Consider the following 59,229-nt stretch of genomic DNA (forward strand, 5'->3'; position numbering starts at 1 on the left):
CTAAATGTTTGTGCTCAATGTGTTCATTACTAGAGGTGGGTAGTCAAAATATTTACTCAAGTAAATTTAATGTTACTAGTTTTACTCAAGAAAAAGTAAAAAGTAGTGGCTCATATGTTTTAAAAAGTTCTTGGAGAAAGTTTTACTTGAGTACTGTGAGTACTAAGTAACTGATTGAGCATAAAAGTTTGATTCATGATTCAGTAGTGACATAAATGATGAGATGCAAAACATGAAATCTTAAAGAAAATCCCATAAAAATATGTATTAATATAAAGATATCCCTATGCATAATTATAAAATACATATTTTACATGTCAAAATGAAGAGTTGTCAACATGCCTCTGTGAGATTTACTCAGAGGCACAAATATATTTTTTGTATGTACTTGAGTAAATGTAACAGAGTACTACCCACCTCTAAACTAAATCATTTGGTGCAGAAAGAGAAATTTTAACTAAACTAAAAATAATATTGAAGCCTAGGCGTTAATTCAACCTGGTAGACTAATTTTCAGCATCACCTATACCTCCAGCCAATGATCACTTCCGAGAGGGCCACACCTCCACCTCAGCCATCAGCGTAAGAGCCGCACCACCGTAGCAGCCAATCATCGCCTCGGTCCCGCTTCTAAGCCTCCAGCAATGATGGTTCATTCGCTTCCCAGCTGCGCTGCGACCCACCTCCGCCCCCTCTCCACCTCTTCCGTCCACGGCTTCTACCTGCTGCATCTTCACGGGTCTTCTATACCACCACCAGTGTTCAGGCTCTGGGGGAGGACATCCATAACTCCAAGCTGTTCATCCATACTGACTTTCATACATCGATGTCTACCGCCGGGGTTTGATCGCCAAAACTAATATACATGTCAATAAATCTTCCTAATCCAAATAAAACCAAAATGTGCTCATCAAACTTACACAGAAATGCAGCAAACCTTTAAGGTGCTACTTGGAAATCTCTGGAAAGCTATACTTTCTTCTCAAGCTACAAGTTGGACACCTGAAAAAAATGTTCTCAATCATTCCCCGGGTCTTATGTCCGTACCTTCTGGGCTCCAAGCATCAAGCTTTACATTTTCAATAAATCAGTCAATGCATTTCACTCATTTGTCTTTACGTCTCGTGAAAAATGCTAAATTATCAATGCAGTGTAAGTTTTTGTGAGATTCTTTTCGAGCTGAACATCGCACTAAAATCCTAAATTCCCATGTGCGTGTGAGTGGTTGGGTCTGTTAATGTCGAAGCCCCCTTTATTCTCTCTGAAGTCGCTCAGATCCTTGAACATTATGCAGAGTTTTGAGGGTCACGCAACGGCGGGCCGGATGGTGCGTTTCTGAGAGAGGGGTATTGTGTTTTGCCCCCTCCAGGCTTTTATACCTTCTGCACTCAAGGAAGGAGGAAGGGAGAGTTCAGAGGGGCTCGGCAGCTGGACCTTATTTAAGGGTCAAAAAGTGAGCGAAAAATTGCACCAAAGACATAAAAAAAATTCCTTTGAAACTCAGATGGTATCAGTGTCAGAGGTGAGGAGGCTGCTTCTCTCAAAGATCCTATAGAAGTGAACATTTTGGATGTTTGGATGTACTTCCTTTAAAATGCCTGTGTTTCGATGGTTGAGTTACAGCAAGTGCAGTTTAACATCAGACAAAAGGGAGTTTTTTTTGAAGATTATAAACTTGAAAACTTCCCAAAGATGCTTTTTAGATATTGGTTTCCTGTCCCTGAATATGAACAGTGATGTCCCATGTGCGTACAAAATAGGCTACTGCATGACTGGATTACAAAGAATGCCAGGCAGCTTTAGACTCTGGGATAACTTTTTCAATGTGCCACAGTGGAAACTTAAGCCTGTTCTGTACCACATTTGATGTTGTCTTCTTCAAGGCCCCTGGAGCGAAGCATCTGGCACACACGACTCATCCAAGCCCAAAAGTCTGCAACATCTCCCCTCAGCTACCACCCGTCCTGAGAAATATGGACTATATTATCCCTTAGACAGTGCTGTCCCAAAAACAGGCTCGTATGTTGATGAGAACAGTGGCTGTGTAAGGCTAGAGCTATATTTCTCCTTAGGGGTAAAGGAGATAACATAAACTGACTATGGATTTCTGAAGATGAAGGATTGCACCCAGTCGCTCCACAAAGGCTTGATGAGTCACACTTTGGAAGCACTTTCTTTTTGTTCTAAACATGGTGAACACAATCTGAAAACATTGAAATATAGCAAAATATAAAGAGAAAACTCAAGGCAAGCTTTAATTGTGAAGAAATATCTTTTGGGGTACAAAGGTTGGTGTTATAGGTGTCACATTTGTTGCATAAAAGCAGAGGTGGATAGTACTCAAGTATGTGCTTAAAGGGACTATACAGAGTTTAAAAATGTTAAAACTATGTATTTTCCTCCCCCTACATGTCCTAATGTGTAGTAGGAGCCCAGACCTATTCACCACAACTGCCTCTAAAATCCTGCAGTCTCATTCAAAAAGTTACAACAACTTTTTGAATGAGACTGCAATTTGGGTCCGAATTGCCGTCATGCACAAGCTTAATATAGAAGGTGCAGTTACACGTATGACCTGAGGTGGCAGTAGTGAGTATAAATTCTACACATTAGGACATGGCTGGAACATGTAGGGGGAGGAAAGTACATAATTTTAACATTTTTAAACTCTGTATAGTTCCTTTAAGTCACTTTTTGATGGAACTTTTGCCAAGTAGTTTTTTTATACAGGAAATGCTACTGGAAATGCCTGGGTTTGATCCTCATGTCCCAGGTAGGGTTTTCCCGTGTCTGTGTAGGCTTCATCCGGGTGCTCTGGTTTCCCCAACCACTGAACACATGCACAATAAGTTTCCCTCTGGGATCAGGACTCTTAAAAATAACACTTCTGAGATCTCTATTGGACATTCCAATAAAAGTTGTTTATTGAGCCTGACTTTACCCGTATGCCATTGTGTCTTATGGGTGAGACACAGAATGGTCTTATTGCTTCTGTCTGCCTCTGGATAACTTTGGTCACACAAATAGTTATAATCACTGGTGCAACAAAGTGTTAAAGCAATACTAAGTCACTTGTTTACCTTAAAAAATCCTTTTCGTAGGCCCTCTGGGGTGATACAAGTGTTAATGGGATGATTGGGGAGTCTTTCATCTCCCCCTGGTGACTCTGGCCAGGAAACCATGCATGCAACTTCGCTGCCACCGAGTAGGAATCACCAATACACACTAATGGAATCACGAAGAAGAAGCTGGGAGACCGGTGAAGGATGTAGCAAGGGAAAGCCATGGACAGAAGAGGCGGTGAAGGGGTGGAGGTGGGTCGCAGCACAACTGGGAAGCTGACGAGCCATGAGCTTAAACGCATGACTGTGGGTGATGATTGGCTGCGATGAAGGTGAGGCTCTGCACTCTGCACTAGGCTGAGGTGGAGGTATGACCCTTGCAGGCGCGATCATTGGCTGGAGGTAAGTGACACTGAAATTAGTCTTCCAGGCTCAGGCTTCATGTACAATAGCTGCTTTTTTTCAGATATTTTGTCATTAGGCATGAAGGCACTGTAGTCTCTTTTGTCTTCAGACTACCCAACTATAAATCTCCCTTGAAAGTCAGCAAGCTCTTTCCTCACCAGTCGCCCACTCAGCCAAATTGTGGTTATAATTAGGCCCGTCTTGACAATGGCCTCCTAAAAACCCAGACTTTGGTGTTTCTACAGACTCTGTGAACTCTGCCCCCCTTCCCGCTCCGTGTCGTCTGCTGCCGTTTGTTTGACACTGTCGCTGCCTAATGACCAAAATTGCTTGACTCTGGAGGTTCTGGACTGGGATGTATTAAAGTAATGGTCAACAGGTGTGCCAGGTCAAGTAATAACAATATTCCAATTCACCGCACTGTGCAAAGTCAACACGTTAGTCACACACTGTACGTCTGGAGGGTTCTGACAAAAAATGCTCTGTTTTTAAAGATCGCAGCTGCTCCTTTGTGCATGTGCTGCGGGGTTTAGCGCAGGGGTTGTCCATCACGCATTTGACAGTACAGGTCATTTTGAAGGGGCAACATCACAATATGTGTGATTGGAGCGTGATGAATGGCTGACGCTTGGCCAATTTGCAAAGTCGGGGCTCTGGGGTGCACTCTTTCTATATATATAAATGGTCGTCTTGCGCCTTGGCCTCGACATTACGGTAATTGCTGTGGGTCTTTGCAAGATTTATAATGAAAACAATCCAATCAAGAGTAAAAAAATCGGGTTGTTTGTGACCCCCTTTTTGAAATGAAGCATTTATTCAAAAGCTTTCCACATTATATTTGACATTTTGTTGCCTGAGGATGGAGGCAGACTAAAAATTGGAGGAAAGATACAGTTGATAGAAGGCCAGAAATGAAGGGAAACTTGCAGTGGAGCCTTATATGCATAAATATTTGCCAAGCCCCTTGCCCTTTAATACTGTATATAGCAATTACTGTAGCTTTTCATGATGTTCCATCCATCCGTCCATCCATTTTCTTCTGCTTTATGCAGGGCCAGGTCGCGGAAGCAGCAGTCTGAACAGAGATGCCCAGACTTCCCGATCCACGCACACCTCCTCCAGCAGTTTTGGGGGGACACCGAGGCGACACCAGGCCAGCTCAAAGACATAGTCCCTCCAGCGTGTCCTGGGCCTTCCACAAGGCCTCCTCCTAAACGGACATGCCTGAAACACCTCCTGAGGGAGACGCCCAGGTTGCATCCGAAACAGATGCCTGAGCCACCTCAGCTGCTCCTTTCGACGTGAAGGAGCAGTGACTCTGAGCTCTTCCCGGGTAACTGAGCTCCTCACCCAATCTTGAAGGAAACTCATTTCAGCTGCTGTATCTGCGATCTTGTTCTTCCAGTCAGTACCCAGATCTCATGACCATAGGGTGGAACGTAAATTGATCGGTAAATCGAGAGCTTTACCTCCAGTCTGCATCCGTCTATCGATCCCACACTCCATCCACCCCTCATCATGATGATTAAAAATGGATGTAGTTAAATCTGGGGTTAAATTGGGTTTATGATCATCAACATCCAGGGTTAAGTTTTTCCCAGGATTATTTAAAACACAGAACGTCATATTCAGCGACGGGGCAGTGCTATACCCAGGGTCACCATACGGGACAATATGCCACACCGCACTGTATCTGTCATCAATCAGTACCAGGGGTCTCGTGATTTTTCTTCAATATGTTGAACTCAGTCACTAATCACGTGTCAGTAAAAGATTGATTACGACCATAACATACAATCATTTACTGCTCAGTTTCAGAGAAAGTGCTGAGTACTTCACTTACTGCTTTCTCTAAAAATAATTAACTCCATTTTCGCTCCTGTCTCATCATTACTGTATATGCTGAGAGTCTTTCATAGCCACTATGGGCCAGGGCTTTAGGGACTATAGCCTCTTTATCAGGAGCCGACCAGAAGAGAAGTCAGTTCATGACCGACCGGCTCTTTTGAACGGCTCCAGCGGTTCGAACTGGATCTCAGTCAATTTTACCCAGAACTCCACCGAACGAACACAAGAATCGGCCCAATAATGGAGCAGGAAACACAAGAAAAAGTTTTTGCACTAAAGTCAAAGCTATATGCAATAAAAATGATCTGTCAGACAGTTACAGCCTCTTTATATTAGTTGTTTATTAGTTATTAGTTAACACATTTTTCAAACAAAAAAAACCTGTGGAGCCAGGACTCCCTTGAAACAGAGGTTCTTAATCTCAGGGGAAGTTTCCTGGTTAAATAAAGGTCAAACATTTTAGATCAAGTCTTAGAGATTGTGAGTTGTCTGGCTGGTGTTATTCAAACTTTACAATAAAAATAACCAGTCCTTTGAGCAGCTCTTTGAAATGAACGGATCCAAATGACTCAGATCCCAGTAAAGAGCCGTAAGTCACATTATGGCAGATGTTATTTTATTGACCTTTATTTAACCAGTCCCACTGAGATTAAGAATCTCTTTTTCAGGGGAGTCCTGGCCCCAGAGGGGAATCTATTGTACATGTTTTTAGTGGTAGGGGAAACCGGAGTACCCGGAGGAAACCTATGCAGACACGGGGAGAACATGCAAACTCCCCACAGAAAGGCCTCGTCCAGGTGGGAATCGAACCCGGGACCTTCTAGCTGTGAGGCGTGAGCACTAACTGCTGCGCCACCGTGCAGCCCAATGTGGGCAAACTAAGGCTTGTTGCCAAATGCAACTTGCCAAGCCCTTGAATCTGGCTGCGCATGTTCAAGCTTGGTATGTATTGGCAACATTGGGCTAACACTGTCCATGTTTTCAACAATATAAAGGAAGTCTGCAATGCCCTAAACTGTAACCCTGTGAAAGTTCAAAAGCTCACTATGGCCCTTGAATCAAAAAGTTTGACTCCTGTCTGTGAAGGGACAGAGGCAGCTCTGTCACTGTTGTCTTTACTGTTGCAAAATTAGCTGGAATCAGCGACTTGTATCGTTTTACTTAATGCAGGGGTTTGCAAGTTTGCTTGTTTTGGTCGATTTTTGTCAAAAAGAAGGACTGAATCTTCCCACGTTGACCCAAACTCAAGTGTTACCTTATACACATTACAATGTTCTTTCTTTTTTTTTTTGTGATCAATTTTTTTTATTGAAGTGTAACATTACATTGGCATTTTGCACCTTTTTGCATGTGTTACACTTTCATTTTATAGCCCTTTCTTTTTTACCCACATCCCATTTCCCTTATGATGGGCAGAGAGGCTCAAAACTGCGTAAAAAGCAGTTCCCCAAAAATGAGAAAAGAAAAATAGACAAATAAATAAAAAATGAAAAATAAAAATAAAACTGAAAATAAAACAAAAAAAAATAAAACAAAAAAAAATAAAACAAATAAAACAAATAAAACCCTGTCCAGGTTGACATATATAAGTGAAGCAAAATGTACAGTTGAGCAATACAAGGTGCTAATTTCCTCCGTCAAAGACATCCACAGAAATAGCAGTATACATATGGCTATGTACAATACATTGAACAATGTTCTTTCTAACACAGACCAAACATCTTGTGGCCCTCCATGTTTCAAACAATATTTAATGCATTTTAACGTCATTTAGTTTTCTGTTGTAAACAATCATGTTTCTCAAAGTCCTTTGGGATCAGAGGAGCTGTGCTGCGGGGCTGGATTCGGCCCTATTTTTTTTGTAATTCATATTTCATTTAATTTTTTTATTTTATGTTTTAAAAGTTTTGTGGTGCTAGGCTAGTGCAAGGCTAGCACATTTCTATGGTATCAGCTAGCCTGCATTAAAAACAGTCTTACGCACTCCACAGTGCACCTGAGGCAAATCACTTATAACCCCAGACTAACCATATAAATGTCTGTGTCCATAGAATAATTTTTGGAATATAACTGACCTTGCATCACATGAATGATCGCATTTTGAGGGACTATTTTCTAGCAGATCACTCCGCTGCCACATAGCTTATACAACCACGAAGCTGATGCTGCTCAAGTATAAGGTCTTTTAAATGCAAAATGGTTAAAATTACTCTTTCGACACAGACATTTATATGGTTAGTCTGGTGTTATAAGTGATTTGCCTCAGGTGCTTTGCTGGAGCAGGTCAGACTGTTTTTAATGCAGGCTAGCTGACATCGTAGCAATGCTTTAGCCTTGCACGAGCCTAGCGCCACGAAACTCTTCAAATATAAGAACGGCATGAATTACAAAAAAAATATCTCCAGAAATCAGCAACACTCTGGATAACTAGGACATGAGGCCCTATGTCAAAAATCCTGAAATATCCCTTTAAGGCCTCAATGCCTGGTCCGTCTGATTAGGTTACTTTTTCATCGTTTGAATCTGCTCCTCCATGTTAAAACCCGTGCATTGTTATAAATCAATTTTCCCAGGCTGATGCAGGACAATAAAAGGAGAATGACAATAAAGTCTCTGGGTGGAGTGCCATTCACATCCTGTTCCAGTCATTAACTCCCAAAGACGGGTGGATCCACTGGTCAGATGTTTGAAAAGTGACAACCACAAACTCATTGTGTTTAATACGGAAAAGTAGCACCACTTACGCCGTGTTTGAAGTCATTCTTGGTTAAGTGGGTAAGAGTGGAGCTTAATTTGTGGGAAAATCCTGCATATTTAATGTGCTTTCAAATTTAGCCAAATGTGCTATAGAGAAGTTAGCGGAGGTCAAAGTACTTTATTTCATTACTTGAGTGAAAGTACAGATACTTTAACAAATAAAGGTAAAAGTTGCTGTAGTTGATGTTGGAAATACTTAAAACATTCAAATAGGAAGTGCTAACCCGTTTAAAGAGACTAAATGCATGTTGGTCATTTTTATACTCACTACTGCCACCTCAGGTCTTAGGCGTAACTGCAGGTTCTTCAGTAGTATCGGATCGCTTCCAAATACCACACCTGTACGGCAACACAACGGGGACAAATCGTCTACCTTGTCAGTGACATTGACAGTACATCTGCACAGCGCCCCCTGCTGTTCTGGAGTGAGAAAACATTGACAAAAAAGTGACGAAAAATTGATGAAAAAGTGGCAAAAATGTCACAAGAAATTGACAAAAAATGGATGAAAAAATGACAAAAATGTGACAAAATGTGACAAAAAAATAAATAAAAAATGTGACAAAAAAATTACAAAAATGTGATAAAAATATGACAAAAAAATGACAAAAAATGACAAAAAATGACAAAAAATTGACAAAAAATGTGAATTGACAAAAAATCATAAGGCTTATGAATGGGACAAAACACATAATGTAGTGGAGCATAAATTATTATATCTATCTTTTACAGTGGAGTATGAAGTTCTCAACAAAATACTATTCTTGTAAAGTACTGATCCTTAAAAACTAATGTTAAACATAATTGGAACAATGGTAAAAAAAAAAATATATCTGCTGCATTTTGAGATAACTTACACGATACAGGTCATTGGTCCTCCTTATATCACCCACAGATAATGCTCGATCTGCCACATCACCTGCCCTGTCTTTATCTTTCATCTTGATAAATCATTCTCCATATAAAACTCTGTGACTGCCGCGTCGAGAGTGTGAAATCAGTTTTATTTGCCTTTTATGGCGCACACATGGACCTCATGGAGCATCGGTCTATCGTCACGTGGATCAAACCGCTTTCAAAACAAAGCTATTGTCCAATTAGAAAAGACTTAATGTGGAAAAGTGGTTGCTTGCTTTGTGCTGGAACTTTTTTGGGAGGGACACTTTTGTGACTGAGATACGCACCAAGCGGATTTGATTTGTGAGAACTATGAGAACAATCCAGTTATTAATGGAAAGATATCTTTGTTTTTGGTCTAATTGGTGGTTTAGGCCCATCCCTTTGATTCAGGGGTGAAGAGAAAGATACAAATGGCGGATGCAGGAGTGTTTGCAACTTACAGGCAATGGCTATAAGATGCTAAGAGGCTACAAATACAAGTTTCACTACTGCACTGTATGTGAACATGCCATTCCTCAACTAGCACTGATCACTGTTCTTTATAAAGCTTACCTTAAGTTAATGATGCATTATGGAACTTTTTATTGGGAAAAAAGGTAAATAGTCACATTTTTATAGCACCTTTTAACCCCTTAACTCCCACCTGAACCGAGCACATTTTCTCCAGTTTGGCTTTACCCCAGTCCAAAAGCCTCTGGAAAAAAGCTGTGAAAATAGCAACAAAACTGAGACGAAAACAATGATGGAAATGTGACAAAAAAAGTGAGAAAACGTTGACAAAAAAGTGACAAAAAATTGATGAAAAAGTGGCAAAAATGTCACAAGAAATTGACAAAAAATGGACGAAAAAATGACAAAAATGTGACAAAAAAATAACAAAAATATGATAAAAAATTGACGAAAAAATGACAAAAATGTGACAAAAAATGACAAAAAAGTTGCAAAAATGAGTTGAATACCCAACAAAAAAATATGATGACGTGAGGAAAAAGATCCTCTCGGTTCAGGCGGGAGATAAGAGGTTAACCTGCTGTAGGCATTCAAAGCGCTTTACATCAAGGAACCAGTCACCCATTCACGCTCTCATTCACACACGAATGTACGCAGGCACTGGAGGCAAGGTGGGTGAAGTGTTTTTCCTAAGGACACAACAACAGTGTGCACCTGAGGGATTCAGACCGCCGACTATCCGATCACATCTACCCATACTATCTGCGATTTTGCACAACTGTCACCCATAACTCGGCACAAAGATGATTTAGTTTCGGCCTCTACAACGCCCCAGGATCAATTGTTTTGTTTCGTCAGCTGTGAAAACCTACCAGAAACTCTTTAAACAATTGACCCTGGAGGAACTGTGATGGAATGTAAAGGCACCATGCTAACCTTTCCTACAGCTGTTGGGTCACTAAAAGCTCAAATACGCAATAATAGAAAGTTTAATAATGCACCTTTAATGGTTGGGACCGGGCATGTTAATGAACAAGCCACTCTTGGGCTAATTTCCATCCGTCATCCCCCATGCACACTCTCAAACACACTCTCATTCATCTTAGCCCAATGCTACAATCACTGTGCTCCCTAAGTCTCTGTACATTGTCCCAAGTACTTCATCATAACCATAATACATTTTTTTTCTAATTGAAGTGATTGGAATGAATGATTCGTGCAGTACATGCAAACAAACAACAGTATTTAAGTGCAGAATAGCAAAGACATTTTCATTATCAGCTCTATTTTTCCCAGTTAATGTCATTGCCAAATACATACAGTATATTCCACAATCCCAAAACCTTTATAGACTTTAAGACGTCATGCATCATTATGAGCACTGTCAATAAAGACACACAGGGAAAGTAACTTTTTAAATCCATTTATTTGAGTTGGATACAGTACAGAGGCGTTAGAAATGTCCCCAAATGGATGAATTAAGACATTTGTTTTTTTCTTTTTTTTAAATTTGACAAACTCTTATTGAATTACAAACACACGTCTGAGATGATACCACTTTGTTCACAACAAGAATGGCGTTGAGCGCACGGTTCTTCTTTCACAAATCGCATAGAATATTGGCCAAAAGTTCTCGTTCAGCTATTTAAAAATGGCTTGATCACCAATAAATACACGTAATAACGACATTGTAATTGTAAATTTCATCGTAAAAAAGATACCGAAGGCACAAACAACTTAATCTACCTTGGCAGTCCAGGATCACAGACAAAAAAAACAAAAAAAAACTTAACGGCAATCGCCAAATAATGAAACTTACCCCAAAATAACACTTAAATAACATCATAATGCTACTACTTATTATTACTGTCATAATATCCAGTCAAGTTTTCCTATGATTAGGCGTTATGCGAGCAGATATGCATCGGCAATTCCAGTTTTGGCAGAGCAAAGTTTTCGTTGCCAGATATTTGTTTTCATATTTTTGAGGCGCTCCGGTCTCGGTACGAAGGTCAGTAGATAAATTAACTATTGCTTTAATCTGTCAAGGTTTTTGGAAATGTTGCACTGACCTAGATAGAGATACAGCCAAAACAGAAGTGGGTGGCAGCAAGTCACGATAAAGTCATTCGAACTTGTACTTGAAGTTGTATTTATCTTTTTTAGCTTAACTATGCAACCTAGATATGTGTGTGTTTCAAATGTTTCATGTAAGAAGAAAACCTGTTCAGTTTATGATGTTAATAGTTTCACTTCCTTATGGATTCCTTATGATTATGTCATCGCTCCACATCCTGGTCCAATGGAACTTTAGCCACAATAATGGTATAGCTGTCTTTTAAAAGTGACTGTGTAATTTCTATTTATTGTTATATTGTGTCCCTCTGTGTCTTTGGACCTTGAGTCCATGATAAAGTTCAAATTAATTGAATGGGATTTTGCTGATTTTAGCTGTAGAGCCGACTACAAGGCTCCTTTTAAATATCAAATCACACAGAAATATTACATTTACTCTGGATTTTCTTTAGTAATGACAAAAATAATCACTAAATGTATTTTAAATATAAAAATATCTTTGTTTTGCCCGGAGAAATGGGGAGCTATACAGAGATTCAGATAAAGTTGTGTTTGTTGTCTACAGAACTCTCAACAGTTTGGACCTGGAAGTTGCTTATTGGACAAACATATTGGACAGGAAGTGACATAGATAGAGGCCGACAAGTTCAAACTGTTGCCGTGCCGACCATGTTATTTCAATGGATACACAAAAGCAATAAAGCCTGTCATATGCACTTTAATGCTAAAACTTTCAGAAATGTTTTTCCAAAACTGATTCAAATTGGAATAACATGTATATTATGTTATTTTTATGTTGCATGTGAGACACCTATATTTCTAAGTTTTTACTTTTACTTCTTCTTGTTAGTTTCTGTACCCACTTCTGTTTTGCCGTAACGTTACACCGACCCAGGTAAGTATAGGAGCTCCCCGATCGCCAACTTATTTTGTCTGAGACTTCAAGCAAAGGAAGGTATTTTTCTGCCATAACATAAAGCAATACGTTTCTTATATTTTGTAAAATCAAAAACAGAAGCATAGTAATAAAACAAAATACTAACATAGTATAATTTTCTCACTGTGAATCCAGTTGACAATAAAATGCAGTACAAAAAAAAAAAAAAAAGGCAATAAAATGCAAAGTTATAATACGTTTTTTGAACCCAGGACCTTTTGTACGAGACACTTGTATAGGATCCCCATTGGTTTAAACATTCAACACTTTTTTTTTTTTTGCCTGGGGGGGTGGGGGAAGCATTGGCTTTCCGTGCACATCATTTGGTATTTTCAATGATGTCAGTCAGTCTTGTCCCGAATTTCAACTCCTGATGAGGAGTGTAACGCAAAAAAATGTACAGGCCAAAAGGACAGGGAGCCAAGGAGGACACGCGAATGGCCCTGCAAGCTGAACAAACAGCCTGCAGCATCTCAGAAGTAAAACAAAGGCCGTCGTTAAAGCTCGTGTGAGTTCATTCTTTCGCCTGAAGGGAGTCAGAGCGGGTCGCAAACTGTGGTGGAATCAGCGTATTTGACCCTATGCAATTTAACCAGTCAAAACACATGGAAAAAAGTTGGCACAAAGCAACGAAATCAACTTGAAAACACTAAAAAAAAAAGTATGTTTGGATGGACTGGATGCTAAGAATCCTCTCATGTCCATTAAAAAACGAGCTTTGTTCCTGTTTTGGAAACCCCTACACGGAGCGGTACACCTTCCAAAAGTCACCAGGGGACCCCCTCCCAACTCAACACTCAAAAATCAAAACACCATTACTTCCCAACTCTCTCTCTCTCTCTCTTTCTCTCTTTCGAGTCATGTGTCAAAGCTTCATCACTTCTTTGGTATGAGCAAAAACTTTCCAGCTTTCCTTCTCATCTCACTTACTCAACTCTCGCTAAGCTACGTTACAATTCCCTCTGAGCTGCCTCCTTCTTCTTCCCTGCTAATGTCGAAACAAGAAAGTCCCTTCTTATCGCAGCACTACTCGATGTGTCATTCTACTGATTTAGCGCTCTGCAATACCAATCTACTGAGCAAAATGAGGTTTATCTACAGAAGCGGAAATGAAATGAAGTTGGGGTGAGTTTTGGATAGTTTGGGGAGTTACTTATGAAACAAAGATGATTAAAATAGCATTTCTGTGTGGAGTTTGCCAGCTCTCCTTGTGTCTTTAGATTTGATTTACCACCAGTTTGGGTGTTCTTCAGTTCAGATTTAGGTTGACTTTATCCTGGATTTAGACTCCATCTAGTGTAGAAGACTAATGCTTCACAAGATGGCACTTAAAGCATCAACAAAACTAACCAATACTACTCAATTCAAGAATATCACCCCATTTCGACTTATGCAGACATCCACATTTTGCCATTTAGCTCTAAATCTCTACTCTCGTGCACTCTCTACCAAAACTCGCCGACTAATTGTGCTTGAATGGTTATAATAAACGGACTAACGCACACACTGCTGGAGGGGCAGAGCAAGCACCACCTGCACTTTGGTCATAAAAATCTCACACAACAACTCACCCTCGCCTTTTGTGTCTTGAGGAATTTGCTCGGTCATCAACAAGCGGTAAAACAAGCAACCTTGTATGGTTTTTCCGCAGAGTTGGCCGCTCACACAGGACATTTGTGTCACTTTTCGGACACTTTTATTGCATTGAGGGCTTGAACCAGAGGTGGGAGACTCGAGTCACATACTGTAGCTTAAGTAGCAATTTGCAGGACTTGAGACTTACTTGCTCCAGAAAGACTTGACTTAGGACTTGTCTTTTGTGACTTGAGACTTAATTTAAAAGGTAATAACTTTCAATGACTTTCTGGAAAACTATTTATTAGTGAGTGGAGTTTAACCGATGAAAGAACAGGATTCATTGCGTAAAAAAGTGTAGTTTGAGCAGGGGCGAATCCGAGCATACAAGGGCTGGGGCATTATGGGGAACCCCTGACTCAGACACAGCGATAATAAGCAAAAGTAAAAACCATTACTTTATGTTTATATTCAAGACTGCATGGAAAAGCAGCTCCTGTATGAAAGACTAATTTTGATTTTTTTGTGAAGTAGCTATGCCGGGCCCCCTGCCTTAAAATGCTGTCCTAGTGGAGCCTTCAAAATACATTTCCTTTTACTTGTGACTACAATATTGGCTCACCTTAAACCTGTGCATTATGTTTTTGGAAAGGTTTGATATTAAAGGGACTAGATGCAAGTTTGCCATTTTGTACTTACTACTGCCACCTCAGGTCATATGTGTAACTGCACCTCCTATATTAAACTCGTGCATGTCGGCACTTCGGACCCGAATTAACACCTTTTTGAGTGACCGTTCATGATTTTAGAGGCAGTTGTGGTGAACACGTCTGAGCTCATTCTACACATTAGTACATTATTTTTATTTTCAAGCAGATCTTATTTTGATACTAAGTTAACTTGACTTGAGTTGACCAATTGACTTGGACTTCCTTGGGACCTGGACCTTCACGACTTGGGCTTGACTCGAGACTTGCATTTACTGACTTACTCCCACCTCTGTCTTGAACTAACTAAAAGGTCGCACTACCCATTTCTCAATCTTTGGGTAAAGCATCGACTGATAAGACACGGCGTATCTTTGGTAATGATAATGAAATGTCTATCGCGGTCGTGTTTATCAGGTATAGCCTTGGAAGAAAAGCACCAAGGTCAGCAACCAGGCGCATTCCCGCGGCCGTGAGATTGCGTCCGCAGAGCCTCCCCAATCTCGTATTTCACAAACAAACATGGCCCGGCTCGAGAACCATCACCGAAACTAACCTTGACGCCTGACACGCTTTTAAGATCGAAGGCGAAACTTGACGAAAACCACGCCGTTTCAACTCTGACCCCCCTTTGGCGTTTGTAAAGCTATAGCGTTAGCCGTGTGTGCGAAAAGGCCCTGGGTTAGCTTGCACATTCATTAACATAATCGACAAAACACTGGGGGGGCGCGCCGGCTTCAGCTTGGAAATGACATGCATAAGCTTAATTTTTATGAATAAAAAAAAAAGGCACTTCCTATATATCCCCCTATAGTATTTTACATAGGACTACACCTTTATGATGATAATAATAAGCCCCGCATGTTACAAATGCAGATGCTTATATAGTATATTGAGTATATAGCAAAAAAGTAGTTATGTATGTCAATTCCAGCTTGGGACACTTCCAATAACAGCCAGCCGCCCGCCAGATTAGCACTTACAACTAAACAATAAAAAGCTACAAAATATTAATAATAAATAATCAGCAAAAGTCAGATATTTTTGGAACAAGACCCTGGTTTTTTCGTAAAAGATCACAAAAGCGTTGTGTGACTGTGTGTGTGTGTGTGTGTGTGCTCTGTCTGAGTTTTTTTTTTTTCTCTCTTCTTTTTAAGGTGCTTTTGTAAACTCGGATTTCGGGTGTTGCACGACGGGACGCCAAGTTTGTGATTCTAAACTTGCCCTCTTGCTGAAAATGTAAACATGGCGAACACAGCAAAGTCTATGGGTGGGCCCGAGGAAGAGAAAGTCGTCTGGGTGGCATCGAAAACGCGCCAGCTTCTTCTTTCTCTCTCTTTGTGCACAAAATCTGGATTTTTCTCCCCGTGCACCTAAGCGTGTTCATGTGTGTGTGTGCACATCATTTCCATAGTCATTTTAAAAAGGGGAACAATGCAACTTTGTTTCAGTGTGTTTTTTGGATGAGTTTTCCCAACACTGAACTAATCTCTGGTTCACCTCTCGCCCAATTTCTTCTTCTCCCTGTATACAATTTCGAGACAAAATAGGCCATTCTGAATTTGTTGTTTTGATCTTTCTAGACTTGACGTGATGGTCACTCTGAATAATAAGAAAGCCATCTCGAAAAGTTCAAACTTGAGCAATTAGTTTAGAATTGCCCTTTTTCCTGAGTTAGTGTCTTGCTTTGGCACAATTTGCTGGAAAAACAAACTAAAAAAATGCTTGAAATCCCATTTATTACACAAAATTACGCAGCTCTAATTTAAAACTTAAAACTAAGTTGCATTGCTCCCCTCTTGCCACATTTGGAAATCTTCCCTAGCAGTTATTATCCCAGCAACACACTGGTCGTTAATGCCATTCACACACAAACGTCTGCATATCACTCCTACCACCCAGTCTTTTTCATTGTAAAGTCTCTATGTGAGGTTGCTGCTGATGTCCAGGGCTTGCTGATACACCTGAGTCATGTCCTCCAGGTCTCCCAGCAAAGAGAAGCTGCCATTGTCCCCGGGGGAGGCTTTGGTTTTGGCACTGCGGCTGATTTTGGGGCCGTGTAGCGCCGGCGCGGCCTGGAAGCCCTTAAAGTTGGCGAGCTGGAGGAGGTTTTCGGCCGACACGCACGCTCTGATGTTGGGGCGGAGGTGAGGGGTCGACGAGTGCCACTCCGCCCCGCCCAGGGAGGTCGGCGACAGGGAGAGGGCCGAGCTATCCTCCCCGACGATGCTGGACGGGCGGCTCTGGCTACGGGACAGCCCCGCGTCCGCCGAACTCGCCTGGTCGGCCATGGCGCACGCCGCAGCCGCCGCCCCGGAGGGCAGGCCGCTGTACGTCGAATACTTCCCGTTGCGCTTCAAGATGCCCTTCCGACCCATCGCTCTTCTGGGCGGAGACGTGGCCATTACAGACATGCCGGCGCCCCCTAGCAGCTCGGAGGACTCGCTGCGCTCTGGAGATGAGTAGTACCCTGATTCCCGCTGTTGGTTGTTTTTCAAAATGCCCTTCTTTGGCATCGAGGGCACCATCTTGGCAGGCGAGCCCCCTCCCAGTGTTGGCTCCTCGTCATCTTTGTCGGGACTCGAAACTTCCTCCCCTCCCTCGGCTTGTTGCGGCAGTGCGGTCTGGCCAAAATCGACCTCTAAATCTAAACTCTGCTCCTCCGTCACCCTCGTCTTCAGGATTCCCTTCGGCCTCTTCAGACCCGGTTTATCCTCCGCGCCGCCGTGGGACTGCTCCGTTTCTACATTCTCCTTCTTGGATTTCTTGGGGCGTTGGCGAAGGGGCGGGGCGGGGGCGGTTTTGGCAGTGGTCCCCCTGGGTTCAGTGCGGTTTTGCCAGTCGATGAAGCGGGCGAGCATGGGGGAGCCGCCGTGGTCGCGCTGGGTGTCGCAGTCGCACACGCTGTTCTTCCAGCCCCAGTTGACCCACCAGTGATTGGCGATGTCCTCCACCGTGGCCCGCCGCTCAGGGTTCACCATCAGCATCCAGCGAATCAGCCCACGGGCGTCTGACGAGGGGACAATGAGAAGGAACATTAACACAATATGTCGACTTAAGAGGAGACACTGCAGGCTGGTGTGGTAGATGCAAGTTGGCCATTTTATACTCACTACTGCCACCTCAGGTCATACATGTAACTGCACCTTCTAGGTTTAGTTTATTTCTTATTTGGTGTCTTGCACCCAAAGGTGCCCAGCCCGCATGGGCTTATAAGACACAAAAATGCAGGCAGACGTCGGAAAAACATTAAACAAAGAGTGTCCTCTTCCGCGTAAGCCAAGCGCTTAACAAAAACTTAGACAAATGAAATGGCTTATACTTGAACAAGAACTTAAGCCTTTCCTCATCGGAGATTTCAAACAAATGTACAGCAACATCAGACAGTTTACAAAATAATTGCCTTCTCGGTTCATAATACAAAGGACAATAAAACACAAAATGTAATTCATTTTCAATATCCTTTAACTGACACAAACAACAAGTCCGCTCCTCCTCTGGGACCGAGTGAAATCGTCCCGTCTCCAGTGCCAGGGGCAGAGTCCCGGACCTCAGCTGAGCACAGACTGACCTCTGACCTCTATATTAAGCTCGTGCATTATGGCAATTCGGACATGAAGTGACAACTTTTTGAGTGACAGTGCAGGATTTTAGAGGCAGTTGTGGTGAATAGGCTCATTCTACACCTTAGGACATTGCTGGAGCATGTTGGGGGAGGAAAATACATGCATACGTATAGTCCCTTTAACAATACTAAATACTTCACTGTATCGTTCCTTACCTGACGACTGAGTGGGCTCCTTGTACTCTCCGTTGCTGATCTGGCGAATGAGGTTCTTGTGGTCTCCCCCGTCAAAAGGCATCGTCCCATAGACTAGCGTGTACAGCAGCACCCCCAGAGCCCAGCTGTCGACCTGGAGAGACATTTACACACAATTAAAGCATTCATTCATTCATTGAAAATTCATCTTCTCCTGTTTATTCAGCGCAAAGGCGATTAACAGAGTGCATTTTCTCCAGTTCGGCTTTACCCAAATCTAAAGGTTTCTTGACTGGAGAGCAACAGTGTAATGTCTCATTTGAAAGCTAAAGCCAACAAAACGGATCCTAATTTTTTATTTTTTTTTGCATTGTCGCTACATTTTTGTCTCATTTTGGAAGTGTCTTCAGCACTTTTTTAATGCGTCTTCGTAGTTTTGCTGTTATGTCACTTTCATGCTGCTCTTTTATTACTTATTTGTCACTTTTTGTTGTATTTTTGTAGGTTTTTTTTATCATGTTTTTGTTGCTTTTCATCGTTTTTCCCGTTGCTTTTTTGTCATGTTTCGCCACATTTTTATCGCTCTTTTGTTGTGTTTACATCACTTTTTTGTGGCCTTTATTCGTTGCTTTGTTACGTTTCTGTGTTGCTCTTTTGACTCTTTTTTGCTGTGTTTTCATCCTCGTTTCTGTTGCTATAATGACGCTTTTTGGGTAAAGCCAAACTGGAGAAAACGTGCTCAGTTCAGGGGGTGGTTAAGAGGTTCAAGCCTGTCAGAGCTGGCGCAAAAATCCCGTCGAGAGTTGCTTCATTTGTTATTCTTTTGATGCTGGGTGCCCACTTTCACACACAACCAGACATACAGCGATTTGACAGTGTGGGAGAAGTGTCTTGCCAAACGAAACAAGAACAACAGCGCGCACAAAAATAGAGCTGTCAAAACAACTTCACCGGTGTTATATAAGCTCTATTATTGGCCTATCTCCGCTTCACTTCAGAGTGTTATGCGTCTGATAAAGCTTTCAAGATTAGGAATTCGTGTCTGCCCAGTGTTTCCTCAACAGCCAGTGACAAATGACGGCGCTTTTTTTTTTGGTGGGAAATAGCCCGTTTCCATCGGACCCTCTCTCTCTCTAGCTTTGCTCCGTCATGCAGAAACTGGAACTTTTCTGACCACCACGCTAATGCGATGTGGCTTCCTAAGTGGGCCGTTGCATAAGAGCTGGAGTGTGTCTGGGCCATGGGGCAGGAGATAACCACAGGGGACAGAGTGGGAGTGGGCTAATGACTGGGTACTAGAGAGGGCCCTGACATCCCGGTCCAGATGACATTTGGTGATTAGCGGATGACCTTCTAAATGTGCATGTGGAGCTGCAGGGGATGAGAAGGCTAGATGTTGGGCAATAGACTGGTTTTAATAAAGCTGTGAATCAGTGCTTTCCGAATGTTTTTACCTTGTGAGCTGCTTTTACGTAGAACAAAAATGGCTGAGAGCTACTTTGGTGACACTTGTGTAACTGTGTGACTAAGAGCCCACTATGTGAGTTACAGTAGAAGCCCAGATGATGCATAAAATGACTTAATTTACTGATGGGAAGGGATTTTAGTATTGCAATACTAGAGCCGGTGTTGGAAGTATTTGTTGATGCTTTACTTTCTTCTAAATCAGCGGTTGCCAAGTGATACGGCAGAGAATGACGAGCCGCGACCCAAAACAGAATGGATTTTCCACTGCAGGTGTCAAAGCAAGTTGAGATTTTTTACTCATTAATTGTCCGTGAGAATAAATACTACGCTGACAGAAAAGACAAAGGGAGAGAGGGATATTGTACATCCAATTACACAATGGAAATAATTTTTTTCACTTAAACTTGGCTGTAATTACTGTTTAATTGGCGCTAGCCCACAGTTAGCATGTTAGCTTCTTCTTTGTGATTCCAATAGTGTGTATTGGGGCCTCCAAACCGTAGACAGCAAAGATGCATTTGTGGTTTTCTGGCCAGAGACACCAGGGGGAGATGAAAAACTAACAAAAAAGTTAAGTTAATATGTATTTCAACTGTTTATATTGGATATTTGAAAGGATTTCACAAATGATATGCTGTTTTACGCTCAAAACACACTATAAACAGTAGCATTTTTCTTATTATTTCATCTTGAAATCATCTAGGGACCCCCACCCCAGGATCCAGTAGGGTATTGTTGAATTATTTTTCAATACCAGCACTTTACAGATACTTGGTTTACAATACCGACACCAGAACGAGACTTTTCTCGATACCTATGGCAAAACATTTGTTATCTAGAAAAATAATCAGACCGATAATGTTATTTAATTCCATAAAAGACTATTTCAGTTCAATTTGAATCATTTATTTGAGCTGAAACAACTAAGTCACGTTCTTAAATCCTGTCCCTGGACGCAACCACATCAAAACTTGGTCTCTAAATGCTTTTTTTTGGCACCTGCTCTCTATACTTTTATTTATTTATTTTGATACCATGCCAACTTTTTTTTTATTATGCCATAGTGGTATTGTCTAACAGTACCCAGCCCTAAGCATGAGAGGTTATGGCTTTGTTCTTTTCCATTTTGGTATTATTTCATACTAGGCTGAGCTTTTGGAAGACAGTGGTTTCAGATCTCTGCTATGAATAAATAAGATAAATAAGAGTACAAGTGTTAAGTATACAATTGTAATAACTGTAAATCTATCTCAATTGCAATACAATTTCCCAAAAGCCATCCCTACACGTGGTACTTGTAAAAGCTGGTACTTGGTGTGAAAAGTCTGAGAACCACTGCCTTGGGGGGACTTGCTCTGCTTTTGATTGGTGCGGCGGCATCAGAGGAGAAAATCAGATAGCAGCTCGTTAGGGACTGAGAGCACTTCCTTTGGAGACTGAATCAAGAATGCCGCCGTCTGTCAATGTCACTGCCCTGTTCCCATGGGCCAGACGGGGCGCACACACCATTGTTTTCGCCCCTTGTTCTATTTTCGTCGCCGATGTTTGCTGTAATTTTGCGGCCTCACCCCAAAAACCCGCTTCTGTAATTTTGATAGCGATCGGGGACTGCTTCTCCTTTTAGCGCATGGGAGCAAATTATAGTCCATCGCGCTAAATTGAATGCTTGGGATGTGAGCGCACCGAAATCTGACATTTCTCAACGCAACTTTGTTTTTTATGCAACTGATGTTTTCTTTGGTGACAACGCCCCGCGCTTGGGAAATGCCGGAGAAGCAGCGGCCGTTTTTTTTGGAAGATAGCGGACTTTTTTCTCTCACCAAAAGTATTCCTCCAGTATGCCATTATGCGGCCGTGCAGGTCCTCATTCCTCTCGACTTAAAAAAGAAGCGAAAACTACCCTCGAGTTGTTCACTTCAAAGTTCCCAGGCTTTGGGGAAAGACAGGGATTTCAGTCACAAGAAAGACTAATCCCATCAAAGGAGGCTAAAACAAAACTAAGCTAAGAATTATACAATATAGTCGTGAACCTCAGTTTGTTCACATCAAGGGGCAGGGTCACTACCTTCAAAATATTTCAATCAGTGAGTTAAAAATAGCCTGACCGAGGTTTAAACCGGGACAAACTAGCGATTACTGTGAGCACATGCAAAATTGAAAATGTGAAATTATGATAGGAAAAGACAGCAAGGAGCGAGAGACTGGGAGACTGGGTTTCAAATTGGCCTGAACTGGGCATTAACCTCTTAAACCCCGCCTTAACCGAGCAGATTTTCTCCAGTTCAGCTTTACCCGAATCTAAAAGGTTACAGCCTATAGACCAGAGTAACGCCTCATTTGAAAGATAAGCAAAACTCATCTAAACAGATCCTTTTCCTTGCGTTTCTCCCACATTTTCATCTCTTTTTGTCACTTTTTTGTTACTCTTTTGTTGCATTTTCATCCTCGCTTTTGTCGTAGTTTTGTTGCTATTTTAACACTTTTTTTTTCCAAGAAGCTTTTAGATTTGGGTGAAGCCAAACTGGAGAAAATGTGGTCAGTTCAGGTGGGGGTTAAAGGAACGGGCCACCGTTTCTCCATACTGAGATATGTTCTTACCTGAGCTTAGACGAGTTGATGCGCATCTGTCTGGTCTTTGTGCGTGCCCTCAGTCACGCAAAAAAGATCGAAGATGTTGTCAGCATTTGGCCTCTCCCAGAATATTCCTATAGCTCCAAACGGGGGTGTTCTTCCACGGGAACGCACAAAGACCAGACAGGTACGCATCAACTCGTCCAAGCTCAGGTAAGAACATATCTCAGTATGGAAAAATGGCAGCCTGTTCCTTTAAGAGGTTAAAAATGTTCCCTTTATGAGAAAACAAAACCCAGGAAATACAGATCGGAGCACTTGAGCTGTAGTAGATCAAACAGCATCAAACTAGAACCGATCTAGGACTAGTCCTTCTCTATATCCATTCTACTACTAGACAACGACGGGACTAAACAGAAGCAAATCCAGGTGTGACTCTAAAGTAAACCACGTTCAAAACAAGATTCTGACTCTCACCTCTGGGCCTCGATACGGTCTTCCATTTACAATCTCCGGCGAGGCGTAGAGCGGGCTGCCGCAAAACGTCTGCAGCAACTTGTCCTTGTGGTAGAGGTTGGACAGCCCAAAATCAGCAATCTGTAGAAAAGGTAAATCAGTCTATTTAGGTAAGTTTGTTTGGGAGATAGGTTCAAGATCAAGAAGGTCTGGGCAACAACAGAAGAAGAGCGATAGTGGATCCATGGCTAGAAGGAAGCAGAGGAACTAGTCTGGACCCCAAGTGAAAGAAGTAGAGCTAGTTTGGAGTTAAAAGATGCTGAATGTTTTCATATTTGACTATTGCATTGGACATAAAGCTGGGAAGATGGGGCTGAATCTTACCTTGATATTACAGTTTTCATCCAGTAGCACATTTTCCAGTTTCAGATCCCTGTGAACCACTCCATTCTGAAAAGGCAAAGGAAACATGTGATTAGTCCTCCTGTTTATGTCTGGTGTTTTGAGTATCAAGTTGTTCAGTCAATTACAATATTTTAATGGTACACACACATACAACACACAAGATTTGGAAACCGCTCATCAAACAGAGGAAAGCGAATTGGTCAAAACTGCCAGCGTTGGAGCAATACATTTAGATTTAATGTGAGTCTGAATCTATTTTAATGCCCCACCGAAACCCTGGCCTTATTACCACAGACATACCAAATGATTAGAAGAATAGAAACCACATTTCGCTTTCTGATATGGAGAAATAAAACATAAATTGATTGGTCCCTTGCTCGCAGCTCTCAGTGTGGCATCGGGGCGGGGAGATTCACTTGTTTGCGTGTTGTAGATATAAAGGGAGACGCGCTTGTGTCAGTGATTCACACCCGCAGCACCACCCCGCCCAGAGCCATGTTGTGATTACAAGTGATGATTCATCCAGCATTACTGTCTGCACATCTTTCTCTATCTCTCCTCTCCTGTGCTCTCTATAGACGATGACATCAGTCCTATCTCCAGCTGGTAAAAGCACCGCAGCAGCACATTTTGGCTCAGGCGCACAACTTCATTATTACTAACAGTCACTTTGGCTGTGGTAGGAATATTACTCCGAAGGCATTTAACATTAAAAAAGGAAATTGTTTACACTGACGCAATAGGTCCAGAAAAATGTGCTTAGGCTGTTCTATCTGTGGGTAATGATTATCAAACTTTTCACACTTCCCCATGCGATCTAAGTACCACCTCATGAAATACTTATGAGTTTGAGTCTGAAATAGACCAGAATTGGAAAAAATTACGTCTAAACTGGGTGTAAACCACAAAAACACCTGACTTACTGAAGCAAAATGAAATTATCTCCAGTTAAATCCAAGTATCAGTGTTGATTTTGGGACTGAAAAGGCCAGATTGCTGCAACTGTGGATCAGAGACTTTCATGTTAAAGCAGTACTAAGTAACTCTTGCCCCTAGAGGCCATAAGCGCCACTGCAGGTGTCGTAACATGTTGCGTTTTTTTTAAATACTACGCTGACAGAAAAGACAAAGGGAGAGAGGGATATTGTACATCCAATTACACAATGAAGATTATTTTTTTTCACTCAAACTTGACTGTAAATACTTTTTAAGTGGTGCTAGCCCGCAGTTAGCTTTGCCCGCTAGCCTGTTAGCTCCTTCTTCGTGATTCCTTTAGTGTGTATTGGGCTCCGGGTCAGAGCAGGGAAAGCTGCAAGTGTGGTTTTCTGGCCAATCATCATCATGAACACTTGTACTACCCCCAGAGGGACCACGAAAAGGATTTATGAAGGTAAACAAGTTACTTAATAGTGCTTTAAAATATACTTTTAAAATGCCTCCGATTATATCCATGAGTCAAATGCAAATAGTAAACATGTAACTATAAGCCTACAGTTCATTTTGATTTGAAAAAAAGCTTAATATCCAATGCTAACTGGTATGTAGCCGAATGGAAGTGGCTACGCTAAGCTACGCCATCGGACAGAATGGGCTGCTAAGCTGACGTTAGCTACACTCGCAAATTTCTACCTTTTCAATCAAAACACCTGCTCCATTCAACATAGTTTTACCACAGTTTTACTATATCAAATTGTGCAGCCCTGCTAAGACCTAACTTACGACTGACTTTCCTTAGACTTTTTGTTTTTGGTCCATTGTCTGGTTTGATCCCTACTTTTCTCCTCACGACGACCCACTTCAAGATGGTACATTTTGTGGTGGAGCTCGGAGTCCAAAGTTTGAGAACCTCTTCTTCTGAATATTCCCACAAATTCAGCCTTGGGTTTTTCTAGGCCAGAGCATTCCTATGTAACACTAACCATGCCCCTCTAATACTGCGCCGTATAGCAGCCGCAGTTAATGTGGCGGCTTTTTTACCCGGTCTGCTTTTCTTGGCACGGCGCAGTTAGGGAGGCATGCGTTTCTGAGTGAGACGAAACACAGGCTCGTTTAATTCAGGCTTAGGCTCCGATTACGGCGCTCCCAACACGCACTGTATCAAGTCGGGTCCTATCTGCTGACACGCTGATGGATGTCCTGACATAGCCCTCGAGCGTTGCTGAAGGGACAGCGAAGGGGGGGCATCGACTCCCGCTCGACACTTCATCAGCCTCTTTCGAAAATGCGACCGATTTGGACGGGATTTCGAACAGTCCTTTGAGACCGTTTAATGATTTCTAAAAACTAGATGCGCTTAAGGCTCTGCTTTGTATCCTGCTAGTATATTTAGTCCATTAGTTCAATAGTCCTAATGAAAGCCAGAGCCAGGGGAATCAAAATACCTGGATCCCATAGAAGTAATGAAATTAACACTGTCCTTCCTTCCTTCCTTCCTTCCTTCCTTCCTTCCTTCCTTCCTTCCTTCCTTCCTTCCTTCCTTCCTTCCTTCCTTCCTTCCTTTCTTTCTTTCTTTCTTTCTTTCTTTCTTTCTTTCTTTCTTTCTTTCTTTCTTTCTTTCATTCCTTTCTTTCTTTCTTTCAGTCTTTCCTTCCTTTCATTCTTTCCTTCCTTCCTTCCCTTTCTTTCTTTCCTCATTTCTTTCATTCCTTCCTTCCTTCCTTTCTTCATTTCTTTCTTTGTTTCCTTCCTTTCTTTCCTTTTTCTTTGTTTCCTTCTTTCTCCTTCCTTCCTTCCATTGTTCCTTCCTTCCTTCCTTCCTTCCTTCCTTCCTTCCTTCCTTCCTTCCTTCCTTCCTTCCTTCCTTCCTTCCTTCCTTCCTTCCTTCCTTCCTTCCTTCCTTCCTTCCTTCCTTCCTTCCTTCCTTCCTTTCTTTCTTTCTTTCTTTCTTTCTTTCTTTCTTTCTTTCTTTCTTTCTTTCTTTCTTTCTTTCTTTCTTTCTTTCTTTCTTTCTTTCTTTCTTTCTTTCTTTCTTTCTTTCTTTCTTTCTTTCTTTCTTTCTTTCTTTCTTTCCTTCCTTCCTTCCTTCCTTCCTTCCTTCCTTCCTTCCTTCCTTCCTTCCTTCCTTCCTTCCTTCCTTCCTTCCTTCCTTCCTTCCTTCCTTCCTTCCTCAATTGTGAGCTTGCAGGCTAGTTTTTGTAGCATTGCTGTGATAGTTACTCTGAAAAGTGATTCTGAAAGTTGTGAAACGTTCCTATAACTCATCCCTGAGAAGAAGTGAGATGCTAGAAATGGGTTATTGTGGATTTAAACCAGCCCAAAGAACCACAATCATGAGAGACTAAAAGCTTTGGATCTGCACTTAAGGGTAGGTAAGTTTAGTTTCCTATTGCCCTGGGTTGGACACCCCTGAGGTTGAGTCTAGTTCTAGCCCCGGTTCGGTCCTGAGTTTGCCTGCGTCGTTCACCTTGTGGCAGTGGTGCACAGCGGAGACGATTTGCCTGAAGAAGTGTCTGGTCTCTCTCTCGCTGAGACGGCGCCGCTCGCTGATGTAGTCGTACAGCTCTCCTTTACTCGCGTACTCCATCACGATGACGATCTTATCCTTGTTCTCGAACACTGGAAAGAGATGGAAATCATTGGTTTTTAAAGTAATGGACAAGGGAAGACAATTGTGTGAAGAGCTGATGAACATTTTGGGTCGGTTGCATCATTGTAACCAGGTTTTTCATGTGAACTAGAACATCATTTAGGGATATCACTTTAGAAATCACCAAAGAGCATCCTTAACCACTTGCACGATGATCCACTTGAAAGGTCTGTGTCTAAGAACATGCAGTGGGAGGAATACTCAACCTCAAAGATCCACTGAGCAACATAAAACTTATCTGAATTTAGATACAAACTATGAAACCTCAAGAAAAAGAAGGGACAGCTTAAAGGACATCTGCCAAGGCACTGGCCAAATCATGCAATGGTCAAGGCCATGGTCAACTTCAAACCATATCTGATATAAAATGTGTACCTTACGCCGGGTTAAGTAAATATCACTGAAATGTGTGTGAATTAATGATTTGCAATTTTAGTAGCTATACACTCCTTTTGTACAATGTTTATAAATCAATAAATTCATAGTGGTGAGTCCTAGAATCATCCTCCTTCCAGTGGTTGGTAAATAGACTCAACTTATGTAGTGCTTGTTTACCTTTATCAGGCCCAAAGCGCTTTACAGTAAGTAACCAGTCACCCATTCACACTCTCATTCATACACCAATGTACGCAGACACAGGTTGAATTTCTTAAACATAATTGAAAATATTGTATTTTCCTTAAAGTCATGCATTTAATCGGCAGAAAAAGCCACGTAACGGTCATTTCAACAGTCTCAGGTACTGTTTTTATGCTTATTATGTTGAAATATTTTTTTCTGGGAAAGGCTGGCAACCCACTGATAAGCAAAACAGAAAGGATAGGCCACACAAAAATAATCACTTACAACTATTACACAATACTTGCATGCTTTCTCAAAAATATGTCTCACCAAAGGGAGGACGCTCGGCTTGTTGTTTTTCCACGTTAGGGGTCACACATGTACCCTATTATGTAAAGATCATAGCGGGCCTCACCTCCGGCCCCCTTTTAAAGTTTGAACCAAATTCCACAGAGGTGTACATTACTACGTCTTAAAAAAAAAAGCTTACATCACCCTGACCCCACCTTCTACGTGACTGGATTCCTCAAAACACAGTGAGGAGGGACTGCCGCTGACTTAATCACGTCCCCTCCCTCCGCTGGGACGGGGAGCGCAGAGAAAACACACTCATCGCATGACCCAACGAGCTGTCATGCGATGGCTCTAACACCTTGTTGTGAGATATGTTTAGCAAAGCATTCGCATATTTGTCACTGCTGTAAAGGTCAACTGTGGCTATGGGAATACTCCGAACACTATCGCCTTGCAGCAGGGAGGTTCTGGGTTCGATTCTGAATGAGTTTTGGCCTAAAGATGTTAAGAGTGGGCTCACCTGCTAAAAGAAAACTTACTGGGGCTCCTTGCAATGGGCTAACGGAGCTACTCTTGTGACCACTTCTGAGCTTCGCCTCCCAGTTGCCTGTGACCTCTGGGTGAGGTAATTACCTGTCTTACATAACGGCGCTGCTGTCAGGGCTTGTTGGGTTTATACGGACAAAAGCATCTGCCAACCGGGGTTTTGATCCCGGGTCAGGACCCCACAGAACACAAATTAGCACCTATTGTGCCACTGCCATCCATGGATGACAAGGGGCTGTAGACGGGCGCAGTGAGGTCATGGCGTTTTTGCCCTTTTCTACACACATTTGCAGTTTCTGTGCTCCTCGTTGTTTTACGAGATGCTTTTGTGCATCTTTGCCGGGTTTTTGTAAGGTTCAGCTGATTTTTTTTACTGCAGGGAATCCTTACTGGCCATGAAAAAAACAGTTTTTCTAAAAGTTAACAAACAGATCTAAAGGTTTTTGAGCAGCATTTGAGGCCTACACTAGGGCTGAAAGATATATCGTTTTTGTATTGATATCGAGATATGAACATTGAAAACATTAAAATCGAAAAAAGCAAGATATAAACGATATAGATTTCATCAATAAAATGGTACTCTTGAATATTATGTTTTTTATTTTTCTGAAAAATGCTTGGTTTTCACCTAACCCACAGTTATATCGAATCGTATCGATATCGAGATGTCTGGCATGAATATCGAGACACGAAATTTTGTCCATATCGTTCAGCCCTAGCCTACACATCAACAATTTTTTTTCTTCTGAAACACTGAAGAGGCACAGAAAGCCCTCACACCTGCAAAACAGTGGAGGCGTCACAAGAAGCGCTACAGGAAACAAAAAAAAGGGGCAAATGGGGAGGTATACGGGCAAGACTCGCAGTTAAGCCACACAAGTTTTCTATCCCGACTATTGTTCTGGCTACGGCGGAGTTTCACAGGTGACGCTCAAGTGAAGAATGGCGTCAGAGCCAGGGGAGAAGATGCAGGAGGACAGCGGAGGGAGCTGTGCAGGAGGAAGAGGAAGGAGGAGGTGGAGGAGCTGACCAGTGCAGGACACCACGCTCCGAAACAGGGACAAACCCAACAAGACTTAGTAAATAGTAAATAGACTAACTAGGAAAACTAGCTAGAAATTAAACAAATTAAGGACAAGGTTAATAATGATGCAGGAGTGCCCAAAGTGTGTCCTGGGGTCAAATGTGTCCCTCAGATCCATTTTCGGTGGCCCTAAGGCTTCTTGTTGAGTTGGCAAACGTCGTCAGCGATGGTACTGCGGGTTTACCTATTCCACACAATTAAAACCTCAAAAACTAGCATTTTATTGTGAGACAGAGCTAGTATTAAGGTTCCAGCCTAAATAAAGGTGCGGGGAGTGGTTTAAACCTCTCTTAAATGCTCCCAGTTGAGCGTTGACTGCACTGGCTTCAATATCGCGCACCGACATATTTGCATAATGAAAAAAAGCTTTTTGTTTTCCCTTTTTTAGCATGCCCCTAACCTTTGCTGCCATTACCGAACCGCCTGTTACTGCCTGGGTCTGTGTCATCTGGAGAGAATGCAATGCAATATAGCAATTACAATAAAACAGTATCTATTGCGCACAGCGGGTTATTTCATCAAATCAAGTTTTATAACTCAAACTCACTGCCCTTTCACTTTTACTAGAAGCACTCCATAAAAATAAGCACTAATAACTTTGTAAATAGCCTAATTTGGTGAGTTTTCGGTGGATGTTCTCAGATTGTGGTAGAGGTTGGTCATACGGAGGAATCAAGTGTTTGTAACTTAGGAGCAGTATTAAAAATGTATTGACCTTTTTTTTTTTTTTTTACAACTACTGCTACTACTATTATACTATTTATGGCAGTAGGTCGCAGGCCTTAACATTAAACTATTTGAAGAAGCAAATGAGTCTGATAAAATGGATAGTACTGTGTTATTTTGACAATGATTTTTGTTGAAAAGATTTATTGAATCCCCAAATCAATGATAATTTGTAGGAAAATTAAGTATTTTAACTAATTTCAACTACGTGTTTTATCGGTTGTTCAAATTTGATAGACATAGACCAGTTTTTTTCATGGGGGGCCGCATATTGACGCATACATGGGGTCAATATGCAATATGCTTAAAACCTTCATGCCAGCTCCGTCTCACAAATAAATTTTAGTTGCTAGGTTACAATTCTGTAGAATTATCACATTTCAAATAAAAAGGGACCATCTCTGGTGATGTGTACGGATTCAGTAAGAAGGCAGAAGGCCGCATTCGCCCCCCGGGCCGCACTTTGGACACCCCTTCTATAGAGTATTACTGTTACCGATAAGTAGAACTGTAGTCGCTTTCCCGGTACTCGGACAAGTGTTAATTTTATGACTTATTTTAATTTTGTTTGACGAAAATGTAATTTAGTCACGATTTTGTCAAGCAACTATTTTCAATTATTTAATTATTTTCAATTTTAGTCTAGTTTTAGTTGACAAAATCTACATTATTATTCAAATGTGTGCATTCAATTTACACTGTTTCAAGGGCTTCTTCAACATAAACAAAAACTGTTCTTGAAAGTATATATGTTTTAGTTGTTTGAAATTTCATTATTATATTATTTAGTTTGTAATAGTTGAGTTTTAGTTGCAGTAACCATACTTTTAACCTCTTATCCCCTGCCTGAACCAAGCGCATTTTGTCCAGTTCGGCTTTACCCAATTGTTGTTTTCTTGTGTTTTCATCTGTTTTTTTTGTCACTTTTTGTGGCTTTTTTCACTGCCTTTTAATCATGTTTTAGTCACTTTTTTGTTGCGTTTTCATCCTCGTTTTTGCCGCTATTTCGATACTTTTTTTTTTCAAGATGCTTTTAGATTTGGGTAAAGCCAAACTGGAGAACATGAAAGTGTAGTTTTAGCCATGGAAATTGATACTTTGACTAAAACGATGATGAAAAGTGTTAGTAGACTCAGAGTTGATCAAAACAAGTCCAAAGTGACTGAGGAGTCAATGAGGGATGAATTAAAGCTAACCCTGCTTGCATTAAAAAGTCAAACGCATGAGTTCTTTGCATACAATAGCCTAAATTGCTGATAAATGTACAATGTAAGGGAGTGGTGCACATCTGGTTCCGCTTTGTCTCGTGCAGCGGGGCAGTTAGCCGTTAGCAGTTAGCGGCGCTGCAGAGGAGGGTGTAGCCGGATCCGTGAATCCAGAGGCAATGCATACATCTCTGAAGCGCAGCTGGGTGGAGGGCTGACCACAACAGTAAACTCTGGCTTTAGGCTGAAACACCAAAAGGAGGAGAAGAGCCTGGTCTGCTTTTATAGACCTACCGTGAGTGTGGGAGTTCGTTCAAGCTGGGTGTTCATTTGGACAGAAACGGGGTGTTAGAAGACGCACTCCAGACTGTTGATATAAACGTATATCCTCAGTAGAAGTTAATTATTACGTCCTTTTTTCCGATTTCAAAAGCATATGTCTCTGTGTTTACGTCAAGGCTTTGTCAAAACTCAGACTAAACCAGGATGTGAACCACGAAGGTACAAAGTAATGCGTCGTCCCCTTTGGAAGAAATGTCCTCTGCATCGGACCCATTCTTCAATACTACTGGGGAAACCCATCCCAGGAACCCTTGAGCCTGGATTTTGGTCAGCAGTGCATACAGCTGGCTTGGAGGAAAAGCCTATTGTGCCTCTTTGGTTGGGCTAAAAGACTTAATTCAACACTGTCTTTTGTATGACATGCAGTTAGAGATCGAACATCACGGTTTTTCCATGGCCCGTACCAATACAAGTTGTTAAACTCTATAGACATCAATAAGCAATCATCACTAGATATTACAGAGCCAATATGTAGGGATGCTTTTAAGCCATAATATATGACAATTAGTAGAATACATTAACTTTTTCATGTGGGTTACGGGACCATTTTCTGTGGTTCGAGGTCCGGTGCCAAACCCTATTTTTGATTCATGATTGCTGAAATCGACTGAACTCTGCAAAGAAATACTGCATTCTGCAAATAAACTTTAAAATGTTTTAAGTAAAAGTTGAAATGAATATTGTGTTTGACTTGTAATGATTCGTTGATGGTGGTCACACCAGGTGAGAACCACTGATCTGGTCAAAAAGGAACACTGGAACCAATTCTTGAGCCTATGTTGGAGCCGACAGCTGAAAAAGCATGAATATTGGCCCATTATATTGGACTATTCTTATTGTTTAGTTATATTCTTTTTTGCCCAACTGTTTTTTACCTTACAAAATGAAAAGTACTCATGACAAAATTGTTATATTAGTTATTATGTAGTAAAATGTAGTTTTGCAAAACATCACAATACTGTTGTGATATGTGTATCGTATCGGAAACTATGTATTTCTATACTTTTGATACTAAACTCAGTTATAGACACACACAAAAAAACACAAGTGTTTGACTTTTGTTAAATCCAGATTTGGTGCTTCAACAAAAGAGCCAGACTTTTAAAATGCTTCTGCCATTTGCACTTTTCAAAATGTTTGAATCAATATCATGAATTTAATACTTTGTGCATTGGAGTATATTGTATCACTATACTGTGCGTATCATATGGTGGTACGTATTGGATCGTGTCAAAAGTGTATTGTCATAGCTCTGGTATTTAGTAGGAGTTATAGTGTGTGTGTTTTAGCCCATCCTATTAAACATAGATGAAATGTGTTTTTTTTTTTATATATATAATCGCTTTGAATAATCTGGCCTTGAGTACATTTGAAGTGCATTTAATAGCCTAGCTAATGCTGTATTGATCCCTCTGCAGTTTATAAAGCTGTGTGTGTTCCTTTAATCATTGTCCCGATAAACACCACTCCAGTGCACTCGGAGACCTCCTGCTGACTACTGGCACACTTCCCGCATAACAAATACTGCCGTTTGTCCCATATCCGCGGCATTACTGATAACAAAACAAGGACTTTGAACCGCAGACAGTGGGTTAGCCTGTTTGACCAGAGGCGTATATTCATCGTGTTATTATGCCCATAGCAGCTGTTTAGAAAAGCCCATTGAAATTTTTATGAAGTAATTGCTCGCATATAGGTCCAGACTGCGGCGCATACAATGATGAATGTCGAGAAATTCAATAGGTATTGTGTAACCGTATAGCACTCAATTTATCCACATTTGTTTCGCTGCCAAACGGGCCCATTTTACACGATGTAAAATTGTTCTTCAAGGTCGTATGCATTTCCTAGCCAAGAAGCTGAAATTTAGCGGACTACTGATGTGTTTGATGCTGAAAAAGCGTGAATGCTTTATTTCTATATAGGCAAATGGCAACACGTGATACTAGGGGGTGTGGCCTAGCGATGGGGAAGAAAGTCTGTTATGGAAATTATTTTTTGTTCACTCAATTTAGGCGTTTTCTGGCATATTTAGCACACACAAATAAGGTGAAGAGAAAATCAGGACGAACAGAAAGTGGAAAAAAACAGCACTTGAAGCTAGCATTAGCATGTAGCATGAAGCTAACGTTAGTAAATGGTTAGCATTTCCTGTTATATGTACAAGTTTGAGCCGGTTGAACCCCTTTTTCTTCTCTGTGTTTCAAATTCATCCATCCATCCATAATAAAAACAAGTGTTAATGGGATGATTGGAGGGTCTTTCATCTCCCCCTAGTGTCTCTGGCCAGAAAACCACAATTGCAACTTGACTGCCACCGGACCGGAGCCACCTATACACACTAATGGAATCGCGAGGAAGAAGCTAACAGGCTAACAGGCAAAGCTAACTGCGGGCTAGCGCCACGTTAACAGTATTTACAGCCAAGTTTGACTGAAAAAAATAAGTTCCACCTGCAGTTGCGCTTATGGCCTCTAGGGGCAAGAGTTACTTAAGTTAGTACTACTTAAAAACAGCATATTTAAGTGAAATGAAGCCGAATATCAATTTACAGTATCCAAACGAACAAACCCCTTAAAAAGCCCGGCACTAAGCTAGTCTTTGTTCATTGTCATTCATGAATCAGCCTTATAGTTTAGCTCATATTTAGTCATATTTTTAATCTATCTTGAGCAATACCACAATCATTCATACTTCATTTTGAAACTTTTTGGTCAAACTTTTTGGGGCAGGGTAATATACTGTATGTGCTACTTTCCGGAAATCTAGGACTAAACCAGAACTAAAGAACCCATAATTTCCCCCCTGCAAAAACAAAAATGTAAACATGTTTCTTCACACCTGTAATAGCACACGTTATAATCTTGCACTCAGACGCCATAAAGACACAGACAGTAACGCGGGCCTACTATAATCTGGTGCACAGCTGCAGTTCCTTCTAAGTTTTTGCACATGTCTGGCTTTGAGATCAAGACCAGAGAGAGGACAGACAAGAGATGAGCCTTCTCAGATGTGGAATCCCCCAAAATACCTCCCCTCCCCTCCCCTCCTCTCCCTCACTCCCTCCTCCCAACCCCCCACATTACACACACACACCCACACACACACACACACGCCTGGTTTGAGCGTCTTATGGGAACATTTCATAGACTTTCATTCATTATTCCGGAGCCTAACCCTGGCCTTAACGTGACTGACACCATATCTAATCTCTGTAACACGCTGCTGATGCCGTCTGTTTATCATGTCTCAGTGTTTATAGTGAGATGGGGGCAGGGGAAATATGGATTGCAAATATGCTAATTTTGTGGTGTGTTTGGATACTTAGATATTGTTTACTTAAAAAATACTGGTGAAGTAAATTTTATATTATTATAGCAACATTAGGGATAGTTGTCCTGAGCAGAACTTAATATCATAATATCGACTGTGATGGCAATAGAAAGAGTTAGAGAAGCAGCAGTGATAAATATTACAACTAGTTGAAAGTACTTCATGACTCAATGATACTTTTACTTACTATGGCTGAACACAGTGGAAGGACAATGTGTCACACTAGTCACTCTGATGTCCAAATTGACTTTTTTACGCTCTTAATAGGGATGGGCCAAGATCTCGTGCCACAAGATCTTGTGAGATTAAATGCCATAAGATTTTTTTTGTTAATTTTTTAGTTAGTTAGTTTTTTTGTTAGTTAATAGTTACCCACCATTGTTTTCATAATATCTTGGTTGGCCTCTTTAAATAGATTTCCATTTTGTTAAACTGTTCAATAAAAGGAAATATTTAATCTTTATGTATTTGTCCCGTTCTTGTGAATCCCATCTCATGTCTTGTCTCGTGGAATTTGTGTCTCGGCCAATTGCGTATTTAAAAAAAAAACGATCTAATGTAGCAGTTTCAGTAATCTGGTTGACTTTGGCTGTTCCTTCTACAGCTGAAGCACTCAAAGCTGCATTTCCCAGATCGTGTTGCATCACAGAGGGAACACAAAACCGTCCTCCACATTGTTAAAGCCTGTTGTCAATCATCAGACCCATTCTGAGTAGTTTAGTGTTCAAAGTGTGTTCATCACAGCACCATGGATTTGCCAGCATGCCGTTTTTTTGTGTGAAAGCTTGTTTTCAGGGCCATTTCGAAATCCTCTCAGCCCTCTCACAAGCCTTACCTATAGACATACGTTGAAATTTGAACACCAAGGTACTCAAAACAATATTTGCAAGTGTCAATTGCATGATAAGTCCACTTTAATACCTTGGTGTTATTTTATAATATCTGAAGCTGACTGACTAACTGTTGTGTATGTTGCGGAGATGCTTCTGCCAAAACTGAATTTCTTTCGGTATCAATAGAAATCCAAACTATTCCCCCATCTGAGAAAGGGACATGACAACATTCTGTAGGATCTGAAACAGGTCTTTTCCGTTTCGGGTCCTCATAAGGCTCGGTAAACATGTACACAAGCACGCATCATAACTTTTACCACATGCACACCCCACACTGAGGGAAATCCAGACTCAAAAGCATCAAAGTCGGTCCCGCTTTTTGGTGAGGTCCCAGACGATGCCGAAATGATAAATAACATCCCAGAGCTGTAGCGTCTTATTATGACATGTGTACGTCAAAACAAGGCATTCCCACAGTGGAGACCGGGGATGTCTGAGGCAAGAGAGGCTTCAGGCATGCAAATGTTTGTGTTTATGGGAGAAATAAGGTGGATAATTGGTATGTTTTCCGTGCATTTGATGTCTAGGAAATGGCTTTGAGGTGAAGTGGAGAGCAACTGTACTTTTTTTTTTTTTCCCCCTCACATAATTGGGGCTTATAAACCAGCTTTTGCCGCACCATAGCATTCATATTTCAAGTTATATCATTTACATTGATGTGTGTGCCAGAGTTGTTTTTGGCAGCCCTCTAAGTTTTGGTCTTTGGGATGAAAAGGTTTTTAGTTTTCGTCACATTTTAGTCATTTCTAAATGTGATAGTTTATGTCGACAAAAACTCAATACGGTTTTAGTCAATAGAGAAAGATTAAGTAGTGAGCACTAGATCACCTCTTCAAGTAAGTAAAAACAGGTGCTCATCGATATCTTGAATAAAGAAGGATTGAGGCACTCCATATTCCTTTTGTAGTTTTACTGCAAAACGCCAACTCATTTTGACTCTTCAGTCTTCATGTGCCTGATGAAGACTCAGCAGTAAAAGTACAAAAAGAATATGGAGTGCCTCAATCCTTCTTTATTCAAGGTTTTAGTCTAGTTTTAGTCAGATTCAGTAAAAGTAGTTAAAGGCACACTGCGTGACATTTTAGACTATACCGTTGCCATCAGTACAAAACATGCTCCTAATGACCAGCTCGACACAGAAAATGCTATTACTGCAGTGAATAATCAAAGAATGGATTTGGATGGGAACCTAACCTGTTAAAATCTCAAATTCTACTGACTTTAGTCACATCTCCATGAAGACGAGCTGGAGACGTCCCCACTCCCGATAAAGTTATGTCACGTCTTAGGAGAGCTGAGCCGCTTACAGCAAAATCATATGTTTGTTTGAGGTATTTTTCAATACTGAAAATATCTGTCATAAAATCAAAGCTTGTATTTCAATTGAATTTTTTGGGTAAAATTCTACACGGTGAGGCTTTAAGTATTAGTATTGATGATTTTGGTCAATAGGTATTGAAAATAAGTAGAATTGGATGAGGGGTGACAGGCTGTACTAAGCTTTTGAAAAACATATTCCTCCAAAAATGTGGGAAGTGTCATTGTGAACATGGCATTTCCCAAAAGTTATCATCAGTTAAAAACGGTTGTTAACGAAATGATTTAGTCTTGTAGTAAAGTCCTTATTAACAAAAACAACATTAAAAAATAGACTTGATGAGTAAAGACTTCTTTTTTTTGTGATTTTATTTCCAATTGCTTTATTACAGTAATACTATTAGTAAAAGTGGTACTAGCTACTGTACTTTTTCTCCATAACCAAAAGCAGACTTTTTCTAAAAACCAAAACCTGAATATTTTCTCCAGAGTAACAAAGAGCTAATCACTGCTCACCTACAAATGTGGTGAGCTGTGAAGTGATGTGAATACATGTAATGCACTTGACGTTGTTTTACTTTTACAGACTTGTCCTCACCTTCATATATAGAGATGATGTGGGGGTGGCGCAGCGACGACATGATCTCGATCTCTCTGCGAATGTGAACCATGTCCTGCTCATCTTTGATCTTGTCCTTTCGAATCGACTTGATGGCCACCTACAAACACATGAAACAACCCTTTGGTCAGACTGCGCTGTTACAAACGTAAATACATGAGAGACTTTAAAATGATGTGTGCTGTTGTAAGCATTAAGTGGAAACATACTTAGATAGAGATTCAAACTTTCACTTGAGCAAAGAGAATACAAGTAACCAGGTACTTTCCATCTTTAACTACAGCAGTGCTTGTCGGGCTTTATCTTACAGAAACTCCTTTATGACAAACAATAGCATCTTTATCTGCAGCCACAATAAACTGGTGTAAGGTGTTATAACAGAGGAGGCCATTGTTCGTCTTACAGACTGGCCGTATATTTAATCAGAGACTCTCCGAACCATCAAAATGACTCCAATCCTCTTTTAATTGAGAGATCATAGAGCAGGTTCACACGGGATAAGATGGCGGCCTCTATCAACACGGTCAAGCTTGAGAAAAGGGTATAAAAGTGCAGTAAAAATCAGTCATGGTCTCAGGAGGAGGGCGGGTCTTCATTTTAATCCTTTCAGCAACTATTACGAAACTTAAAAAAAGGATTAAATCACAGGGGTTTCTTTACTGTGATTCCACACAATATTTATTAGGAAGAAAAAGACCCTTATTTAATCAGGAAAGTCCTGCTGAGATCCAGAATCTCTTCGTCAAGGGAGTCCTGGCCCACGAGGGGAGTATATTGTACATGTTTGAAATTAAAGGGGAAACAGGAGCAACTTGTGCAGACATAAGGAGAAGATGCAAACTCCACACACAGAAAGGAAGTATGAGCACGTGTCTATTTGTTGAGGGAACAATGTTATAATGAATCAATCTGAGGATAAAACAACTGGGCTTAAGTTATGAGTGAAGAGTGAAACATTGACATCTGAAAACGTAACTCCCGTTGTCTTGAGACAAGATGCAAGTTGGCCATTGTATACTCACTACTGCCACCTCAGGTCATCTGCGTAACTGCAGCTTCTATATTGACCTTGTGCATGAAGGCAATTCAACTTTTTGACTGAGAATTTACACAATTTGAATGTTATAACTAGGGATGCACCAATCCGATATTGGTATCGAATCGGAGCCGGTACCCGAAAAAATATTATATCGGGTATCGGCTAGAAACATCTGATACTGAACCGAAAACACAACTTTCAGCGACTAAGTCTAAGTGAATATGGGCATGTTGTATGTCATTTTGAAGGGCAGAGCATGGAGAATTCAATCACCCAGTTAGTTTTAACCTCTGCTAACCTAGTTTTGATGGACGTGCAAAATGCTATGGCTAGTAACAGTATGCTAAAAGTAGGGGAGAAATAGTATGTATAGAAATACCTAGAGTAGCCTCATAATGACACAGTATTACAGCGGTTAGCGCTCGTGCTTCACAGCTAGAAGGTCTGGGTTCGATTCCCACCTGGACCGGGTCTTTCTGTGTGGAGTTTGCATGTTCTCCCCGTGCCTGCGTAGGTTTCCTCCGGATACTCCGGTTTCCCGTACCACTAAAAACATGTACAAGTACTAGTCTAGGATGAATGAGAGTGTGTTTGAGAGTGCGTGCACATTCTCAATCCGATGTGGCTTGTTCATTAACATGCACTGTCCCTACCAAATAAACCTATAAACCAATATAATAAAACCAGTGTTTGTACTTTCGTTTATGAAATGTGGTTAAACATAATACAACATAATAAAGTTAAGCACAAGTTGGAAATGATCAATTTATGTGAGTTGTTCAGAATGTGACCTAAATAGCCGGTCATATCGGTTATTTAAAGTAGAAAGGCCAGTTATTCTTGCTTAATGTTTTTCCATTACAGTTAAAATTATGACACTTTATTGATCTCACAATGGGGAAAAGAGGACCAACTTTCGGAAACTCTCTTGGTATCGGTGCAGCTCTAGTTATAAGATGGTTAAGACAGAAAAGGAGAAACAATGAGTTCTTAAAAAGACTCAGAAACATAATCGACTTTCATTTTTTCCTGACAAAAACCCTCCACAGCCCACATTTCTAGGTCTCCCCTGTGGCCTGCTGGGAGTTTTATGGAGGACGACGGAAAGCAGAGGTGAAGCCGGGGTTTGCCAATGGGCTCTCGGCAGGAGTCTCTTCAGTCCGCAGCATTTTATTTGGGAATATTTCACTGTCATGGCAATACCACCAAGGTTGAGCTAACTTTGTTCACTGCGCTCCCCGTCCTGTTCCAGCCTTAAATAAGGGGTTAGCTTCCTTCAGTCCAAATAAACCAATCAAACGTACTCGTCCCGGCACATGTCTCTGTAATTGTAGCCTAAACACAAGAATTGGATGTTTCTCCGCTTTGATCAAGTCTCACATAGAGTCGGTCTGGGCTGTCCTTTGTTAGTTTAAACTTTTGCCTCCGGGCCGATTCCTTGAAGCAGTAACCAGACTATAGGCGGGACAAAACCAGGACTAATGTAGGCCCGAAGTGGTCCAAGTCTTTGTACCAATACAGGTCTAAATGAGGACAAAGCAAGACTTAGGTCAAACAAGGACATGGCTGTTCATAGGGCTGGGTACCGTTAAACAATACCAGTATGGAATCGGAAAAAAGGTTTAGGTATTGGTATTATTGAAAACATGAACGCACTGAAAGCAGGTACCCAGAAAATGTTACATATTTGGATTCCAAGTTTTGATGCTGTTGGTCCAGGGACAGCATTAAAGGAAGTGACTTGGTGGTTTCAGCTCAAATAAATTATTTTTATTTTTGTTTTAATTTATTCCCTATTTTTTGCCCAATGTGTGCGCCATTTTTCTAAATTCTTATTTCTTTTCCCAATTGTTTCCCTAATTTCTGCTAATTTTTATCAATGATATTTCCCCTATTATTTTCCCCCATCTTTTACCCAATTTACCCCCCCCCCCCCCCTTTTTTTTTTCTTTACACAATTTTTGCTTCAATGTCACACATTTCCTTACATTGGAGATGAACCCAATATTGTAAATTTGCAGATCTTCCAAACATTATTGTTCTGTTTTCTGGTTCTAGATGACACTTATTTTAGTATAGGCATCGTTCAGGCATCAGCAAAAGTATCGTAAACCAAGTATTGTTAAAGTGCCGGTATCGGGGTGAAAAATATGTGACGGTACCCAGCCCTAGACATGGCAAGTGAAACAGAGCTGAACTCCGAGTCTAAGCTAGAACTAAATCAGCATCAACACCGGCCTTGAAGAGACTAGATGCAAATTGGTCATTTTACGCTCACTACTGCCACCTCAGGTCATACATGTAACTGCAATCTTTATATTAAGCTCGTGCATGACGGCACTTCAGACCCGAAGTAACAACTTTTGGAGTGACAGTGCAGGATTTTAGAGGCAGTTGTGGTGAACGGGTCTGGGCTCATTCTACACATTAGGCTGGAACATGTCGGGGGAGGAAAATACTTTGTTTCAACACTTTTAAACTCCGTATAGTCCCTTTAAGTCTCTAAACTTGGACTAATCAGGCAAGTCAAGCCTTAAAAGCTTGACTTAATCGATAAAATAGGTCTAAAACGACATCCAAACCAGGTCTAAATAAGATCCAGGGAATCTGCAGGAGATATTTGTGCCAAAATCAAGGACTTAAAGTTCATTAAAAAGTAGTGAATTTGCCCCATCATTATCACTGACTGCTTTTCCAGTTCATTGAAAATACTAAATTAATAGTAACACAAAGGTTTTGCTCTGAATCTGGCCAATGTGTCTACTCTATTCTTTTTATGTTTCCGTTTTCTCACAATAAAACATACCTAAATTGGTTACAAAACATTTAGAGGGGAAAAAAGTATGGGTCTTTTGCAAATAGTGGCATTAAAATATTGTATTAGGGCATTCAAATTTGACTTACTGTTACCTGTAGACAACTCTGAACCCCCACTGAAACTGGATCGACAACAAAAAATCACTTCTCATGTAAGATTACGAAGCTTCAACACCCAATTTTGTCCTGGTTTGGTCCTGGTTCAGTCACATTCATGCTGAGCAGAATAAAAAAAATAAAAAAAATGGTTGCGGCTGTCTTGCCTGGAATCAAACAGGTTGGTTTCCTTTCCAAATAAACTCATCACAAACACACTTCCTCGCACATGTCACTGTAATTGTAGCTCAGCACTTTTCCTTTGATCAAACCCATATACAATGCATAGATCTATTTAGTCTTGTGTCTGTTGGTTTAAACTTTTGTCCTCCCGGTTCTTTTGCGAGGCCGTGGCAGTAATTCGTTGCAGCAGTAACCACAGGCCGGTAGCGGGTGCCAAGCTAATTACTGTGTACATCCATAAAAATAGTCCCAAACCGGAATAGCTCCCCCTCCAGAACGAGCGTGCCTCGAGTTCGCTGCATTTTAAAGAAATCACAGTAATGGATTCAAATGGGTCTGAGGGGGTCCTGCCTGCTGCGTTTGTAATTGGTAAAAATGTGTTTGTTTCTCCGTGTTTTCCCCCCTCCCAACTTCAGATTCCAAGACTTTTGCAAAACCACGTACCACTTTCGCAAATAACTGCTTTAATAAGTACCATCTTTAATCAACTAAATAGACATAAACCAGTTCTAAAAGTGTGGGCAAAACAAGGCTTATCCAGGACAAAAACAAGGATTAAATGAGGACTGAACTCATGGTCTTCAACTGGAAAGAATTCTACTAAATTAATCCGAAATTTGTAACGACAAGTTTATTTCAGGGTGTGCTGGAGTAGGATTTACACTGTGGTTAATCTCTCCCATCATCAACACAAGGTCTTGGTGAGAAATGCAGAAGCTTATTGAAACACCAAAGTGAAGGTTTGCTGCAATCAAAGCTAAATAGTCGAGTGTAATGTCAAGCCCTCAGAATGGTCTTCACTCAGAAAAACTTCAGCCAGAGATGAACAAATCCATATTCTTGGGTTTTGATCTGGTTTAGTGCCACAAAAGTGTTGCTCGAGTCCGGTTTTAGTTCTTGTTAAGTCCCAGTTTAGTCCTTTGGTTTTAGTTAGAGGTCGAGCGATATGGGGTTTTCGATGATATTTTTGGCTAATTATTTTGGCCAATCTTTCCAAATGTTTTGTCTCTGATCCTGTGTATGAAGCTTAAACTGTAAAATGTGTCAGTGTGGAACTGTGAGAGCAGGGGGTGCTTTATCAGAGGCATAGGGCTGATTTATTCAGGACATTCATGTTTAGTAGGTGTGTCATTTGAAAAACAAAAATCTGCAGATCCCAAAACAAAAAAACAGTAAGTCTCTATCTCTTATGGTTCTGAAATCATAAGCAAAAGTCTGCATCGTAAAATATACAAAATATGATATGAGGAGAACGAACTTGTGACCGATGTTTCTCAGTTCCCCAAGGCCTAGGAATTTGTAGGAGGGCTCATTTTAAAGCTCTGACGGCAAGTCTCTATCACTTTTGGTTTCAGAGACAATCAGCCGTTTATATATATCGATCTAAAACCAAAGTTCGATATATTGGGCTGATATTTGGGTATTTTACAATATCGGATATCAGCATTGTATCGGCTGATATCCGATTGTGTGAAATACTCAAATATCGGCCCGATATATCAACCTCTAGTTTTAGTTCAGACGTTGTGCTGCAGATTCAGTCACTTAAAGCAGTACTAAGTAACTCTTGCCCCTAGAGGCCATAGGCGCAACTGCAGGTGTCGTAGCAAGCTGCGATTTTTTAACTTTTGTGAGAGTAAATACTACGCTGACAAAAAAAGGTGAAGGGAGAGAGGGATATTGTGCATCCCATTACACCATTGAAAAAAAAATTTTCACTCAAACTTAGCTTAGCTTTGCCCGTTCTTCTTCGTGATTCCATTAGTGTGTATTGGGGCCTCCGACCTGCTGCAGGGAAAGTTGCAATTTGGTTTTTCTGGCCAGGGACACCAGGGAGAGATGAAAGACCCCCCCAATCATCCCATTAACACTTGCATTACCCCCAGAGGGACTACAAAAAGAACTTGTTATGGTAAACAAGTTACTTAGTATTGCTTTAACTTTTGCCCTTGGTTTAGCCCTTGTTTAATACAGTCGAGTGTCTAAACTAGGTCAGCTTCATTACAAATGTTATTCGAAGAGCCAAAGGTGATTTGCGAACAACTCCACCACATTACACTCGGTTTAAAAAGCCAAAAACAAGGTCTGAAATGTTGTTTGTCTTAATTGAAAAATCACCGGCTAATGTTACACGCCAAGGTTGAAGAATTTTTACTGTCCACTTCTAATAACGGGTTTCGCTATCCGTCTTAATGATACAGAATTCCTCGTTTAACTGGGTGAACTTTGCGACTCGCTCTCCCTCATGGGGTTTGAGATCGGGCCAGGTATCTCTCGAGCATCTCCTCATGTTTCCCCGCGACCCCGAAACGGATGATTAAACAGGACCGCGGATCGGCCGGCCGGGCCAACTCGCCCACCGCGCTGCTACGGCTGTCCGCAAGTGGATCCCCATTACTGTCAAGCGGAGTCTCTAAATTGCTCTCATGCAACTGCCCTCCACAGATAGTAGCACGCAAGAGTAGGGCTGCGAGATACGAGGAACACATGGAGGTATTTCATAAGTGTGTTGAATATTGTGAATGATATTGTTGGGATCAGAGGTCGACTGATATATTAACCGGCCGATATAAGGGCATTTTACAAGATCGGCCGATGTCATGCCAATTAAAGGCCGACATCTCGATCTTCCCGTTTTTTGGCATTGGAAAGAGCTTAGTCACAGCCTTTAAATATGTTCTCCCGCAACTTCCTAGCTCTGAGAAACATCGCGGTGAAAATCGGCCTCAAGTTTGTTCACCTCAAAGATTGTATTTCAGATAATTTTTGTTGCAGACTTTTATGTATTATTTTCAAACCATAAAAGATAGAGACACACTGTTTTTTGTTATGGAATCTGCTGATTTTTATCTTTACTGAGCTTTCTCTGATGTACCTACTAAACATGAATGTCTTGAATAAATCAGCCCTATGCCTTAAGTAAAGCGCCCCCTGCTGTCACAGATCAACACTGACACATTTTACAGTTTAGAAGCGTCATACACAGGATTATAGACGAGACATTTTCAAATATCGGCGGTGCATATCGGCTGCTTAAAGGGACTATACAGAGTTTAAAAATTAAAAGATTATGCATTTTCCTACCCCTAGATGTTCCAGTAATGTCCTATGGTGTAGAATGAGCCCAGGCCTATTCACCACAACTGACTCTAAAATCCTGCACTGTCACTCAAAAACTTGTTACTTTGGGTCCGAAGTGCCGTCATGCACGAGCTTAATATAGAAGGTGCAGTTACACGTTTGACCTGAGGTGGCAGTAGTGAGTATAACATGGCCAACTTGCATCTAGCCCCTTTAAACCTATACTGTAGACTAACTCTGACTTGGATTAGATTAGAGATTCCTCTTACAGTATCACTGCATCATTGCTGTTGAAACTTTTTGGCAGGGTTGTCACGATAATTACTACTAACGAGACGATGAATGACTATATGGAGTTTAAAACTGTTAAAATTAAGTATTTTCCTCCCCCTACATGTTCCAACATTCTAATGTGTAGAATGAGCCCAAACCTGTTCACCACAACTGCCTCTAAAATCCTTTAATTAAAACAGTGTTACTTCGGGTCCGAATTGCCGTCAAGCACAAGCTAAATATAGAAGGTGCAGTTACACATATGACCTGAGGTGGCAGTAGTGAGTATAAAATGACTAACTTGCGTCTAGCCCCTTTAAGCACTTTTAGAACAAAAGTTTACTGTGATTTTTTAAGAGTTGAAAGTATCAAGTATCTTAAGAGCCAACATTATAGTTTATCGCAATATTTTCCTACTTCAAATTTTGCTATCGTGACAGGTCTATATGCCTCGGTTTAGAAAATGTGTGTCAACATTTAGCTGCACTACACTAAATACATTTCGTGCAGCCTTTCCAAACGTCTCCTCTCTCTGAAGAAGTTGTGAACAATGATGTGGCAGAATGAGTGAGGCGCGTCCGACACTTTTACACAGACTGTATCAATAAAAACTCCCATCGAGTCATAATAGTGTATCCCCGACACCAGATCTAACTCAGGAATGTCAGACTCCCCCTCCGTACCTCTCCAGTGTCGGATCCATTTTTGGGGGGTGATGTAATCCTCCTGAACTCATATTGATATAAGTGAGGTCGTCCCGGGCTTGTTTTGGTGCCGGGGTCCCCCTTATCCCTCCCATCCCTCCCTCTCTCTGTGCATGACGGATACGCAGGATATTAACCTTCCCCTTCGCTCTCATTTCCTGCTGCGAACGGACTTTCATGTGTCACTGCCCATTCGGACCGGGGAGAATACGATATAGTCCTTCAGAAGAGTCATCACTAGAGCATTTAATTCACTGGGACGCGGGGGTTCTCAAAATACCACCGAAAACAGCTCATGAGCCTGTACCATGACTAACCCGGGTCTAAACAATGGGGTGAAATGGGGATTTGCACAAAGGAATGTGTAAGATAAGCTAGAAAGAACTAAAACAGGATTAAATGAAGTCCAATGCCATCAGGTCGGGCTGTGCCATTAAGGCGAGATGCTGCAGGTGAATAGGGGGGGAAAGGAGAGATGTTAATTTCAAACTTTTATTAGTTACAGAGATTTACTCAGAGGGGATTTTGGATATATATATATTTTTTAATTATTATTCAAATGCACTGTTGGGGTACAAGATTGAAAAAGGTTGGTGTTTATAGGATCTACTAGTTTCATTAGTGACTTTAAATTTGAAATGTTAGTATGCTCATGCACGTGTATATCATTGCAGATCTTTGGCGTCTTGCACAATGGAAATGATCATATTTGGATTGCAGAGTCTTGTCAGCGGAGGGCCTCCAAATTTCAGTGTTTGTGACTGGATACAAGGGGAAAACACGGTGGAGCGTGGCGATGTAGTTATTTCCTGACAATATTCGAAGCGCAAGTTGACAAAACATAATTAAATAAAAATCCTAGAGAGTGAGCCACTGCAGGTGTTGTAGCATGTTGTTTTTTCTCATTAATTGTCCGTGACAGTAAATACTACGCTGACGGAAAAAAAACGAAGGGAGAACGGGATATTGTACATCCAATTACACAATGGAGATGATTTTTTTCACTCAAACTTGGCTGTAAATACTGTTTAAGTGGCGCTAGCCCGCAGTTAGCTTTGCCCGTTAGCTTCTTCTTTGTGATTCTATTAGTGTGTATTTGTGACTCCGACCCGTGTGCAGCGAAGTTGCAATTGTGGTTTTCTGTCCAGAGACACCAGGGGGAGATGAAAGACCCCCCAATCATCACATTAACACTTGTATTACCCCAGAGGACCTACGAAAAGGATTTATTAAGGGAAACGAGTGATTTAGTACTGCTTTAAGCTAAGGTAGGACTTTTATCCTTTTGTAAATTGCACATACATATGCCGTGCTGTCAGCCCTAAATTTGTGTATTCACTTGTATAGCACTTGTAGTACCCCCAGAGGGTTTACGAACAGGATTTATTAAGGTTAACAAGTTACTTAGTACTGCTTTAAAACTAAGGTGTTGAAGGAGCATTATGACGGCATTATACGAGAAAAAATCTTGACTTTTCAGTTCATGGTGCCTTTACTTTCCATCACTGTGGCCTCTACAACTCTCCACGGTCAGTTGTTTTGTTGGTTTTCTGTTGAGAGGGTCCATCAGCGATGAAAACCTACCAGAAACTCTATAAACAATTGGCCCTGGAGCCACCGTGATGGAAAGTAAAGGCGCCATGCTAACCACTAAGGGTCACTGTAAAGTCAAATACGCACCAAAAAAAAGCACATAAAAAGTTCCATAATGCACCTACCATGCAAAAAATCGATAGGTTTCACGTTGATCAATACATTTCTAATCTACTCGCTGTTTCCTGTGACAGTAACATCATGATGTCAGTCCTGCTTTACATAATCCTGATTGAATTAGTTCTGGGTGAGTCTGTGTCGAGTTGTGGTTTCGTGTTATATAATTCCTGCTTTAGTTTTAGTCATGGTTAACCAGCGTGCCTTCAAATACCAGCTCAAAGCTCGGTTACACATCTTAAATTGTGGGGTTTCTAATTGACCTGCCATGTCGTTAAACAGTTGGCTACAGTTCTCAAACACTGGTGGTTTAGTTCTGGATTCGTCCTGGTTTAGTCCCGACGCAGTCCAAGATTTACCACTTTTATCCGATGCTATTGTGTTTCCATCGACCAGCCAGTCCACCCGTCCCTTTGACGAGGTAAGGTTATGACACGGTTCAGGCGAGACACTGCACTTTTGCTGTAGATTACTGAGATAAATATGGGGATATACAGTATTTTCAATGACAAAAACCTGAATAATAGATAGAGCCATATCTAAATACTTTTCTTTTGTTTGTATGTTAGTAAATTAGAAGGGATTGTAGTGATTTTGCAAAAAGAAAATCTGTAAAAATTCAAATTCATCCATCTTTTATGGGGCTCAAAACTGAATCAATCAGGCTAGGAATTAGGAATTCTGGTTTAGACCCTGTGCGGTCCTCGTTTGGTCCTGGTTTCCAACACAAGTCTAACCATTTTTATATTCCACAACATAATTTGTGTGATTTTGTAGTAAAAACCCAAATGCTTTTGGGGGTTTTGTTTTCCCCAGTCAGGTCCAGGTTACCTACCGTGCCATAAAACAGCTTGGTTTTTGCTTTGAATTTGTCCATGGGTTGATTCTTGTTTGGTTTGTTGATGTAGGCAATAGATGCAGACAACATGTTTGATATTGCCCATAAATGCCCATGTTTGAAGCAGCCAGAGGGGGAAAACAAAGAAAAGAAAAAACTGAACTTTCTCCCATTTCTCCGCCATTATTTATGCTGAATTATGAATATATTTTCCTACTAAATAAAAATACAAAGACACGGCGTGGAGCGAAATGGTTCAACATCCCATCAATTCTTAAAAACGGACAATGCTAACCAGTAAGCTAGCGACACTAACATTAGCTTCATGCTACATTAGCTAACGGGTGCCGTTTTTCGCTTCTACTGAAAAATCTGCTGTGAAAAAACATCCATGTGGCCCCGGTTTTGGCTTGACTTTGAAGGTGTGTGATAAATATGTTCATAGTCTGCCAGAAAACGTCTAAAAGTAGTGAAAAATTGTGATTCCCATGAGAGGTTTTCTTCCCCCTCGGCGAGTCCGCGACCCCTTGCATGACACGTTGCCGTCTGTATCTATAGTTGAACTGGGTTGATTAAGTCGAGAACGTTTCGCTTCTATCTTCAGCGTAGTAACTTTATAGTACCCGAATTCCGGTTCCCAGTCTTCCTTTCATTTGCGTGCCCTCGTATAACGTCTCTACGCTCAGCTACACCTCATGAATCTAATATTTCCACCGTATAATATGACTGCTGTGCACATTTCTGCAGACAGTCACTTAGCTTCACTTTTGCTGACGTTACCGAGTGTGCCCACAACCTATCAATCTTTCTCATGCGCTAAACGCTGAACGCTCCCCTTCCTTCTCCCGTTCCCTCTGCTCGCCTCGTTTGGCCGGCGGGACGGACCGTGGAAAGGTAAAGGCATTTAAAAGGGAGATTGCATAACGGTCTCACCACACTGTCGTATCTGCCAGATGGTCACGAGGGGCTGTGGTCGAGAGGTCAAGCAAACTTTAGCTTAGACGTGCCTGGACAGGGAAGGGGCTTGTCCACATTTGCAGATATGTGCAAGTGATTTGGGTGAAAATTGTCAAAATGTGATGCGTATGAGATGCAAGATTAGTCAATGTTGAAAAGGGAACAACAACAATGAGCAAAATGCAAAAGTTGAAACTAATATCCTCTGCAAACAACAAAGTATCTCTATCTTCTTGACAAGAGGCGAGACACGGCAGGTGAATAGGGAAACTTTTTAAATTTAGAGATATCAATATGAAACTTTGGCTGTAGATTACTGGCATAAATACGAGAAGAAAATGTACAACATGTTTTCATATAGCCTAAAAATAAGACATTGTATGCTTAAAACTGCCCACAATTTTCCACACTTTTGGCGACGAAATCTGAATGGATTGAGCCGGGATTCTTTTATGGTTTGATTTTGTTGACATTTTACATATTACTATGCTACAAAGATTTATGCAATTTTAAAATGTTAGTTTTGCCTTGTTTTTTTAAATCCAAAACTCAATTAAAGGGGCTAGACGCAAGTTGGCCATTTTATACTCACTACTGCCACCTCAGGTCATACGTGTAACTGCACCTTCAATATTAAGCTCGTGCATGCGGCACTTCGAACCCCCGAAATAACTTTTTGAGTGACAGTGCAGGATTTTAGAGGCAGTTGTGGTGAACAGGTTTGGGCTCTTTCTACACATTAGGACATTGCTGGAACATGTAGGGGAGGAAAATACACAATTTTAACATTTTTAAACTCTGTATAGTCCCTTTAAACAGTCGAGGATTTAAATATTAAAAAATCTCAGAAAAAAAAAATATTGTTCAGTCCAAGGCTGGAAAGTCTGTTGCTACTTATATGGAGTTATTGATGCACCAATGTGAGAAAAACACATTTTGAGAAAACTGCCCTTTAAAATACAATTTCCCATAGAAATCTATTGTGAAACATTGAATCAGTACAATAATTAAACATGTCATTGTGAATATAGCCATTGTTTTGTTTCCTGGTTATACAGTATGTTAAGAGCCCAATTCAGCCCAAAACCTGTAGTGTCAAAGGCCACCTGTACCACAGCTTGAGACTCACTATCAAAACATACAGGCTTGCTTATGTAACTTGTTCTATTGCAATACGTACTCACGCAACATATCACTAAATGTAACACAAATACAGTGTGTCCAGAGTTGCTCAACCGTAGCCATTCATTTTGCTGTCACATACTGATACCAGAATTATCCTCTTTGGCCAATTAAAACAAAAACAGTGTCTCAACCCGAGCATCCGACCCGTGTCAACATCGTACTGTACGTTGGAGCATTGTGCAAGCTGCAGATGCTAATAAAAGCAAAGCACTTCATTTTAGCTCTACTGCTTTGACAACTGAATAGGAAAACATACTGTGGCGACGCTCAGGAGCCAAGTAGGACAGGTCAGCAGAGAGTAAAGCACTATTAGTCAGCACCATGTGAGCATTTGTGGGCATATTAAACTTTAGAGCACTAGCTGAAGTATATTGGATTCACTGGTCCAATAGTCCTTGGTTCAGTTGATTGGACCTTGATGCTTTATCTCGTCGAAGTTTTTGGCAACTAACTCTACAGGTTGAACTCTAAGTTGTATTACAAGTGTCTCCACAGAACGAAAAAGCTCTCGGACATGTTGGTTACGTAATTAAGAGTAAATCACAGGGTAAAAAGGACTATGGCAGTGTTTGTGAGTGGCTTAACCCCAAAGTTGGTTGTGGAACTATTTTCAGAGGGTCGTGAGGCTTTTTTTTTAGGGGAACATTAATTCCAATTTACGAAAAAATACAATAATGATCATGCTCTATCATTCATGCTTTATCATTTATAATCAACAATCATCTGTTTTATGGGTTGTAATAAACATTGGTGGTTTATCGTTTGGTTGGGTGCAGATACCATGCAATAAAGCCTGGGGGAACCAAGTAAGTGTGTGACTTTTTAAAAATGGTGTCAGTGCAATAAATAATACTTAGTAGTTATATCATGAAAAATGTGATGTACAAAACACTGGGGCGACAACAGGTTAACTCGATTAATAGTGTTTTTAGCGCTCCTACTTGGGCACATGTTTGGACTCTTCCCCCTCTGATGAAAAGGTAGGGGGGGGGGGACCATGTTGACCTTCTCCTAAGTTTTGCCCTGGCATGCCCCGTCTGTGGAAAGTTCCTTGTGTCCTGCCAGACTCAACGCTCGGGTCAAATTTTTGACACACGTGGACATGTATTTTGGATTGAGGCTGGTTAAGAGCGTTGGGACAGTCGGGGGGGAAAGGGGCATAACAGCAGATGGCGGCTTCTTAAAGCAAATGAATAAAGATCTATGGAACCTAGTACAATTCCTAGTCCCAGTTTGTTCTGGATAAGACCTGCTTTGAACCTTTTTTTACTGCCAATCTAATCAGTCCTGTTTTTTATTATATCTTTGATTACCAATTTTACAAAGTTTGTCTCTATAAAGCCAGGTTAGAGTGATTTGTATCTGACCCATCCTTCCACTGGGGCAACCAGCCAGGAGCAGAAGTGGCCCTCCATATCTTGAGGCTTTGGTTAGGACTATGTAGCTGGAGGTGTAACCTATTAAGCATGTTTTAGGCAGTACTGGAAATGCACATTCTGCCTTCATGCTCCGCAGACAGCGTACGCATTCCACAGAGTCACAGAGTCCCTTACAACAGGGTTCCCATCTGGCTTTCTTTACCAAATCAGTGTGCCTGCCTTCCACTGCACACCGGGAGACACAAACTTTCCTGGTAGAATCCCCAGAAGGGAAAAGCCGGGGGGAAATACGAACATAAACAAAACAAGCTCTCGGCGGCATCTCCAGAGCACACATAGTTAGCCTGGAGTTTCCATGATGGCTCTATAGGGTCAGGGGAGGCGGATTTGCACTCGGGTATCCGGTCGTGAGGCCCAGCAGTGGACAAGCGTGTGCAGCCACCGCGTTCCCCCCTGTCCCCTGGGCATGTTTCAACCGAGAGGGGGGGGGGAGATCCCAACAGGGGGAGGACATGCACGCGCCAATGACTAAACAACATGGACCGGAGAGTGTTTTGGGAGCAGTGGTGTTTCGGCATGTGCAAAAGCGGGGATAAAACAGAACTAAAGCGGGACAAAGCCAAGACTAAGCCATTCAGGGTTAATGAAACGCCAGGAGTGGAAAAAAAAGCTTGTCGACTAAACCGGGACTACACAAGAAGGAAAGTAGTGCTAAACCCATACTGAAACGCTGAAGAATATAGAACTAAGCCAGTCAAACGAGGACTAAACCCCACATAGCAGCGTTGTTCAAAGAGAAGCAACTTAGAATGGTGGTTCATATCTATACCTACACTATTGTTGTGTCCTTGAGCAAGACAATTCCCCCACCTTGCCTCCAGTGTCTGCGTACATTGGTGTATGAATGAGAGTGTGAACAGGTTCCTTGATATAAAAGTGCTTTGAGTGCCTAATAGGTGGAAGTGGAAAAGCACTACATACATTGAGACCATGAACAATTTACCGTGCAGACTGCGGTATGTGTCCCTCTGGTGGTACAGTCTCGATTCAAGTGCTGCTACTGTGAAAAGTGGTTTTGGCACAAGTTTTGAGCAGGGCCAGTTTAGTACTACAGATGAGTCCTTAAAGGTCCAGTAAGGTCATGCTTTACAATTGATCTAAACTTAATCATTGAAATTAATCATAAACTTAATCTTTTTGTGGTTCTAGCATGATATGAAATGTGTTGATGAACCATCTGTAGCCTAATGTCCCTTCACAGCAAATTAGATCATGCTCTATTAGATTATTATGTTTTCATGTCCTTCCTTTCCCATCGCATTTCATAACGTGTCCCACCTGCGTAACAACTTCTCTCCAGCATGAAGCACACTGTAGATAAATGGCTTCTTACCACTCTGCCCGAGTGCCTCTCGATGGCCTTCTTGACCTTGCCGTAGGTGCCTCTGCCCAGCGTCTCCAGCAGCTCGTAGCGGTGCTTCAGGTTGTGCTTGTGGTGGTGCTTCTTCACGCCTGAGTTCCTCCGTCCCTCGCTCATGCCCGCGGCCGAGGCCGTGTCTTCAGGTGAGCTGCCCGGGACAGGTGTGGGGGGAGCGGGGGCGGGGGGCGGAGGGGAGCGGTCTACACGGGACAGCCTGCCCAGGGACGAGTGGCCCCTGTGGGCTTCGGCGCGCGATGCCCTCCGATGGGGCGATAAATAAGCGGTTTCCATCTCAATGGAGGAGAGGTTAAACAATCTTCCCGAAGTTAAATAGTTCTAACTACAAATACAAATGATAATATAATACTTATAGGCCTAATAATAGCTGAAATAAATAAATAAATTACAAAGAATAACGTAGTCTAGGCTTTCATATGGAAATGCGCATTTCCAGATTGTCCTGATCATTTGACATTGATCAGCGTGATTAACAATACCTGCTCTTTCTACCTAATCATGTTATAAATCATGTTATAAACAATCCTCTATGCATATGCATCATACTAGCCTTAAATAATGGCTATATTAAAATATTGTACCGTTATTGATATAAGAAAGGCATCAGTTTCGAGGCTTGGAGCCAGAAGCCGCAACTGCCACAACTCAAGGCTGTTATATTGTCTACAATGAAAAAAAATAAAATAAAAAAAATAATAAGAAACTGAAACAAATTTCTTATGATCTCACCCCTCGATTTGCGGATGTGCTCTGGCTGCAGTCAACTGTGCCTCGTTCAAATTCACTACGGTCCCAAACGCTGCCAATTTCAACATCACCGAGTCGTATCTAGAGCGAAAGGAAGGCGAGAAAGCTGCAACAAAACCGGCATTCTGGACGAAAATGACCCTCATTTTGTCCGCAGCCTTCCCAGGTAGATCCCCCCGCTCGCTCCGCTCACTCGTCCGCCGGGCTCTTGTGCGTATTGTGCGCCTGCGAGCCCCGAGCCATAGCGGTAACACTGGTAGTAGCAGAAATGGGAAGTAACGAGAGCGCGCAACGATCTGAGACTCGTATCACCGGCCGAGGCGAGGTGAATTTGGCCATGTTCTTTCAGCGGCTCGAATCTCTCCCTCTCCGTGTGGGTGCCGTCCTGTTTCTGTCTTTCTCTCTCTCCAACGTGAGAGGTTGTGAATGCGCGAGGAGCCGTGTACGGGGGGCGTGGTTTTACACTGGCCCAAACTGCGCCTTCCCCCGCCGCGTGTCTCCTCCTCGACTGCCCTTTTCTTTGTGCTCTTTTTTTGGCTTTTTATCTGTAATACACTGCACTCCGATCAGGGGCGTTACTTGCGACTCGTCAGCACAATCCCTGGCCGTTTTCCGCTGGACCCTTTAAAAGTTTAAAGGCCGAAACGGATTGAAGACGTGTCATTCTCTCAGTTTTGGTCATGAAACACCAGTCAAGAACAATAGCAGACAATGAGTGCCTGTAATGCGTTATGTTAACTCATCTTTGTCTTTGGACAGTGGGCTATTCCATCAAAACCCCTAATCTGTGGAACAAGACAAAGAACTAATGGCCTAAATTGATGGAGCTCCAGCTCCAAACTATAGATTTAGGGAAATATCTTTCTTTTATATGTTGTGTGATGTTTTATGTGGTAATTTATGGCTTTCTTCTTGCAGTTAAGATTTTGATTCAATAAGAGATTGATTTAGATTCAATAAGAGCCCCACCTATATGACCCACTGTAGAAGGTGATGCATTTGTTTTTTTGAGTGTCAGGGTCAAAGCATAGCTAAAATACTCTCAAAGACAAACCTTTCATTCATCATTAAAACTAACTTTTCTTTGAAAGTAAAATTGAAGTTTATTCACGCAAGTGTATTTATTCATAATTCAATGCAACCTCACAACACCAAAAGCAAAAAAAATATATAATGAAAATACAATAAAAAACAAATCAATTGATACAATTACCTCAGAAATATATACCCAAATATTTCTAGCTATATGATTATATTAGTATTTGTTAAATATGTTCATTTGCCATTCAAGCCAGAGTTGAGGCCTGTCTCACGTCCTCACGGAGGTTGTTCCAAACCTTTGCTGCATGAAACTGAAACGCAGCCTCACCGTGTTTAGTCGTGACTCTAGGAACCACCAGGAGACCTGAGGTTCTCAATGCCCGAGGTGGTTCATACGGCTGTAACAGGTCAGCTATATACTTTGGTGCCCGACCATGAAGGGACTTGTACACAGTCTATTCTCTGAGTGACAGAAAGCTAGTGCAGAGACCGGAGCACTGGACTAATATGGCCGTATTTCCTGGTTCTGGTCAGGACTCGAGAAGCAGTGTTTTGGATGTACTGCAGTCGTCTAACAGCTTGTTTAGAGAATATAAAAATAAATCATGAATGAATTATTCTTTCCAAGTCCGGTTTAGACACTATGTTTTTTATTTTAGCAATGTTTTTAGACTTAACATGACTTAAAATTCAGGTCTGAGTCCATGATTACCCCAAGGTTTCTAAAATGATTTTTAGGTTCTAGTGAAAGAGATTCAAGATGACCAATGACAGCCTCCATGTGGTTATGTGGGGCAAAGACAATTATCTCAGTTTTATCTGCATTTAATTGGAGGAAGTTGTTTTGCATTCACACACTAATCTGTTTGATACAATGACACAGTGTATGTACAGGCTTATGTTCAATCTCTGTCAGTGAAACATAGATCTGAGTATCGTCTGCGGAATTGTCATAGGACACGTTGTTACTGGATATTAATTGACCTAATGGAAGCATGTGCAAATTGAACAAGAGGGGCCCCAGAATCGACCCCTGGGGAACCCCACAGGTCAATACCATCCGGTCACAGCTACGAATCTCGACACAGTATATCCTGTCTCGAAGATAGGACACAAACCATTCAAGAGTTGTTCCAGAGATTTCCACAAAGTTTTTTAACCTCTCGAGTAAGATACTGTTCCACTATATTAAAGTGACAAAAAAATAACAAAATAGTGATGAAAACACAACAATAAAGTGACAAAAGAGCGACAACAAGGCAACATAAAAAGAGACAAAAACGCTTCAAAAAGGTGACTAAACCACGGCAACAACATGACAAAAAAGTCACAATTAGTTTTCTTTCAAAAGTGAGGTATTTCACTATTGCTCTCCAGTCAAGAAGCTTTTAGGTTTGGGTAAAGTCGAACCGGAGACAATGCGCTCAGTTAAAGGCAGGGGGTAACAGACTCAAATAATGAGTCTATACTTTTTCTGTTCAAACATTAAAAGAAACGTTTTCTGGGAAAGGCTTGCCACCCACTTTTGGGTCCCGACCCACGAGTTGAGAACCATTGCTTGAACATTTATCAAACCACATGACTTTATTGGGTCACTTTGAATAAACAGCTGTGATTTTTGTGATTTTTATTAACAGCAAAAACAATGTAATCATTGGCTAGCAGTCAATGGGGTTTGCAGGGAGGAAACTTGATACTTGACACCGGTGTGTTTTCATTAGTCCATGATAAAAGACATGCAGTACAAATATTGGCCCTGTTTACCCGCGCTATACATTTCCCCCCACACTTGTGTACATTTGTCATGCTAAATGAATTCATATGCATCTGGTTTCCATAATCAGGCCGAGTGGAGTTTCGTCTCTGATGGGATTATCAAGTTAATCCCCGTCAGATGTACAGACTTTATAAGCAAGTATTTTCTTACAAGTTTCTTTCAACGTTTTACTATTTGGCCAAAGCATTGTTGTAAGAATCAAGCTTTTTTAGGCGAGCTAATAAACTGTAACAATAAAGTGTATTGCAGTGGGGTTATGGAGTTGAGTCTAGCCAAACTAAAAAGGACTTGCACGGTTGTAGCCCCGATAAAATTAGTGACAACATTAGTAGCACACTGGTGACAGTAGAGCAGAAACCAGCCTGTATGAGGCGCACTATATAGATGTAGGGTTCTGTTACTCAAGTGGCGGAAAAGTGCAAGCAAAAAGTACACATTTGAGGTACATTCACTTTACTTGAGTGCCTTTGATGATGACCATACTTTTACTTCATTACATTTCAGAGCAGATATCTGTGTTTTCTACTCCACTACTACATTTTTCATTAAAGGAATAGTTCACTGTTTTTCCATACTGAGATATGTTCTTACCTGAGCTTGGACGAGTTGATGTGTACCCGTCCAGTCTTTGTGAGTGCGCTCAGTCACGCAAAACGACCAAAGATGTTGTTAGCATTTGGCCTCTCCCAATGTATTCCTATAGCTCCAAACGGGGTGAAGTTGGAAGCTACCACGCTCCTCCATGTGCACGCACAAAGACAAGACAGGTACGTATCAACTCGTCTAAGCTCGGGCAAGAACATATCACAGTATGGAAGAACTGTGCGAAAAAGACCAAAGATGTTGTTAGCATTTGGCCTCTCCCAATGTATTCCTATAGCTCCAAACGGGGTGAAGTTGGAAGCTACCACGCTCCTCCATGTGCACGCACAAAGACAAGACAGGTACGCATCAACTCGTCTAAGCTCGGGTAAGAACATATCGCAGTATGGAAGAACTGTGCGAAAAAGACCAAAGATGTTGTTAGCATTTGGCCTCTCCCAATGTATTCCTATAGCTCCAAACGGGGTGAAATTAGAAGCGACAAAGCTCTTCCACGGGCACGCACACAGACCAGACAGGTACGCATCAACTCGTCTAAACTCAGGTAAGAACATATCTCAGTATGGAATAACGGTGAACTATTCCTTTAAAGCAAAAGTACTGTATTTTGAACAGTGATTTACACACATATGTTCACAGTGACCTCTTTTTGGTCTAGACCTGGTTCATTCCTGGTTTAGTTGTGGTTTAGTCCGAGTTTAGATCCAATTTAGACCCAGTTTAGAACTACCCTGACTTTGTCCAGGTTTACCCCTGGTTTCATCCTGGTTTAGACCTGGTTTTAAAACAATACTTTAAAATAAAATGGTCAATTGTTGTTTACTTTTCACTTCTAAAGTACCGTTGCAAGTGGATGCTTTTTTTTACTTTTACTTAAGTAGAATTCTAATCTGACACTTTTGCTTTTTGACATTTTGTTCCTCTTTTACCTAAAATGTAGTTCTTTCATCACTGTTCACATGGTGTCTCCTGTCCCACCCCCCCTCGGGAGTGCCCGTCTAGATCGAACGGAGGAACCTGGGTGAACGGAGGAACCCTGCATTCTGGAATCTGAGGACTGGACGGTCTGTGATCTTGGCCCGTCTGCTGAGGGATCCTTCGGCCCTGGGTCTCTATAGCCTGCCTTCTGTGGTTCTCCCCAAGGTTTCTCTTTTCTCCTGCCTGGTTTTTGAGTTTTTCCTTGCCGTGCTGGAGAGTCTAAGGACAGGGGACACCCGCGCCGCTCGTCGCTACCTCCTATTGGACATTATATTTGCCATTATATTTACCTGAACTTTTAATTGTCATATTTATTGCTCTGTTTTATTGCCTTAATGTTTGGTGCAGCCCTGTGAGGCGACTTCTGTTGTGATATTGGGCTATACAAAACCATTAAACTTGAAACTTGAAACTTGAAACTTGAAACTGTTGTTACTCCATGAGCTTGTTGTGGATGGTGACTAAATGGACACTGGCAGTCGGAGCGGGCGACTTCTGCAG

The 59,229-nt window shown here is 41.4% G+C and overlaps 1 protein-coding gene across 1 annotated transcript; it reads right to left on the reverse strand.

Annotated features, from left to right (window-relative positions):
- Positions 1-16,378: 16,378 nt before the first annotated feature.
- nuak1b (NUAK family, SNF1-like kinase, 1b) lies at positions 16,379-54,766 on the reverse strand. Its single transcript, XM_079567100.1, has 7 exons — positions 53,538-54,766; positions 37,862-37,982; positions 26,780-26,931; positions 23,356-23,421; positions 22,993-23,112; positions 18,499-18,631; positions 16,379-17,727 (listed from the first exon to the last, which is right to left on the reverse strand). Exons 1-7 carry the CDS (start codon positions 53,853-53,855, stop codon positions 16,640-16,642), a joined length of 1,998 nt encoding a protein of 665 aa, XP_079423226.1. The 5' UTR covers positions 53,856-54,766; the 3' UTR covers positions 16,379-16,639.
- Positions 54,767-59,229: the final 4,463 nt, after the last annotated feature.

The sequence above is a fragment of the Gobius niger genome, assembly GCF_951799975.1.
Source record: "Gobius niger genome assembly, chromosome: 12".
Lineage (NCBI taxonomy): Eukaryota > Metazoa > Chordata > Actinopteri > Gobiiformes > Gobiidae > Gobius > Gobius niger.

Excerpts from the sequence above, each read along its gene's own strand:
- nuak1b (XM_079567100.1), bottom strand. The coding sequence starts at position 53,855 with ATGGAAACCGCTTATTTATCGCCCCATCGGAGGGCATCGCGCGCCGAA. Across the intron at positions 37,983-53,537 it reads AGAGGCACTCGGGCAGAGTG|GTGGCCATCAAGTCGATTCG; the intron begins GTAAGAAGCCAT and ends ATGTGTTTGTAG. Across the intron at positions 23,422-26,779 it reads CTGTGCACCACTGCCACAAG|AATGGAGTGGTTCACAGGGA; the intron begins GTGAACGACGCA and ends TTGCCTTTTCAG.